Raw genomic sequence first — 72,089 nt, 5'->3', positions numbered from 1 at the left:
GCGAAACCCTATCCCTTTCGTGTACCAACACCCAACCCCCTCTGCACTCTCTCTTCCTTACCCCCGAACGACCACATCACCACCGCCCGTCCCTCATCGAGCCGCCCCACCATCGCCGACCAGAACAGCTGCGCCACCCTCGCCGGAACCACCCCCCTTTCCTTCTTTCCCCTTCTTCCTCCATTCCACTACCCTTCTCCCCCACTACCGCGCCGCCCCTGACCTGAGCCGCCCCAGCGCCGCCACCACCCAGGACCTCCGGCCGACCACCACCCCCCATAACCCACACCCTCCTTGCCCCCTTCTTCCCTTCCTCTCTCATAACTCCCTTTCACCCCAAACCTACACTGTCGCGCCACCCTGCCCCGCCACCGAACCGCCACCGCCGCCTTCCAGTGTCGCAGCGTCACTGCCACCACCAACACCATCTCTCTACGCCCTAATTCTGTTCCTCCGCCCACCAGGTTCCGCTGAACACTGAATCCTTTTTCCCATTGATTAGTTAGCTAGTTTTTTTTATTTTTTTTCAAATTAGGATAGTTAGAGATGCATGATTGTAGTGGATTTTAGGCGGTTAGGTAGCTAGGATGTGGTTAGAGGATTTAGGCCTGATAACTTCACCGTTCCAGTTATTTGTTTAATCTATTTCGCAATTTGAATGTGTTGTGATGATAATGCTGTTCATATGCTATTCTTTATTTTTCTTTGATGCAGATTGAGTTGTTTATTTTGAATTCCTGTGAATTACTACTTGTTACTCTTTTTTGCATTTCCTTATTATCATATGAACTATTTTTGCTGCTGATTATTACCCGAAAATGTCCAATTTTTAGACGAAATGCTGCCCAATTTTTTTCATCATATTATTTCACTCCACTTCCATTCATGCATTAGTTTTGGAACTTTCTAAGTTTGCACTAATTGTTTTCACCCAAAGCAATTCATGAATGCAGGGCTAGCTTTCTTATTCTTTCTGATTTCCTTATTTGATTAAATCAAATTATTGATGAATTCACTTTAATTTTGCCATTCTTTTCTATGCTTGCTCATCAATTATATGCAATATTGACTTGAATATGAGTTACTTGCTATTCAAATTTGTGCAATTTTAGTTAATTGGGAACCACAACACCATGCCACTAACTTTAACTTCATTTTTAATGCTTAACCAATTTTAACTTTTTAACTTTTTAACTTTTTAGTTTTCAACTAACCACTTTAAAACCACTTCAAGGCATGTTTAGTGTTGTTCCTAATTAACAAACAATTCCGCACATCAAAGATTTTGGATTGTGATTTTTCTTCTCCAACTTTTAACTTGCCTGCAATCCATAATTTTACATCAATTTAACTCGGTTCATGCTTATATTGTCATTTTATTCCTCTTTTGCCCCTCTATGTTCACATTGATAAAATCCTATATGCTTATCTGTTTTCTTGCTTTAATTCTTAAACTATATCCTGGAATTTCTGCTTTTCAGGATGTCTGACCCTAAAAGTAAAGGAAAGGGTAAAGCAACCACTGGCAAAAGGAAAAGAGGATAATCCTCTTCCTCTATTTTGGATATCCTCCATGACGATTCCTAGCGGGAGAAGAACTTTACCCCGCAGGAAAAGGCCGATCAGCTACTGCTTGGCACAGACCCTATCAAGTTTGCTAACAGATACTGTGAGCTAAAGTATCCAGTTTTTGCCACTTTCAGGAACCTATAACTGGAAAGGACCCTCAAAATTTCAGAAGAACTCAAACAATACACTTCAAAACAAAATTAAACAGAGAGGCTGGTTTTTCTTGGAAAGAAACTTGACTGAAGTCAACTCATCCTGGGTCAGAGAATTCTACTGTAACTACTTCAAAACATCCCTGGATGCAGTACAGCTTAGAGGAAAGCAAATTCTGATTACTGAGGAGGCCATTGAAGAAATCCTCCAACTTCATCCTAAGTCAGATCAGCCAGACGGTTACCAAAAGGCTGAGGAGGATATACGATTCATGAGATTTGACTCGGACGCAGTTAAGAGAACTATCGCTCTTGATCCTACTGTCCCATGGGTCATGGGCAAGTCCACATTAGCCCCAATAGGAATAAAGATTATCTACCTGAACGATGAGGCTCGGCTTTGGCAGCAGATTCTAAGTAACTATGTGATGCCGAGCACTCATGAGACGAGGTGCCAGCTGCTATGATTACCCTCATATGGTGTGTGATGGAGGGAAAGGACTTATATCTGCCCCGCTTTATCCGGTATTACATGGCCAGAGTCCATGTCAGAGGCACCCTCCCATTCCCATACCTGATCACTCAGCTAGGCCGCCGAGCTGAGGTGCCTTGGGAGCTCGCAGATGAGAAGTCAACCGCCGCCGACTGCAAGAAGATTATCCCTCATAGCAGGAAGTTTCAGGCTTTGGGCTACCGACCTCCATTTCTTACTGCCTCTGCTGAGGCAGCTACATCTTCTGCTGCCCCTTCTGCATCCACTGCCCCACCAGCCACCACTGCACCTCCACCTGCCTCAGAGCCCATTTATCACCTTGTGCACCGACTCTTCGCACGATTGGATCGTATGGAGCATCGCAACAAGCGACGCTATGAGCACTTAAAGTTGATGATCCGATCTGGTAGCGACATCCCCTCCGAGCCTGACACCCCTTCGGAGCCATCTGAGGAGGAGGCGGATGATCATGAGGAGGAGGCACATGCAGAGGCTGAGCAGGCAGGACCTGAGCAGGCTGCACCACACCTTGAGGAGCCTTATCTGATACAGCCAGCTGATCCAGAGATCTCTCTATAGGCAGAGCCTCCACTTCAGCAGGCAGACCCTCCGACACTCATACAGACTGCAGAGCCTCAGACCACCACAAAGACACCTACTGCACATCCTTCCGGAGATGACACTTCTTCACACCCAACTTGAGTGAGCATCGAGGACGATGCTATTATTTAAGTGTGGGGAGGTCGCCATCTTTGGCAAACTTTATTTTGGTGAACCACTTTTCAGACTCTCTTTTTATCCTATTTTGCTTATTTTTCTGTATTTTTATTTTTTTATTTTTATTTTTTTTTTTATTTTATCTTATCTTATTTATCTTCCGGTACTTGCATATTTTTCTTTTACTGTATTTCTGTATTTTGCACTTTGGTTTATATATTTATCTTAGATATCTAGTTTAGTTGCACTTTTAGCTTATTAAGTTGTGGTATAGAATATATGGATTAATTAGCTTAGTTTACCCTTTTAGCATACGATAATTTGGGTTAATTAAAAATAAAAAGAGTAAACTAGAGACTTTAGTATAACAGAATCACAACAATCCACACACTGTATATATATAGCAACAAATGTGAGTTAGTTAACAACATTTCTTCAAGGAAGAACACTAAATTTTTTAAGAGCCATCCTAAGATTCACATTGAGAATAATGGGAACTCTTGATTTCTACTTGCATGACGTACATAACTGATATATGGTTTTTGAGCCAAAGAACACACAACCCGTGAGTTTTTGAGCTTAATTGTATGGTTACATTTAACCATAAATTTTATTCCTGTGTGTTTCGCACTTCTTTTCTATGCTTGCAATCTTTACTTTGTTTCAATCTATATGTCCAATATAGAATGTAGATACATACCCGCATATGATTGAGGCCATCATTTGAATTTTTCCTCACTTATCCCAAATAAGCCTACCTCCTCATCACCTTTGTTAGCCTCCTTGAGGCTTTTAATCCCCTCTTGTTCTATAACCACATCACTAGTCTTAAGCAGAAAAACAAAGTAAAAATCTCAAGTTGAATCCTTGGTTAGCTTAGGATAGAGATTGTGTATTCACTAAGTGTGGAAAAACGTGGGAACATGGGTTGATAGGAAAGGATTAAATTAATAAAATAATCAGGATTTTGATAGCATACTCATACGAAACCAAAATAAATGAAAATACCATGTGCATTGAAAATGTTATGTTTATGTTTAAAAAAAAAAGGTATTTAAGTAATTAAATAAGGGGACAGATTCGCCCCAATGATAAGTTTAATAAAGGAATCAATGCACATGGAGGTAAAAAACAAAATAAACTTGGTACATGAGTATGTGACACAAAAGTGGAAAAAAATGGGCAAACCAGGATAATTTTAAATTTTTATAGAGAATGTATATGTTAGGTGAGATCTTAGACTAATTAAGGATTCCACTTATAGCTCACTTAGCCTTATATATACCCTTACCTTTACCTTGGCCCCATTACAACCTTGAAAAGACCTCATGATGTTTGTATGTATACATTGTATATTTTTTGATTGGTTAGATGAAGAACAAAGTTTTAGAAAGCATGAATAGAAAAGAATAGAGTGATTAACCCCAAACACTGAGCGAATAGAGAGTAAACACAAATCCAGTGAGGGTTCAATAGCTCATCTCCATATATCCAGATTTAATTATTTAATTGTCTTGCAAGTTTGTGAAATATTTTAACCCAACTCAATTGTAAAAGTGCTTTAACGTGATATAGGCTTGGCTATATGATTCCTTGAAAGTATGAATCAAATTAACCACATGTAAGCTCTATATATATAGGTGGATAGTAATTAGAATTGCATGATTCATTTAAGTAGTTTGCATTTAGAATAGATTGCATTGCATAAGATTCCACCATTCTACCTTTACCCTTTTCTCTTGGATTTAGCATGAGGACATGCTATTGTTTAAGTGTGGGGAGGTTGATAAACCCCTATTTTATGATTCATCTTATGCTCAAATTGAATGTTTTTATCAATTCTTCACCCACTTATTCAAATGAATTGCATGGTTTTACTTTTCTTTTCTTATTATGTGATAAGTGTGAAAACATGTTTCCTATGCTTTAAAAGTATTAATTTTAATTATCCTTTATTACCATTCGATGCCGTGATTTGTGTGTTAAGTATTTCCAGGCTTCATAGGGCAGAAATGGCTCAGAGGACAGAAAGAAAACATACAAAAATGGAAGAAAAGCACAAAAATGGCCTTTTGAAGAAAAGGCAGCGACGTGTACGCATGGACGACGCGGACGCGTGCCTAGCGCAAAACACAAGCGATGCGCACGCGTGAATGACGCGGACGCGTGCCTTGAGCAGAACGCAATTGACGCGGACGCCTGACTGACGCGTTCGCGTGACAAGGAAAACTCCAAGATGACGCGAACGCGTAACCCACGCGCACGTGTGACAGACGCCACGTGCAGGAATCTGCAGAAAATGCCCTCAGCAATTTCTGGGCCCTTTTTGGCCCAGATCCAAGCCAGAAACACAGAATATAAGCCAGAGAATGGAGGAATAAAAAAAAAGAGAGGATGACAACAATCAATCATACATTCATTATTCAATTTTAGGTTTTAGATGTAGCTTTTAGAGAGAGAGGCTCTCTCCTCTCTCTCAAGTTTTAGGATTAGGATTCCTTTTATTTTATGATTACTACTTCAATGCCAGGTTCAATAATTCTTTTACTTTATGTTTCTCTTCTACTTTTAGATACTCTAATGCTTTTATTTGTTAATTACCTATGTTGCCAATTTAGCTTATGAACCTTTTCATGTTAAGATTTGAATATTCTATTTAATATAATTCGAGGTATTTCAGATTAATGATTTTTCTATTCTATTCATGATGTTTTCAATTTAATTGGCTTTGGGTAAGTAATTGGTAATGCTTGAGTTATCAAACTCAGCCGTTGATTAGAAATTAGGATTGCGGATTGATTTGCATCCCTCCAAAGCTAGTCTTTCCATAGGAGTAGACTAGGACTGGGGAATCAAATTAATTAGTCCACTTAACTTTTCTTTATTTAGTAAGGGTTAACTAAGTGGGAGCAAAAATCTCATTCTCATCACACCTGATAAGGATAACTAGGATAGGATTCCCAATTCTCATACCTTGCCAAGAGATTTTCTAATTATTAATTTATTTTTCTTGCCATTTAAATATACAATTTTCCATAACCAATAATAAATCATACTGCCCTGCAATTCCTTGAGAAGACGACCCGAGGTTTGAATACTTTGGTTATAAATTTTATTGGGTTTGCTTAAGTGACAACCAAACTTTTGTACGAAGGAAATTCTTGTCGGTCTAGAAGCTATACCTACAACGTGATTTTAATTGTGAAAATTCTAGATCACGCGAGAGTTTCGTTCGTCAGTAGTCCAGTGGTAAAGACGAGACAAAGAGGTTGGTGACAAGGAACAGATCTAGCAGCGAAGAGGTTAGCGAGGAGCTATTATCGGCGCACAGTAGCAGACAATCCAGTGGTCACAACAAGACGACAATGCTGGTGAGACAAAGTAGATTTGGAAGTGACAATCTAAAAAATTTAAGTTGAAAGAAGATGAATTTGCCTTCATAATTGAGTGAGTAAGGCTGAGCTAGGGCAAGAGTGGCGAATGAAGGAGGATGAGAGAAGTAATTTGATTAGTGATGGAGAACGAGAGTTTGAGTTAGGTGAGTGATCAAGAAAAATGAGATAGGTGAGTGAGGGAGAATGAAGGTGAGGGACTGAGGGTTATTAAGATTGATTCTAGTTTTGAAGAGGTTAGCTTAAAGGGATTGGGTGGAAAAGATGATAGAAAGGTGAATTTGAGAATTTAAAAAAAAAATTAATGGGATCAATTTAAAATTTAACGATCGGATATTTTTGTCAAACAATACTAATTTTGTATACGTATAATATTAGTTTAATTTAGTAAAAAAAATAGTATTAGTTTAATTTTTTTCGTAGTAAATTTTGTTGGCGCTCAAATCTTTTATGGTTAAAAATAACTATTTATTCAATAATTTGTAATTCATACATAGATATATTGTTACTATATATAATACTTTTGGTAAATAGTATAATCTTGGTTCACTTTTTAGATGAATAAATTACCATTTGTACCCATAAAAGTTTAAAACGCTGACAAATGTATCCACAAAAAACGAAAGTGACTTTGTACCCATAAAAGATAGATTTTTACCGACAAATATATCCAAATCTTAAAAAATTATTCAAAATTCCCAATTTGCCCTTTAAATATAATCTAATTTTAATTTATAATTTTATTCCCCATCTTCTCTTCCCCAATTCCAAACACTGCGTCCTTACCACCGCTCTCATTCCTTGCTACCACCATAGCCATCAACATCATCGACCCACCGTTCTCCCTTAGCGACGTTTCTGCCTCTTCCTCAACAGCTTCTTTCTCCTCTCATCGTCAACATCAACAACCCCATCCTTATTAAGGTTTTTTGAATCTTCCAAATTCCCAAAATTTTTCATCATTTCTCACTTCTCACTGGCTCCACTCACGAAGGGCGTAACCTTCCTCCGATCCCATCTCTGTAGGCGCTGGAAGCATTGGTTCGTCTGAGATGAAAATGCTGTCGTCGTGGTAGCCGTTGTCGTTACCATTTTCTGCTACATGCACCAGTTCGAAGGGAGACTGGAAGTAGCTTGGATCCAGATCGCTGAACCCAAAGATGTCTGGTGAAGCAGACGGAGAAGTGTGGTCAACAACGGGAACATTGCCGCCGGAGAAGCTGGAGTAGCCGCTGTATCCGGAGAAGTTGTCTTCGTCGACGTGGTTTTGGTGGTGATCAGAGTCGACGCTGAAGGTATCAAAAGCAGACATATTTTCTGTCTCTGTGTTGTTTTTGTTCTCTCTCTCTTCTGTACAAAGATGGGTGCTTCGTTTGCTTAGCTTAATTGAATAATTGTATTCAGAAAAAGAGATAATTGAATAATTGTATTCAGAGAAAGAGAGAGATGCTGTTAAAAATTAGAACGTTTATTTGAGAAATAAATATTACCAACACGTTCATATCTGCATTCCTCAATCGCGGGTCCTTTTCTCCTTCACTTTGATTTTTTGTGTTATTGATTTGTGGGTGCCTGATTTTTTTCAAAGTTTGAATTTTTTTTCCATAATTGATGAAGAGGAGAATGAGTCTGGGGAGGAGATAGATGAAGACGAGGGGGATGATGATGATGTTGTTGAGGTGCATGAGATTGAAGACAACGATGATGAAGATGGGGTTGAGTATAATGGCGGCGGAAGTGGTGACGATGTTGATGGCTATGGTGGTAGCAAACCAACAGGTTCAGGGTTGAGCTTATTGTGGGAAATGATGTGGAGGAATAGAGGACAGTTTGAGAATTTTAATTAATTTTTTAGGATTTGAATAAATTTGTCCATAAAAATCTGTCTTTTGTGGGTACAAAATTAATTTTGTTTTTGTATGAGTATATTTGTCAGCGGGTTAAACTTTCATGAATACAAATAGTAATTTATTTCTTTTTTAGATTTAGTGAGAAGCCTTCTAGAGTGACCCATGAACAGATTATAATAGGCAAATTAAAGTATAAGGAAACTCTTTTGAAATAAAAGATATTTTATATGAATATTGTACTAAAAAAAAGTTAAAATTAAATGTTATTTGAGAATGACGATATTTTATTTGAAGGAATTTTTTTATAATAAAATAAAAATACAAAATTGCAAAGATCTCTTAAAATAAATTTAATTATATGCATGCCATTTTTACTATATGAAAATTGTGGTAGTAAATCACGATTTAGGATAAAGCATATAAACCGTAGAACAAAACTATGAATTTGGTTCAGTTTTCTCAAATATAAATCTTAGAATACATCAATGAATTTCTACCCTAAATTGTGATAACAATCACGAATGATGACACAATATTGTTGATTATAAATCGTGGATCATAATCACAATTTACACATTCGAATTATCTCCTAAAGCGTGGTTTAACCACGATTTTTGTTTGAACGGTATCCACTTAAATCATGGATATAAACCATGATTTTTGCACTCTTAACCATCCCTATAAAAGCAACAATCGTGAGTTCTTCTTGATGAAATTGATTTATATATTGATGATAATTAAATCAAGAAATTTTAAGAGATTTTTTTTGTTAGGTTGTTTGGTTATTAAGCTAGAATGATAAAATTTGAAAAGTCAAACATGTAAAATTTGGCTTTATCACTTTACCATTTCTACCTAAGAATTTAAGATGATCGAAAATTCAAGTTGATCAAGTTGTACTTTTTCTCATCCAAAGTTAACATCAGTAATTAGTCAAAGATAATATTCGAATAAATCTACCAATTACTATAAGCTTCTCAACACCATCCTTATTTTGAGTCTTAGTTGTTAAGAAAAATTTGCCTATAAATACTTGAGTCTATGTATTTATATGTTTCAAAGAAAGCTTATTGCCTTCTCTATTTTATTCTTTATAAGAATTAATGAGTTTAGATAAAAAAAAAATATGATAGTGCTACCTATGAAGTAAGTGATCTTCAGTCAGTTAATTGGAGGTATTAATCTTATATTTGATATCAGAACTATTTTAATCCAATGTTAAGTTTTTAAGAATTTATAAGGTGTAAAAAAGTTTTTATATAGTTGTTTGTTTATAGAGTTAGTATGCTAAACACTTTTAGTATTGTGTGGTCTGGTTCTAAATTAGATAGAAAACTTGATTATAGTTATTAGAAGATTTTGATATCTACTCATTTGAAAGTTCAGAATTTGTAAAACTTCATTGGATCAGGTTTAGAAGAAGGAATCAATGCTGCCTAACAAAAGAGAGGTCAATTGGCAATATTTCAAATTCATCAAGTTATAGAGTTGGGTTGAGTCACTTTCAGTTCTATGTCAGATGAAGAACTCATCAATTTTGTATTATTTTTAGATTGGTAGCCACTTCAACTTTGAAGAAGCCTCTAGAGACAATAATTGAAGGAAAGAAATGAATAAAGATATTCATGCCATTAAGAAAAATAAATCATCTAATAAATTTATCTGTAGATAAGAAGCCGATTAGAGTGAAATGGGTTTACAAGACAAAGAATAAGCCTAATAGTGAAGTTGATCATTTTAAAATATTAGTTGCTAAGGAATACAAATAAATATTGGATATTGATTACTTTGAAGTATTCGGTCTTGTTGTTAGATTAGAAACTATTTGAATATTTATTTTTCTCTCAACTCAAAATAAGTGAAAGGTACATCAAATGAATGTTAAGCTAGTATTTTTTAAATGGTACTTTAGAAAAAAATGTGTATCTTGAGTAACCTGTAGGATATGAAATTCTTAAAGAAAAAGACAAAGTTTATAGGTTAGAGAAAGCTTTGTATGGGTTGAAATAAGCACCAAGAACATGATACAAGTAGATTAATTTTTATTTCATTGAGAATGGTTTCAAAAGGTGTCTACTTGATCATAGTATTTACATCAAGTTCATTAAATCTAGTGATAGCTTGATAGTGTGTCTTTATGTTAATGACTTAATTTTTATCGACAATAATTTGAAGATAATTATAGAATTTAAGGGGCTTATGATAAAGCATTTTAAAAAGGTAGATATGAGATTGATGCCCTATTTTCTCGACATTGAAATTGTTCAGAAAGATGATCGAATTTTTATTTCTCAGAAGAAATATATAATAGATCCCACTTATTACAAAATCTTGATTGGAAGTCTAGGATACTTAAATACAACCAGACCAGATATTGTATTTGGAGTTTGATTGCTATGTAGATTTATGGAAGAGCCTTATTCCAACATTTACAAGCAGAAAAATGATTTTTTGATATATCAAAAGTACTTTCGATGATGATATTTATTATGAAAACAACACTAAAATAAATCTTGTTTGCTACAATAATAATGACTTGACTAGAGATATAGAAACAAGAAAAGTACTTTGAAATCTGTATTTCATCTTGGATTAAGTGCAATTTTATGACCATAAAAAAATAACCAGTAATAGCACCCTCTAAATCAGAAGTAGAATATATAATTACAGTAAGGTATGCTACACAAGTAATATGACTAAGAAGAATTCTTGAAGAATTGTAGGAAAAACAGAATACTCCACAATGATATTTTGTGATAACAAGGCAGTTATTGCAGTTTACGAAACATTACAAGAAACACTGAGAAAACTGTCGAATTTAGTGTCTGACATTAGCGACAAATTTTTTGTCAAATTTACCGTCAGAATTGACAATAAATTCGTCACCCTACTGTCGGAGTAGATGTTCCGACGGTAATATCGACGATAAAAATTGGAGGGAAAAAAATTTTGGCGAGCTAGCTACCATTGGATTTACCAGCGAGTAAATCCGACGCTGAACCTTGTTTAGTCAAATATTGCGTTTTGGTTACGCGCACCAGGTTACCATCGGATTAACTGCCAATAAATCCGACAAAAATCGTGCCCTAAATTCGAATCGTGAACCCTCTTCCCCTTCATTTAGAAATTGGTTTCTCTCTCTAATCTCTCACCTTCCTCTCCCTCTCTCTAACCTCTCAGTCTCTCTCTAGCCCCTGCCGCCACTGGAAAGGTCGTTGCTGCTGCTGCTCGAAACGCCTTCTTTTCTGTTCTTTATTCCTGCCGGTGCTGGAAAGGCCACCGCCGCTGCTGCTCAAACTGCCTATTCTATTCCAGGTGTTCTCTTTTCTCTCTTCTAATTAGTTTAATTAGATTAATTTCTGTTTTAGTTAATTTTAAGTGGTTAGGGGTTTTAATTGAATCTATTTTTACGCTATTTAATTTCTGTTTAGTTAATCTTAATTTCATTTAGTTAGTTAATTTTTAGTAATTACTTTAAGTAGATTAAATTCTATTGTAAATTGATTTTAGGTGGTTAGGTTAGGATAATTTACTTAGATTGATAGGTTCTTATCTCTACTCAATGTGTTTGGAATTATTATCTGATATTGCCGATTCTTATTGCTTGGATTATTTTAATTAGTTTGAATCATTAATTCTGCATTTTATGTTAATTTGGCTGAAGAATTATTGCTGAATTTATTTGAGCAATGCTTAACTATTTTGATGATTCACTGGTTATTGTTGCTTTGTTAGGAAATTACTATTTTAATGCTTATTTTGCTGATTCATATTGCTGCTGGAACTGCTGGTTGATGTTGATTAATTAGAATGTTTTAAAAAATTGTTAACAAAGTTAGAATGCTTTGAGAGTTAGAATAGTTTGTTAGAATGCTATGAAAGTTAGAATACTTTGAAAAGAAAATAAGATATAATAAAGTTAAAATGGTTTGAAAGTCTAATTTAATTATTTTCAAACTAAAACACTATGTAATTTTCTTTTTTTTTTATTTACTAAATTAAACCACTTTTCGAATTATTTGTTATTTTTTGAGTTTCTTCTTATGTTATTATTTGTTGGTAACTCCGCTTATGCTGCACCGACGGTACATAGCTGGTTCCAAGCCCGGATAAAGGAGGAGGGTTGTGTTAGGCCTTCGACAGCCAACATAAAAATATAGTCGAATATTTATGACATGGATCAAAGACGTTATTGCGCTAAAGCTAGGTCGTTGTCCGGAAGCAACGCGTTGTATGTCTCGCATATAGTGTCAAATAAGCAAGAGTCGCTACATCGATGCCCGGGTGTCGTGTTAAATGAGCAAGGGTTCCTGCATTTTTGTTAATGAATTTCACAAAGAAAAAGGCAAAGGTAAAGGTCGGAGCGAAAGAAGGTTGAGATTTGGGACATCAAACATAGGCACTCTAATAGAAAAATTCATGGAGGTGGTTGATACCATGACAAGGAGGAAGATTAACATCATATGCCTACAAAAAACAAAATGGGTCGGCATGAAGGCTAGGGAGTTGGATACCTCCGGGTTCAAACTTTAGTATACAGAAAATGTGAAGAATAGGAATGGGATAGGTATTATCGTAGATAAGCAGTGGAAGAAGGACGTAGTGGATGTCAAGAAGGTGGGTGATCGGATCATCTCTATTAAACTTGTGGTGGAAGGAGGTACTTTTAATGTGATTAGCACCTATACACCGCAAGTGAGTTTGGACGAGCAACACAAGATAAGATTTTGGGACGATTTAGAGAATTTGGTCCAAGATATACCTTCGAGAGAGAAGATTTTCTTAGGAGGAGATTTAAATGGTCATGTTGGAAGAAAGGTGACTGGGCATGGAAGTATTCACAAAGGCCATGGTTTCAGGATGGTCAACACCAAGGGTAAAACTATTTTGGATTTTTCCTCAACCTTCGACCTTCTCACCACAAATACATATTTTATAAAGAGAGACGAACATCTTATAATCTATAAGATTGTCATGACAAGCTCTCAAATCGACTTCTTCTTGTTGAGGAGAGTCGATCGAAAATCTTGCATTAATTGTAAAATTATTCCGGGAGAGAGATATTCGTCATGGATTTTCGCGTTGAGAAAAAGACATCATACGAAGAATCCAAGGACGAGGTGGTGGTGGATGAAAGGTGAGGAACAAAGAAGCTTCCTAAGACGGGTAGGAGAAGAGGTAAAGTGCGAAGGGGATGGAAGCGTGGTGCAGATGTGGAGGGAGATGGTAGAAGTTATTAGAAGAACAGTAAAAGAAAGTTTTGGTGAATCTAGAAGGATAGGACTAAGAGACAAGGAGTCCTGGTGGTGAAATGCGAGTGTACAAGAAAAAATAAAGGCAAAAAGAGAACGCTTTAACGAGTGACCTTTGTGCCATAATGTAGATAATTGGGAAAAATATAAAGCGGCTAAGAAAGAGACAAAAGTGGTTGTAAATGAAGCAAGAACATGAGCATATGAGGGTATCTACTAATCTTTAGGCACGAAGGAAGGAGAAAAGGTATATATAGAATCGCAAAGAGTCGTGAAAGAAGAATACTTGGATCAGGTTAACTGCAAAAAGGATAAAGACAAAGAGGTTTTGGCTCAAGATGAGAAGATTAATGAAAGGTGAAAGAGCTACTTCTACGAGTTATTTAATGAAGGACAGAAGACGCTTCCGAGCCTTGGTCGGTTATGCACGAGGGAAGAAGATAAAAACTTCGACTACTATCAAAGAATTTAAGACTTCGAGGTAAAAGAGGCTCTAAAGCAGATGAAAAATGGTAGGGTAGTAGGACCCAATAATATTCCAATTGAAGTTTGGAAGAGCCTTAGTGAGAAAGACATCAGTGGGTTAACTGGTGCAGGATTTTGAATTCCCACAGCTTAACCGGCAAGTACACCGGGTCATCTAAGTAATACCTCAGGTGAGTGAGGGTCGATCCCATGCAGATTGTCGGACTGAGCAAACAATGGTTGTCAAGTTGGTTTAGTTAGGCGAATCAAAAAGGGGTTTGGTGAGTTGCAATTCGCATGAACAATAAAGAGTGAAATAAAGAAAGCGAATAATGGTTTGGTGTAAAAACAATATAAGAAAACAGTTAAGGCTTCAGAGATGTTTATTTTTCCGCATTAAAAGTTCTTACCAACTATTTTAACAACAAATGATTCGTACTATGGCAAACCATAAATGTCTAAACCCTAATCTCTTAGTGATTTAGCCTCCTCTAATCTTCATTAACCGCCACTCTCGTGATCACTTAATTCCGATTAGAGGGTTAAGTTCAGAAAACTAGTTTAACACCACAAAAACCCTAATTATCCAAAGCTAATAGGATTTTATGTCACATATCACAATTAGTTCATGTAATTAGAAATTTATGAGGAATTTGTTTTCAAGCTGTAGTTCAAGCTAGATAACTCTCTCAAGAATCAGTAAAACTCATGTAGAAAAGGGTCATACTCTCGTTCCACCTAATTCATAAGATTAAGAACGAAAACAATCTTTAGAATTGAATCAAAACATTAATTAAAATAGAAGAATAATAGTTCTAATCCATAGAAATAAATAGAGCTCCTAACCTTAACCAGGAGGTTTAGTTGCTCATAATTTATAGAGAAAACAGGGTTCTGAAAAGTGCAGAAGGAAGAAGATTGTTCGTCTCCTCTAAGAAGAGTATCTTTTCCCTTTTATACTAACCTAATTTGAAACGGAAGTAAAATAATAAATTCTAAAACTAAAAGATATTGTTTGTAATTAAAAAATACAAAAAAATAAAATAAAACTAATAAATGCGAAATCCACTTGGAAGCCCAAATAGAGAGTGAACTCAGACTGCTGCTGGCATGAAACGCTAGCTTGAGCGTTTCACGCCCAGGGGGGAGCATCAACGTTCTAGTTTTGGCTCCCCTGATGGCGCTAAACGCCAGTTGGGCGTTTAGCGCCCAGGGAAGGTGTTGATAGCTTTCTTCTTTTTAGCTCTAAACTCCGCCAAATTGCTTCGAATTTCACCTGAAATCATAAAAATACCAACAACTCAAAGTAGCATCCAAAGGGAAATTTTGCACTAAAATCAAGTAAAACTAAATAAATTCTAACTAAAAACAACTGGAAAATACTAAGAAATGGGGTATAAGATGCTCGCGCATCATTAACCAAGCTTCTTAATGAGATTTTAAGGCCAAAGAAGATTCCAGACAAGTGAAAAAGGAGAACCTTCATACCTATCTACAAGAATAAGGGGGATATACAGAGTTGTAAAAACTATAGAGGGATCAAGCTCATGAGCCATACCATGAAGTTATGGGAAAAGGTGATAGAACGGAGGCTGAGACAAGAAATACAAGTAACAGAGAACTAATTTGGTTTTATGCTAAGAAGATCCACTACTGAAGCTACATACCTGTTAAGAAGGATGATGGAAAGTTATCGTAGTAATAAAAGGGATCTACATATGGTATTTATTGATTTGAAAAAAATCATATAATAGGGTGCCAATGGAGGTCTTATGGAAGGTTTTGGAAAGGAAGAGAGTAAAGATTGCATATATTGTATACTCTACCACACAGAGCTTTATGCCTACGTCATAAATCGAAGGTGGTGAGGTGCTACGACCTCTAAAAATAAAATACATACATGTATATATAGCAAAAATAATGTATCTAGAAGCCTTGAAAGAAAAAGATGAATAAAGCAAGACCAAAAATGCGTCACACTCGAAAGGCGTCAAGATAGAAGGCTTGTACAGAAATCAAAGAGACATATATATATATATATATATATATATATATATATATATATATATATATATATATATATATATATAACAGAGATACATAATCAAGCTCTAGACTTGACATGCGAAGTAAAGGCCGGCTAGAAAATATATATGTACAACCCAAAAATAAACCAAAAGATAAAATACCATTCCTAATTCTCTAGGTCAATCTCTAGGAGGGACGATACAAGTTTTAATACAACAGTGGAGAATAGAGAAAATACATATATACATAAACTAAGTACATAATATGAAAACCCCAAAAAGTAGATCTTCACTTCTGAAAGAGTCTCCAGCACGCTTAATGAGGTGCCTCACATCCTGCATCTGAAAAAGAACAAATACATATGGAATGAGAACCAGAGGTTCTCAGTATGGTAACAGTGCCCAATAGATAAGATATAAGGCTCCAGGAAGCCAAAGACAATCCTAAACTTTTACAACTCATATCAAAACCTAGAGTTCTCACCAACCAGAAATATGGTAATTCTACCTAGGGATTCTACTTTATCTCTTTAACTTTAGTTCTCTACAAACCTCCCAATCGTCAGTTTAGAGCAACCCTTAGCGTCACCTCCACCAACATAAGGGATCTCTCAAAGCAGACACACATAAGGCATACAAGTAATGCACAATTAAGAAAACAGATAAGGCATTTAAGTCACACATATATATATATATAGATAAACAATTAGACAAGCCAAAACACAAAGTGCATACTCAAACAAATCATACAAATTCACATGATGTATGTCTGTCCTATGGCCAATGAGCTCATCTGTCAGTTATACAGCTAAACTCGACATGTCTGGTAGCGAACCCTGGACAATTGATAAACCCCAATTTTGTGGTTTATCTTGTGTAGAATTTTGGGGGGGGGGTTATCAATATTTTCACACTTATTCATATAAATTGCATGGTTTTGTGTTTCCTTCCTAATTTTGCTCCATGGTTTAAAACATGCTTCTTTAACCCTAAAAATGCCAATTTTTAATCCTCTTCTATTACCATTCGATGTCGTGATGTGTTTGTTAAGTGGATTCAGGATCTATAGGGCAAGAATGGTATAGAAGATGGAAAGGAAGCATGCACAAGTGGAAGGGACATGAAGAATGAAGCTTTGGAAAATTGGTGACGACGCGCACGCGTGGCCGTGTGTAGCTGAGACTGGCGCGCATAAGCTGGCGCACTCGCGTGGTGTTGCGAAATCCCACCGATGCGTACGCATGGCCGACGCATACGCGTGGCCTGAGGAGTTCATATGACGCGCATGCGTGACGCCCAACACATGACATCATTAATAAAATCGTGGCTGGCGATTTCTGAGGGGATCCAGGCCCAAATCTAACTTGATTCTGCATGAAAAAGACCCAAGGAACTAAGGGGGAACGAGGATCCACTCATTCACACCAAGACACATAATTTTAGCTAGTTTTAGGTTCTTATTTTTCTAGAGAGAGAAACTCTTACTTCTCTCTAGATTTAGTTTGTTTTTATCTTCCTTTGTTGAATTTCTGAATTGGGTCTTGTTAATTCTAGTTTCAATTACTTAATTTGAGTTCTCTAGTTATAATTTTGTTTAGATCTTGTGTTGGAATTGTGTTTTCTTGTCATTTTTTCCTTTTCTTCTCATTTTATGAACTTTGTAGATTTTGAATTTCTATTAGTGCATTGATGTTTTCTATTATTGATAGTGTTATTTGAGTTATTTTATATTGATAATTGTTAGTGGGTACTTGTGATTTCCAATTAATTTTGCAATTTAAACATGTCTTTTGTTAGTGCATGCCATGTGTTTGATGAAATGTTTTCTTTAATTATGGAGTAGTTTTCTATACTCTTGGCCTAGACTAAGGGAATTGGGTGACCTTGAGTCATTTGGTCTAATTGATTTGGTGATTTGAGAACCCTTAGTGGTCATTTTAATACCCATTGACGCTAATCTACTACTAAGCCAATTAGAAGATAGATTAAGACTTATGAGTTGAAATTGACCAAGCCATTTGACATACTTCACTTGTAGAAGTAGACGTAATGGGCTTTGTTCCTCATAATTGTCAAGATATGGTTATTAGACAATGATGGTGATCCCAATTCCTATGCCTAGCCAAGATTTTCTTTTATTATTCATATTTGAAACCCAAAAATCCCAATTACTTTATTCTTGTTATAGTTAGTTTAGTTGTTCACTTAGTCTTAGAATAGAAGTAGCTTTATATGTTATCTTGTTAGATTGTACTTACTTACACCTTGCTTAATTGCTTTGATTTAGTTTCTTGCCCTTTAAGATTCCTTGCATGTTAAGTTTAGTAGTTTAAATTCTTGTTTATGACTCCCAACCCTGGAATTCTAACCAATATTAATGCACATGTTTGTCCATTCTCTTGAGTACAACCCGAGACTAATACTCTCGGTTACTTTTTATTGGGGTTGACTTGTGACAATCATATCAAAATTTGATCAAGAGAATTAATTGTTGGTTTAGGATTATACTATGACAATGATTTGATCTTCTATTGATGAAAATTCTAGACCGACCATAATTTTCATCATCAATAGTCCCTGCGTGTGCACAAACACAAGAGTCTATGCATATATATTTGTTCATTTATTGTCTCATTGGGAGAAATTGTAACACCCTCACTCTCAGAAGTCACGCTTCCGGCTGCGCTACTCTGATAGCAAGAAGTATTACGACTACTTTACATACTAAATACTAGAATAGGAGCATGTGACTCGATACTGTATCGCTGTTTTCTTTGAAAACCAGAAATAAATACTTTATTTTAAGAAAAATACAAGCAGGCATAGATTCATATAAAAGACTCCTTACATAATAACTCAATATAATATACGTATAAAACATACAATTCCTATCCCTCTTACAAACTTGTAATAACAAAGATGAGGGGAGAAAATAATCTAATTAATACAACAACATATAAACCAAACATAGTATAACTCTTCTTAATGCTTCTTCATCTGGTTCCTGAAAAGGTAAAGCTGTAGGGGGTGAGAACCTAATCACACGGTCTCACCACGGAGTTTCAAAGTTGTCATAAGAAGATATTCAATAAGAAAACTATTTTCAAATTCAGTGATTATCATTGCCTTAAGAATCCTTTTAAAATCCAATAGCTAATCGTTCAAAACCTTTTCAAAGAAACAATGTTTAATATTTTCATAAATCCAAAGTTTTTCTTTTCTCATAAGCAAATCTCAATCAGAAACCAACCACGCAATCAAACAACACAATAATTAATTCAGCACCAAAGTCCATTCTCAAATGTAACACGCCAGGACAAACACAGGCAAGACAGACAAGGAAAGCACAAGTAGGAAACAGTTACAGCAAATAGTTCAAGTAGAAGTTACGAACAGTTTAGCAATTAGGCAAACCAAAACAAGTTCAAACCCAAGCAGAGCATACAAATGCATATGATGCATGCCTGTCCTATGGCTGATGAGGCTCATCTGTCGGTTATCCAGCCAACCCGACAAGTCTGAATTGTCCTTAGACTGCTCCCCGACATGCATCCCCAAGAGTCTATGCATAGCTTTTTCTCAAATAATCAATATTGCTCAATGGGGGTAACATTCCCGGGAATTTATATAGTGCCCGGTCACACTTACGTCGTAGGGTCAACAGAGTATCGAGTTTTCAACCTGGTACACGTGGTAGCAAGCCATGGAACTTAATCCAGGGAACCTCGTATCTCAGATATTTCAAATTCATAAGCCATATAAATAATTCAAAGATCATATCTCAACATTCTCAACATCATAATCATTCATCCATCCAAATCTCATTTCCAAATTCATTCAAAAACCATATTTCAAAGAAAATCTTCATCAATCCTCATCATCTTTCTTTCCATCCCGTTTATTAACAATCCCAATTCAAAACATAATTCTTTCTTTGATAAATAAATCAATCTTAAAACATATAATGTTTAAAAATAAATCTTTCTGATTAGTCACTTCAAATAAAACTTCCAATAGCTATAAAATTTCGGCAGCATCTCCTCTAAAACTTGGACACTGCCACCCTTTTCGGATCCTAACCAAACCAAACCAAACGCCTATTAATCAGTCAAATCACTTCCAATAACCATTATCACAACAACACTCAATCCAAGGAAATTACAAAATCCAGAATTCAATTAACCAATCCTATAAATCGCAATTTAAACCGACTTCAACTAACAACATCAATCAATAGTTAAGAATTCTCGGTCTTCTCAAACAATTTCAAACCAAACCATTCCTCAAACACTTTTCGAATCATTTCCAAAATAGCAAGTCATGCTCAATAAATAACCCGTTTTCAAATATCAAGTCCTTTCCAAATTTATTTTAAAATCAAATTCCAATATCAAAATGGGTTTAATATCAAATCAAATTTTAATATTAAATCTTTTCTAAAATCAAACCGTTTCCAAAATTAACCTAAAAGGCAATAATAAATCTTCTCTAATAATTCAAGGAAAACCACTTTAATAACATCAATCAACTAATCCAAATATCCAACTTTCTCAATCGATCAGTGTATCAATCAAACTAATAATCTCATTCAACCAAAATAACTCAATTCAATTCGTAAGACTCACGAAATCACAAAAATGTATTCTACGCGTTAAAATCGATTTATAACAACCCTATAATGTAAAATAGATTTAAGAAAAATCCCTACCTTGATTAACCGAGTTCGCACAAATTTATCGTGATAATTTCCTCTCCTTTTAATTCATGGCAGCAGCTGCGACTCTCACGCAACTGGAACGGCAGTGGCAGGAACCAGAACAGCGATAATATTAATCTTCACAGCAGTGGCCATGGTTGCAGCAAAATAGAAGATTCAAAATGGATAGAAATTAAAAGCAATTACAACCCTGGGGATTCAAGACAAAGTAAGGACTAGAATTAAAATCAGAACATGGAAACCATAGCAGTGATAAAACAGAACATACAAATTGACCAAACCTAAGGGAAAGATCAGACCAGTACTAAGATAATAAAATCAGAACTAGCAGCAGCTTCAGCAGCCCCGCGGCAACACTAGCGTCAATACTCAACCTAATTGTCGCAGAAAATAGGATAAAAGCAAAGTAAAAGTAAAAGTAGAGCAAGTTTAAGGAAGCGAAGGACCTAAAGCGGAATAGAGGCAGCAAAGATACCTCTATCAGTGACTAATGGCAGTGTAGAGTTCAGTGATGGTCACGGCGGCATCCGACGGCGGCGTACAACAGAGAAACTCGCGATGACAAGTAGACCTAGGCTTCAGTGGCGGCTTCTGGGCGGCAGCGGCATTCTCCGGCAGTAAGGGCGCGGCCAGAAGCTTCAGAGGCGGTGGATCTAACAAGGATGGCGACGGCGACGAGGCTCGAGCTAGATGGGCTGGCGGCGATGGGTCAGACACGCGTCTTCTCTCCTCGCGGTTCTGGCAGCGGTGACGGCTTGGTGACGGCAAAGGCTACTTCCTCCTCGCACTCAGCCATCTCATCGGCGACTGGGCAAGGCACGGCGATAGCGGCGGCCTTCACGCCTGCGACCATGACGACGATGGTGACGCTCCTCTCTCTCCTGAGCTCTCTCTCTCTCTCTCTCTCTCTCTCTCTCTTCGCGGCTCTGATTCCTTTGGCGATGCGACGGCGGCGACCGTGGGCTCCTTGCCGGCGCCCTTCCTCCTCCACTCTCCTCTTCTTCTCCCTGTCTGCTTCTCTTTCTCTCTTCTTCACCCCTTTTCCCTTCCTTTCTTGCTTCCCCGTTCCTTACTTTCCTTTTCTGAAAGGTGTGTATGTGTTTAGATTAGGTTAGGTTTAGGGGTAAAATTAGATTTAGATAAAATTGGGATTAGGTTAGTTATTTTTATTAAAATTTTAGGTATAGTAGTATAATTTTATAAAATAAATAAAAAGTAGGATAATAATAAGAATCAAATTAAATATAAAGTATCTATCTTTAAAAATATCTTCTAATTGATAATCTTTAAATAATTTTCGGTTAAATACCAATTTAGTAAAAATTGGAGATAAATAAATTAATCCTCCTTTGTTTATAAAATAAGGTTAAAATCTATATATTAAAATTAAGGCATATAAATTACTCATTATTTTTCAATTATAAAAATTCTAAATAATAAATAAGAGTTTACTCAATTTTTATATAAAAATATTTAAAATATAGTCTTAAATAAATATAATACATCATAATAATTTATTAATAACTTTTAAAAATTTAGGGGTCTTACAGAAATCATCCAAAAAAGTATAAGTGGCCGGCCACACTTGCGATGCAAGGTCAAGGGAATCTCAAATCTCAACTTGGAGCAAGTGGGGGCGAGCTATTACGTCTACCCAGTGAGTTGTAGAAAAATTATAATTACCAACCTGGAGTAAGTGGGGCGAACCACACCCTTGCATCTACCTAGAAAACTCAAACCATCTCAACCCAGAGCAAGTGGGGTGAACCACACCCTTGCATTTACCCGGGGAGCCTCAACAACCAACTTGGAGCAAGTGGGACAAAACCACAATCCTTGCGTCTACTCAGGAGGTACGTTCTCATATATCCAAGAGCAACAAAGGAGGGGATCATATCCTCCCACCATCTTACTGGAGGCGATTTTACAATACCAGGATGAAAAAAAAATGGATCCTCACTTTCCACCATCTCACTGGGGTTGCACTTTCGAGAAGGAGAGCTCAAGATGAACAATCATGCCCAATTCAGTTTCAAAATAAAAATATATTTCTTCAAACTTATTTCCACTATACTCTGATATGATATCTTTAATCCACTCAGTACACTCCACAAAGCACTCTAGTTAATCCACTCACAGTACTCTACAATCTTAAGACATCGGTTCTAAATTCATAACCGAAAATATCCCTTTTAGTTCACCCAGTATACTCTTGCTCGTCCCAAAGTCTTAAAGTAGTTATTGGAACTTAAACAGGAGTTACAGAGGTGAAAAAATAGGCTGGATAGGCAAAAATAATTGAAATCAACATTTCTTGAAAAACAGAATACTCATGCGTACGCATGCCTCGTGCGTACGCATGAACCCCTTGGCCGATTTTTCCCAAACTTAAAACACCATAATTCAAGCTTCCAAGACTCCAAATTAAATCCAATAAGTTATATCTGCGAAAGCTTTATTCAAGTACTCCAATGCACCAATTTAACTCTAATTCACATGTAATCATTCTAATTTCATACAATTTCACCATGATGAATACTAGAGTTCACCAATTTAATAATTCACAAAGGTTTAGTGATTTTTTGCCTTATCCATTGATGATTGGGGTGAAACTCAACAATAACTCAATGCTAGATATCGCCTACATAATCAAAATCACAAATTTTTTTCAATAACTATACCCAAAACACAAAAAATATAGATGGAAGAACTGAGCAAGAAATTCAGAGATCCTTACCACTTTGTTCAAATAGAATTGAAAAAAATTTCGAGATGAACACGTGCCCACAAACGGCTCGTCAATCAGAACTACGAATTGAAATATATGAGCAATTGAAGAGGAGAATGAATAGCGACATTAGATTTTTGCTCTCTTCTCTCTTCTTCACTATTTCTCACTCTCTCTATGAAAGGAGGGCTTCCATTTGTGCTGAAGGCTTACGTGGGTGAGGGTTAAATGATTGGACTTGGGTCCAACTTGGGTTCGGTTCAATCGTTTTAGCCTGTTAGCCTAATTTTGCGCCAAAATCTTTAAGATTGGTATTTTTAATTGTATCCTAAATATTTTTAATTTTCTAAATTATAAAATTTAATTTCTTAATTCTTTAGCTCATATTTAATTTATTAGTTAATTATTTATTAATTAATTGGGGTTTATATATATTCGTGCAATAAAGACATTTATGATGGGACTACAACTAGTGTGAAAACTCAAGGTACTATGACAGAAAAATTTTCTATTGGTATAGAATTACACCAGGGATCATCTTGAAGTCCATACCTTTTTACGTTAATCTTGGAAATACTCATAGAGCATATCCAAAAGCCTGTGCCATGGTGCATGCTTTTTACCGATGATATCGTCCTTGTGGGAGAGTCAAAGGAAGACCTAAATAAGAAGTTAGATTTATGGAGAGAAGCTCTAGAAATGTATGGTCTATGCATAAGTCGTAGCAAGACAGAATATATAGAATGTAAGTTTGGCTGCCGAACGAAAAACCTGAATATAGAGGTGAAGATTGGAGAAAACACCTTACGAAAAGTTAAAAATTTTAAGTATCTTAGGTGCATCATAAAGGATCATGGAGAGATTGAAAAGGATGTAAATCATAGGATCCAAGCAGGTTGGTTAAAATGGCGGAGTGTGTCCAGTTTTATATGTGACAAAAATGTGCCTTTAAAACTTAAAGGTAAATTCTATCGCATTGCTATCAAACCGACTATGCTTTATGGTACAAAGTGTTGGGTGGCTAAAGGAGAGCACGGACATAAGTTAAGTGTGACAATAATGAAGATGTTGAGATGGATGAGTGGTCATACGTGATTGGAAGAATAAAGAACGAAGATATAAGAGAGAGAGAGAGAAAGAGAGAGAGAGAGTTGGAGTAGCACCTATCGTGGAAAAGATGGTAGAATCGTGTTTCAGGTGCTTTGGACATGTGAGAAGAAGACCAACAGAGCATCTAGTCAGGAGGGTGGATGAGATGGAAGATGGACAAAGGGTGAAAGGTAGAAGAAGACCTAGAAAGACCATAAATGAGGTGGCCAAACGAGATCTACATGTAAACAATCTCTTTGTAGACTTGATACATGATAGAGCCCAATGATATCGTTTGATCCATATAGCTGATTGGTGCACGAAATCGTTTCTGGCGTTTAACTCCAGAATAGGGCAGAAAGCTGGCGTTGAACGCCAGTTTGCGTCGTCTAAACTCGGACAAAGTATGGATTATTATATATTGCTGGAAAGCCCTGGATGTCTTCTTTCCAAAGCAATGGAGAGTGTGCCATTTGAACTCCTATAGTTCCAGAAAATCCACTTTGAGTGCAGGGAGGTCAGAATCTAACAGCATCTGCAGTCTTTCTTCAGCCTCTGAATCTGATTTTTGCTCAAGTCCCTCAATTTCATCCAGAAATTACCTGAAATCACAGAAAAAACACAAACTCATAGTAAATTCCAGAAATGTGATTTTTATTTAAAAACTAATAAAAATATATTAAAAACTAACTAAATCATACTAAAAACTATGTAAAAACAATGCCAAAAAGCGTATAAATTATCCGTTCATCACTGACCCCACCTAGTAGGACAAGGCTTTGTTGTTATTGTTTTTATTATTTTTTGGTGTTTGTTATGTTAATAATATGTTATTAATGTATTTTTTGTACAGACATGATGACAGGCAGCAGAGGTAGGTCGAGTGGGACACGTGGTCGTGGTAGAGGGTGGGCTTCCACCGAATCCCCCACGGCTACTTAGTCATCCCCTCTACCCTGGCTACTCCGTCGATCTCTGTGATGTCACAGGCGGGTCCATTGGACCAGCAATTTATCATGGTCCCAAACCCGAACTGGGTGCTTCCTTCTATTGTGCCCCCTTGCAGATGCAGTGACAACATCGACAGAGCCTGCAGTGGGTGATACCTCCAACGCCCCCGAGCAAGATGTCCCTCCAGCACCACCCGTCATCTGGCTGAGTATTTAGCCCGATGGCATGCAGTCATGAGTTCAATTTTTTAATATTAACTTTATTTATCTTAAGTTTGTTTAGGTTAAGTTCATTTATCTTATTTGATCGTTAATGTGCAGTTTGTTCTCTGATAGGTTTGCACCCAACCCCAATGTGCCAAAAATTTGGTGGCAGAATTCAAAGTCCACAAACTAACCAGCAAGTGCATTGGGTCGTACCAAGTAATATCTCAGGTGACTGAGGGTCGATCACACGAGGATTGATAGACTGAGCAACAATAGTCGAATGACTCACTTAGTCAGGCAAGAAGAAAGTGATGTTTTGGGGTTCAAAAATATTAAACAATAATTCAGAGAGTAGAGAATGCCAACAGTGGAATTGGTGTGAAATATATATGAGAAAACAGTTAAGTTTCGGAGTTATTTATTCGTCCGGATTAAGTTTTCTTACCAACTATTTCAATCATGCAAGATTCATTTCATGGCAAACTGTGAGTAGTGACTAAACACTAATTCCTTAGTGATTTAGTCTCCTCTAACCTCGTTAACCGCCAATGTCTTGGTCACTTAATTTCGATTAGAGGGTTAGATTCAATTCTAGTTTATTGGCCACAAAATCCTAATTACTCGGATATAAAAGGATTATATGTCACGTATCCCATTAAGTCCAAGTAATTAGCAATTTAGGAGGAGTTTACTTTCAAGCTAGTGTTCAAGTGATATAACTCTTCCAAGAATCACAAGAACGCATATAGCAAAAGGGTTATTCTTCTGATCTACCCAGATTCATAAGATGAAGAATGAAAGTAATCCTTGAAACTGAATCAATACATTAATTAAAATAGAATAATAATAATAGATTTAATCCATAAAAATAAACAGATCTCCTAACCTTAACCGAGGAGGTTTAGTGGCTCATGACTTCGAGAGAAAACTAAGGTTCCAAAAATGTGAAAGTGTGGAAGAGAGAAGCTCCCCCCGAAAGTTGAATCTTTTCTCTTTTATATCTAACCTAATCTAATTTGAAACTAAAATAAAATAATAAATTCTAAACCTAAAAGATCTTTTTTGTAATTGAAAATAACTAAAATAAAATAAAATAGAGTAATTAAAAGCTAAATCCAACTAAAGATGCTTCATTAGTGAGAATGTGATCCAGATCATTGGCGTTAAACGCCAAATCCAGCGTTTAGCGCCCTTGTGGGCAGGAAGCTCTCATTCGTCTCTAGCTTGCTGGCACTAAATGCTAGGCTTGGCGTTTAGTGCCCTAATGGGCAAAAAACTCCCTAGCGCTGCTGAGTTGTTGGCGCTAAACGCTCAGGTCCGCGTTTAGCACAACCTTGGCATATCTGAATTCTTCTCTTTTCTTGCACACAAACTCTGCCAAACTGATCCGAACATCTCCGAAAATAATTAAAACACCAAAGCAACTTAAAGTATCATCCAAAGGGGTATCAAACACTAAAATTTAATTAAAAACTCAATGAATTCTAACTTAAAATAAATATAAAATGAAGGAAAGATGCTCACACATCACTTGCACACAGAAGATATTCAAGGTCATTAAGTCTATGTACGACCACCTGTGGCCAACCTACAAGAAGATCCCAGCTGAGACCAGAGAGCGCTGGTTTCAGAAGTGGGAGGTAAGAACCCAATTTGGTTAGAATTAATTTACTATATTTGAACTGTATTTTATTCCAAATAAATAATGTTGGTGAATCACTTTGTGCAGTTGAAATTCATATGGGATGTGGAGCACAACCTCATGATCCAGAAGATCTACGACCATCGAGCAGCCAAACATTTTCAGCAGATCATGAGCAATGTTCATCAGGAGAAAGACTACCTAACCTCGTGGATCCGTCCAAATATAAAAATGATCTAGAAGCTCATTTTAGAGATAACGAGGGGTTCAAGCATTGCCTTCTGACGAACATCGCCAACTAGGGCTTCGCCCAGGTCGTCGAGGTATACAAGTAGATCAGTGATCTTCATGAAGACGAAGACGAAGACGAGATTGGTAATAATTTTGGCATTGTTTTATGTTATAGTAGTTACTTGAATTAGTTAGTAGAGTATAGGGTGTTTAATTTCCTTTTTCGTTATCAAGTTACTTAAGTAGTTAGTAGAGTTTAAGGTGTTTGATTTTCAATTTTAGTAGATTTAGGTGGTTAAGATAGGTTAAAATAGGTTAAATTAGGCTCTGAGATTGCTGAAAGATGTTGGATTATTTAATTGTTTGCTAATTTCCTCTGCTGAAATTGTTTGAAAAATGCTTAAATGTAAAAATAATAATGTTAATTTGGTTTGGATGGAACCTTCAACGGTGGCTAAATCCGAATTTCAAAAAAAAGTCTGTCAAAATTTATATATATATATATATATATATATATATATATCATTGTTTAATTTGTTCGTTTATTTTATTGTTTGGTTGATATATTAATTTGTACTCAAAGTTGTTGGATCGTGAGACGACATTGGCGGAGACCTTCAAGTATACCCATACTTTGAAGGAAAACAAGTAGAGAGTTGCTGACGAGTGGTTGGCAGTCCATTATGTAAGTTTAAATTAATCCTAAATTTTAGCTTTATTTGGTTTGAAGTCAATTATTTAACTATTATCCTAATCACAACTAAAGTGTGTGTCTCAAGAGGAGTATCAGCAGAGGTTTGAGGTCGTGACCTAATAATCTCAGCCGCCTAGTGGAGTCGACGAAGCCGGATCCGAGACCTCAGTCGTGGATCCCGACAAGATTTGGTGCGAGACCGCCTCTAAACCCCATAAGAATCGCCTCTTCGGGCTAAGCTCGTTCTTCGCCAGTGGCCTCTGCTCCTCCATGTCGGCGGCTTCCTCTGCCTCTACCACCAGACCTACTGATCTCTGAAAAGTTATCGACCTAAGGGAGGAGGTGTAGAAATTAACATAGGAGCTTCACCAGCAACAGGAGCAGTCTAAGCAGAGGTATCGAAAAACTCTTGCACACGTTGCTGCCAGTTCGGACCTGACGGAGAAGCTGGAGCATCTCGATCGGTTGCGATAGCAGATGGAGGAGTACAGCTAGTAGATGCGCGCGCCGCTGCCAGTAGGGCACCAATGACGACGATTATCAGGATCTGTAGAGGTTAGGTTTTATGCATTTTTGTTTGTTTAGGGTACATTGCTCTATTTCTGTGAGATTTTATTGTATTCATACCATTTATTTTTAATAAAATAATTTGTTGATTTATGCTAATTTTAGATTTCTAATAATAATTTCGTTAACAAGAATTTTAATTTGATTTAGCTGTTATTTATGGCTAAACTGTGCCAAAAAATAAAAAATAAAAAAATACCGGCAGATATATCGTCGGATTAATCCGACGGTAATCATCAACTCAGACTCGATAATCTATGAAAAACACTAACAGAAAATCTGCCGGTAATTAGCGTAAGATGAAAAAAACCCACCGGTAAGAGGTTTGTGGTGCCGTTTATACTATTAACTACAGGATGACGGTAAATCCGACGATAATTTATTTAGTGGCGAATTTATCTTATTAATCCAATGATAAATTTGATGGTAATCAACATTATTTTGTAGTGAAATTTAGTATTTCATAAAAAGTCGAAGCATATTAATATTTGATTTCATAAAATTAAAAAATTGGTGAATGAAAAAGAAATATTTATTAAGTATTTTCTAACTAAAGAACAAATAGTAGATATTTTTACAAAATTATTAAAAAACTGAACTATTTTACAAATTAAAAATGTTTGGAATGATTAATATGCAAATTTGATTTAATGGAGATAATATTAATATTTAAATAAAAAATTTTTAAGAAATTTTGCCAAGATTGTTTTTGGTTATTAAGTTAGAATGATAAAGGTTGAAAAATCAAACATGTGCAATTCGACTTTATTATTTTACCGTCTTAATTTAAGAATTCAAGATGATCACATTTTTTATATAAAAGTATAAAAAATTATTTTTTAGTGAACTAATATTGGTCAATTTAAAATTTATAATTTAAAGTATAAAATTATGATTTAAAATTTAAAATTTAAAATAAATAAAATAAATTTTAAAAAATTAATTAACATTGACCAAAAAAAGTTAATTATTTAACCTAAAATCTTTTTATATTGTGATATTGATCCCTTTTGCTATCACAGCCGCCTCAGTCAGGAGGTTTTTTTTTTTTTTTGTTATATTTACCAAAGATATGAAGACTCGAACCCGTAACCTCTTAATTAAGTATAGGGAGATTATGTCATTTCAGCTATTGCTATTACCTCAGTCAGGAGGCTTTTACCAATACAGAAAAGAAAATAATGATGTATGTAGCAATTATGGCTCCCAGCTCTTAAATATGTCTTAGCTGCCCCTTGAACATTAACAGAATTTTTTAGAGGAATATTAATCACGTGGGTAAAGCTATAACGTCGATCCGAGCATAACATTCAAACTATTTTAGGTAATTAAACTTTGTTATGCATCTATTAAGTGAAAGGTAATTGAAACTTCTATTTTTACGTTGAATGTGAATTTAGAATGTGAAAAAAAAAAAATAACCAAACATAAAAAAAGTCGTTCAAATTTCAAAAAAGTTAAACGCACTTTTCTCCTTTCTAATGTTAAAGCAAATATTTTTGAAGTAAGTACACCAAAAAAAAAAAATCTTTAAAGTAAGACTTCTTAGCAAATTAAATCTACGTTAGTAGGGTTAATCTATTACCTTTCACTTAATACATACACTTTTTTTGTTCTTTTCAGAGAATAAAATTTCAATAAATCTGAATGGCGGAGAATGTACAAAAGCATAACAACAAAGCAAATAAAACAGGCTACTATTTAGATAGAAAATAATAATATACATAAAATACAGAAAAAATACAACAAATCTATAATCATATTTTATTAAATACTTTTAAACGGTGGAATCCACGACATATGCCATCTATCTTATTCTTTCGATATTTATGCATTTTTATTCTATATCAGAATAGGTACCATAAAATAAAGAAGACAAGCAAACATGACATAGAAGAAGTTCTTTGGGCAACTGTCCTCAACTAAGACACCTGGAGACCTAAGACATTACCACCAAATCAAATAGAGTGATTAATCATTTCACCTGGCCTACAGAATCACTGTCGCCAATTTTGTTTGCCTCACAAGAATAGAATTTTATTTAACAATTTATTGTATGTACATTATTGTATATGACAAAATTTGAATTTTTAATATTTATTTAAATAAATAAATAAATTAATCATTCGGTTAGCCCAAATTAATTAAGAATACATAATCCTCACTCTGTTGTTTGTTGTAGATATTTTTCACTTGACATTTTTATCCTGAAAGACTAAGTGTCTATTTGGATTGCCCTTATCAGTTATCATCACCAAACGTGGATCCTATACCTGGAAAGCAAAGCAAAAAATTCTTGCTTTTTCAATAATATATTCTCGTTGAAATTTTGACTACCTATTTTGACTCTAAAAAATAATTATTTTGCACAACAAAAAATAATAAATATTTAATATTTTTTATTTTTAAAAGATCAAGATTTAAATTCAAGATCATTAGTTAAAATTTTAAATATTTATCAACTTAATTAATTCTATATTTTTTTCTAAATATTTAATTAAAAAGTAATAATTTGAAGAAATGAAATAACGTGAGTATTTAGTTATATAATTATTTTATAAATGATTTTATATAAGGACAAAATATTCCCTGCGCTGTTAACAAAACATCATTCTTTAAGGGGTTGCTGAGTATCCGAGTATTAAATTGATATGGGTATAGTTGTCCTTCTTAGTATTGTATTTATTGGGTAAATATAAGATACGAAGATATTATATCTATTTCAAAATTTTGAAGTGTTAAATTGATGAGTCTATTATTTTATATATTTTTTATTTTTTTTAATGTGTGACTAATTTTTACATTCTTTACACTTGATATTTAACAATTTTTTGCATGTGAAAAATTAAAAGTAAGTTAACACACTAAAATTTTTAACGTGAAAAATCTCCTCAATATAAGAAATAAAAATCATGAGTCACTAAAACTAGAAAATAATTCTATTATGATAAAAAAAATTGGATACAAGAGAGCCACAAATAACTGCACAAAACATGCATACAATAAGTCAAAAAATTCAAACATCAAAACTTACAAAATAAGAACAAAAAGATGAAAATAATACAAAAATAGAATTACTGTGCGTGACCAATATCTCTAGTTACAGACATTGAATTGAAGATCTGAACGGTAAAAATGAAGAACCAGGTGTCTAGAATACACTATCCAAATGTGAGCTTGATCCAACAGTTAACGAATGTGTAGCAACCAATTTACAGAGACAGTTTTGTATATGTGCGAAAATAACTTTCTCTCTTCTCTTCTCTCTAGTGTTTGGTGTTCTCTTACAAATAAAACATCTCCTCCTCAACTCTAACTCACTCATCCACTTCAAGAGAACCATGGGCTTGGATACTAACATTTGGGCTTTTTCTTCACATAGGAATGGAGCCCAAAAACCCAACAAATCTCCCCCTCACGACTATTTGGAGGTAACCGCCAATCCGGCGATCAAGCAACAAACTTCGAAGTTCCACCTTGGTAATGCCTTGGTCGTTATATCAGAATTATTCTCATCGGTGTGAACTTTTTCAAGTTCCAATAGCTCAACATTCAAAACATCACATATCCAATGATACCTCACATCAATATGTTTGGATCGAAAATGAAAAGTTAAGTTTTTACCAAGATGTCTAGCAATTTGACTATCACAAAACAACACTTACCTCTTTTGAGCAAATCCGAGTTCCTTCAAGAATTTCTTCATCCAAAGCATCTCCTTGTACACCTCGGTAATAACAATAAATTCGGTCTCCGTAATGGACAAAGCAACACATTTTTTCAATTTCAATTGCCAAGACACACCTCCACCTACAAGGTTGATCAAGAAATCTAAAATGGACCTTCTAAAATCAATATCTCCTGCCATATTTGAGTCAGTGTAACCAACTAGAATAGATTTCTCACTTTCATAACACAACTTCATGCTAAAAGTACTACGAAGATATCACATTATCTATTTTACAGCATTCCAATGCTCTCTTTCTGGGTTTAAAACGAAATGGCTAACACAACTAACAACATGATCTATATCCGATCTTGTGCACACTTGGCATACATTAAACTACCTACGGCTGATGCATATAGAATTTTTTTCATGTCTTTTTTCTCTTTTTCACTTGATAGACTTTGCTTGTAACTTAATTTGAAGTGTGTAGCAAGAGGAATACTAACTGCCTTTATTTTCTCCATTTGGAACCTGTGCAACATTGTCGCTATGTATTTTTCCTGTGACAACCAAAGTTTCTTATCTTTTCTATCACGCTCGATTCTAATACCAAAAATCTTCTTTGCTAGCCCAAGGTCCTCCATTACAAATGACATTGCAAGTTGCTTCTTCAATATGTCAATCCTAGAAGCATTCTGACCAACAATAAACATGTCATTGACATATATCAAAAGGATTATAAAATCAGTATTAGCAAACTGTTTAACAAATACACAATAATCAAAAGTAGTCTTCTTGTAGCTTTGTTCTTTCATAACAGATTCGAACTTCTTGTACTATTGTCTCGAAGCTTGTTTCAAGCCATATAAGCTCTTCTTCAGTTTGCGAATATAATCCTCTTTGCATTTACTATGATATTTTTATATTGTTCCATATAAATTTCATCCTTAAGATTACCATGAAAAAAGCAGTTTTCACATCCATCTGCTCTATCTCTAAATCAAGACTTGCAGTCAAACTTAAAACAATCTTAACAAAAGATCCTCTCACAACTGGTGAAAATATTCATTATAATCAACTTCCTTTTTCTACCTGTAACCCTTGAATACCAATCTAACCTTGTACCGCGAAAATTGATAATTTTCTTCATGCTTCAATTTATAAACACACATGTTCTGCAAAATTTTTTTTTCTTTTGGCAACTTCACAAGTTCAAATGTTTAATTATCATGCAAGGATTACTTTTTATCTTGCATTGCATCAAACTATTTCTTATTGTCATCACCTTTCATAACTTCCTCATAACATTCAAGTTCTTTCCCATCAGTCAAAGTCACATACCCATCAATAAATGTCACATACTCTTTCGAAGGATACCTTGTTGAAGGTCGTCGCTCTCTAATAAATCTTCTAAGATAGAAACTTGGTGGATCTTCAGGTAGCTCAGGTTGATTATCAGCATCATTATCAGCTGGAGTATCAATCGGATCTCCCATATGCTGATCATCAGGAACCAAAGGCATATTTTGCTGCATATGTTCCTGGTCTTGCTTTTTTGCTAGTTCTAGTGAAGGAGGCAGCTAAACTGAATCTACATCAGTCAAGTCACTACTCTCTTCAATAGTCTGGTCTTCAATAAATTTCACATCACGTCTTTTTACAAGCCTTTTTTCAACTAGATCATAAAGTATGTAACCAAATTTATCTTGACTATACCTAATAAAAATGTACTGCCTTGTCTTCACATCCAACTTGGACCTCTCATCCTTTGGAACATGAACAAATATTTTGTATCCAAAAACTCTCAAGTGATCATATGAGAAATCTTTGTCCGACCAAATATGATTCAGAGCATCATTGTCCAAAGCAATTGTAGGACTCAGATTAATCACATGGCCACTGTAAGTAGCGCTCATCCCAAAAGACTTTAGGTAGCTTAACTTCAGGAAGCATACACTTAATTTTTTTAAATCAGTGTTCTATGCATCCTTTCTGTTAAATCATTCAATTGAAGTGTTTTAGGAGGTGTCTTTTCATGCCTAATACCTTGCTTCTTGCAATACTCATCAAATGGTCTACGATACTCATTACCATTATCAGTATGAATACATTACAATTTTTTACCTGTTTGTCTCTCAACCAAAGCTTGAAATTTTTTAAACTTCTCTAAAACTTAGTTCTTTGTCTTCAAAGCATAAATCCAAAGTTTTCTTGAATGATCATATATAAAAATAATAGCGTAAATAGCACCACTAAAAGATTGTACCTTCAAAAGACCACAAATATCAAAGTGCACCAATTCTAAGAAGTCTGATTTTCTTAAAGGTTGATGTTTCTTAAAGGATAATCTTCTTTGTTTTTCAGCCATGCAATGAGAACATTTCTCCAACTCTGCATTCTTTAAACTAGAAAAAACATCCTTTCGAGCCGAATCATTAAGTCCTTTTTCGCTAATATGATCAAGTCTTCTATGTCACAAACTACAAACTTCTTTACTTTCAATCACATTCACACTACCTTTTGTAATCATAGCATATGTCACATACAAATTTGAAGTACCTTTTTCTCGAGCCACCACTAAGTTGCCTTTGGTAAGCTTCTATTGTCCAAAGCCGAAAGTTTTTACAAAGCATTCATTATCAAGCCTTTTAGCTGAAAACAAATTCAAGCGAACATCTGAAGCATGTCTAACCTCTTTGAGTAGCAATTTCATTCCCATATTAGTCTCAAGACATACATCTCTTACATCAATCACCTTGGCCAAGCTATCATTACTCATTTTAAGCACTTCAAAATTGTCTGGAATATAAGAAGTGAAAAACTCCTTCTTTGTTGTAACATGTATTATGACACCACTATCAATTATCCAACTGAACTCATCATCAGAAACAAGATTGACCTTGTACTCATAATCAGCAATATCAATAGTAAAAAGATCATCATTTGAAATAGCAGATACACGGTCATTATCACTATCATGCTTCTTTTCTTGCTTACCTTTGTTATCCTTTTTCCAAAGAAAATAATATTTTTAGACATGACCCATTTTGTGACAATATTGACACTCAATATTCTTGTTTCTTGACTTGGATTTACTCCTACTTTTTCTTCTACCTTTTTTACTTTTACTTTGATTTCTCTCCCTATTTTCAGTGACTAACGTTTCAGACTATGACGAAGAATTCTGTGTCTTCTTTCTCATCTCTTTATTTAAAATGCCACCTTTAACAAGTTATATGTTCACTTTACCATTCGGAGCAGAAATAGTAAGAGAGATACGAAATGTCTCCTAAGAATTCAGTAGAGTATTTAGCAACCACAATCTTTGAACTTGGTCTTCAAACTTAATTTTCATGCTTAACAACTAATCAAGAATCCATTGAAATTTATTCAAGTGATCTAATCCTTGTAACTAACCCCTACTTGTATCTCAAATTCATTAACATATTCAACAAGTACAATTTATTATTGCCAAACTTAGAAGCATACAAGAATTCAATTTGATTCCATAAAATCTTATATTCCCATTATCTAATAAAATCACAAATTTGTTGGTGTTCAAACTTTCATTCTTCATCTATTTTAGATTATGATGTTTGTGTAAAAAATACAGATAAATTTAAATTTTTGTCAAACAACAAATTTTTTATTTTTTTCCATAAATAATAATTAGTGTCATTCAAACTTATCATCTTAGTAAAATTATTTGTCTCTATCTTTTAAATAAATTATAATCAAATGCTCAAAATTGAGTTATGATGTCAAATAATAAGAATAAAATATATAATTCTCTATTTATAAGAATAAAAAAAATAATAATACCCACTCACAGTAAATAATAACAGTAGGACAATAATATCCAACAGTATTTGTTAAAAAAAATATCTAAATACAAATTATATTGATATTATAATATAATTAGATCCAATTTTTAATGTTAGACAACTCGACGCCTAACATGTTTAGCATATACATGATCCGCGTACTCAATAACACAAACCATCGAAACAACTCGATCTTTGGAGATACATACAAGTCCTTTACGCATTTTGCTCAAACAACTGAAACTTTGATTTGACCTCCTCCTTCTACAATAGCAATGATGGACCAAAAATTAGGTCGATAGCTACATTTGGAATTGAAACTTAGAATAGTAATACAATTAATACAGAGAAAAATAATTTCCAACGGATTGGAACTTGGAAGCACGATTTTGTAATTATTGAATATATATTTGGATTAAATGAGATAACTAGAAGAGTCGTGGAGCCTTTGAATTGAACCTTTCTGAGTCAAATCTTCTATATATGGCCACTTTTATCCATTACTTCCCTTTATGTGACTTTCCTGTGGTTAGTAATTAGTAATCACTATTGTCCTCAAACATTGCTGTCCCTACGTCTTTTGTGTATGTACCGGAGAGTACCACTCCCCATCACTTAATTTCTGTTTTATTTTTCGAAAGGGAGGTTAGTTTTTCTCCTTTAAGATTTGTTATTGTAATTTGTTAACTAAGTTTTCAAATTTTATTAGTTAGTTTTATATTTGAATATGTATAATTAACAATCTTTTTCTTTTAAATAAAATTCGACCAATCCATTTAATTCGATAACTTGAATGAGTCGAGTCAAACTGGCAATTCTTTGGCTCAACAAAAAAAGAAAACTAACTCGTTCTTTTAATTTTAACTCATTATTACTTGCGACGACACGTTTAATTTGTTTGAATAAGCTCACCCACTCGTTTTGATGGCTCTAAACTCTAATATAAAATTATTAAAAATATTATTTGTACATTAAAATTAACCATCAAAATCAACTAATATGTATTTTTATATAAATACATATATAATTTAATTTATTTTAATATTTTTTTTTTTGGTTTCCCACGGTATCCCCCAACCCGACAGGTTCCGTCGCGGTACTGAGCTCCATTTAAGGGTTTGCCGCTGGCCAATGGGTTGCTGCATGCACAAGGCGGGATTCGAACCCCCGACACTTGCTTAAGCGGACTAGTGAGCTAACCACTAGATCAACCCAACTTGGTTTAATTTATTTTTAATATATATTTTATATTTTAATATATATTTTATATTAGTGTTTGATTTTAGATTAATTTTAATATACACCTAATATAATTAAAAATTATATATTACACACACTTAAAATAAAGAACCAAATGTAATAGAAAATAAAATTCCTAATATTGGTTTATCTATCAATTTTATATCCTAATAAATTGTAAATTTGTCATGTAATGCCCTTTTTAAGTTAAAAATCCAAAAGAAAATGTAAAAAAATAGCTCTAAATCTTTTATTAACACATTTGGTCAGTCTTTATTTTAATTTAAATAATATTATTTAATTATTTTTAATTAAAACACACTTTTATTTTTTAGATAAACAAGTTATTAATTGGATTTAGTTTAAACTTTATCAACTAAAATTTTTCTAATTTCCTATCAATATAATAAAGCAGTTACTTTTATTTTTTTTATTTTCTCTCTTTCATTATCGTAAGGTCATGGTAAGTTTATCACAGTATTTTCTCTAGCACACTCCTCTCTCGTACAGCAAGGGTATCAGACAACTTTTTCTAAAATTAATACGAATAGCATAAACACATTCAAAATTAGGTAGTCGCAAATCCAAATTACATTAATATTATAAAACCCACGTATATAAATAGAGTAGTATAAAAACAATTCTCAACACAAACACATAAAAAAACATTATAGACACATCTAATATTATGCATAGATTAAAAAAATAAATTTTTATTATTAAAAAAAAGAAGAAAAGAATTCTAATAATCTAGAAATTATAAAGGAAGTAGTAAATTTTAAATCAAATAGAGTAGTAAAAAAAAAAAATTCTTAACACAAACACATCTAAAATTATACATAAACTAAAAAGATAGGATATTTTATTAACCAGAAAAAAGGAATAGATGAGAACAAAAAATTCTACTAACCAAAGCATACACACATCCAAAATTCAAAGGAGGTAAGGTTATTGAGATTCGTTAACGGCAGAGGCAGTGAGTCGATGGAGGAGGCGCGCACTGCAGGAGAGGAGACCGGGGACCGGAGAGGCAGTGGGTCGACAAAGGAGGCGCGGCGAGGAGACCGGGAACGAGAGAGGAAGTGGGTCGACGGAGGAGGTGCAGGGTGGTGCGCATCTCCGACGAGGAAAGAAAGACGAACACAACTCTAAATTTTTACTGAGAAAAAGTTTTACAGTAAAAATCTGATTTGGAATATTTTAGAATTTTATTTGAAATGTGTTAATGTTTACAAGATTTAAATTTTATATTTTAAATTTTATATTTTAAATTTTAATTTTAGTTAATTTATTTTTGTAGATTTGTATTTAAATTTAAAAAAAATAAATCTGTTTAGATATATTTGTTTTAGTTTTTTAAATTAATGTAATAAAAAACTTGAATAAAAGATTAATTTAAAGGATACCTAGTCGTAATAATGAACTTTAAATTTTCATCTTAGTCATAGAAATATATTTTAAATAGTAATGTTAGAAAAATAATAATTTAAAATTTATTTATTTAATTTAATATTTATAATTTTATGTATGTAAAATTAATAATTAAATACTTATTATGTCTATTATATTATTTATTTATTTTAGTGATAATTAATAAATATAAAATAAAATAAAATAAATTTAAATTGATTTGGATCGACTTTTATTGTCTTTTAAATATTTTGTGTTTTAAAACTCCAAACTAACTGCCTATTAAAGTAGTCACAAAAAAATGCATATTAAAGTGCTTACAAGTTAGTGATAAATCGTTAATCATATTTATTTATGAGGAGTGCTATACATACAAGTCATTTTTGTTTACAAGTCTTACAAGTTGGGCCTAACACGCGTGTTACTGAACCATCTTCACGTGTTTCATCTTCGTTTCCTTTTTTACGAAAAAGAAGAAGAAGAGACACAGAAAAAGAAGAAGAAGAGGAAATACGGAGAAAGAAGAAGAAGAAAAAGAAGCACACAAAAAAACGTGAAAACTTGTATGATTTGTATGGAAAAGCGTTCTCTCTTTGCCTTCGATCTCCTTCTGTTTTTTTTTTTTTATAGTTTCTGAAATCAAGCTTTGAAATTGTTTTGAAGATGATGGAACTTCAGAAATACACCCGAACGATTACAAAAATACACCCAAACGATTACAAAAATACATCCAAAGAATTACAGAAATACACCCAAACAGTTACAGAAATAAACCAAACGATTACAGAAATACACCCAAAGGATTACAAAAATACACCCAAAGGATTTAAGAAATACACCCAATATAGGGGGAGACAGTATATTTCTTCTTGAAATCTTTTAATGTTTTGCTGGTTAAGGATTAGGCACATGACAGAGACAATCTAGAAAAAAATCTAAAAGAACAGTAAAACAGTACCTTGAATAATGTTTCTTCGTTTTTTCTGGTGATTTTGATGAAAGAGAAAGAGAAAACGAAAAGAGGAGAAGAAATTTCAATAAAAAAAAAGAGGGAGGAAGAGGTGGTGTTGATGACGATGATAACGAGAGAGAAAAATTACGAAAAAGAAAAAAAAGAGACACGGATAAAGAAGAAGAAGCACGGAGAAAGAAGAAAAAGAAAAAGAGGCAAAAAAAAAAAAAAAACGTAAAATAACATAAATATAAATAACTTGTATGACTCGTATTGAAAAATCACTTGTACGAGGAGAATTACTCTTTATTTATACACTTAACTCATGTTTCACCTTTTTTTTAGCTTTTCTAGATCCGTCCTTAATTAAAAAGAATTCCTTCATTGAATCATCGATATATTTATAAATATTGATTTATATTTTTTTCAACTAAATGATCAAATTGTTACAACAATATAATCAAAATCTTTTTATAAACACTAATTACGCATTCATATTAAGTGATTGATTACTGACTTTTTTTTTTTATCAACTTAATATAGTTGCCTTTTAATTATTAATTAGTGGTGCAAAATTCACATTTTGAGTAAGAGAAACTAGTGTTTGAATGAAAGAATTATTCATTCAAGGAAAATAATCTAATAAGATTAGATACCAAAGAGATCCATCTGATTTTGTCCAATTCAACTAAAACCAAAATCTTTTTGTTTTTAAGATGAAACTTTAAGCGACACATATCACACAATTCTAAATTGAGCGGATTGAAGTGAACGTAAATAAGGAATCTCAATAAGCAAATTGAGTATACTAACAACAACAATTGAGAGTTGAGACTTTCCATTACAAGAAATTTGGGAAGTCCTATCGAACAATATCTACATATTAAAATCGGATATGAAAATGACTATCAGGATTCAAGAGAAGTCAATATAATTATCCATTTATTAATAGTAAAACATACTTAATATTGATGGAATTTTAACATTTCAAAACCAAGCCTAAAAAAAGAAATGATTCTCACTCTTTTGGACATGAAAGGTTCTTGATTCCAAGCAATGCAAGCATATTTGCAATTATTAGAAGAATGCTACAAAATTTTATTTAGAAGATGGACGTACATTGTATCGACCACAAAATTAGGTTATTTTTTCGGCTAATGTTGCTTTCTTCTTTCTCCTTTTTCTTATTTTTGGGACAAACATAGCTTCTGGACCACAAATTCAATACGACCTTGTAAAGACAAAAGCATTTCTTCCTCTAACAAATTGCTCCATTATTGGTGTGTGAAAAAAAAAAAGGAAAAGGTTTTTCCATGGACAAATACAATGCTTTAGTTAATTTGCTACTAAAAACACGTGGCTCAGTTGACAGAAAGCTGTGTTATTTGAGAAAGTATAGAAAATTAAGTTTTAGTAAGTTAATATTAGTCAATTTTTTAAAATTTAAAAAATATTTAATTTTGAGAATTTAGAATTTAAATTTTATAATTTAGAGTTTATGGATAAGAATTTAAAATAAATAAAATAATTTTTTAAAAATTAATTAATATTAGTTAAAAAAAGGTCGACTCTCTGTTGTTTTGTTTTATTTTATTCTAATGGTACTATGGTAGGGTTTGAAAAACAATCGTTGTTGTAACTTGTGAAACAGGTTTGTGGAAGATTCCAGCGTATTGTTAATTATTATACTCTTAATTCATTAATTAATTATCATAAGCTGTAGAACAATTTGGATTACATTGGTTCCATTATTAATAAAGCTGTGGCTACAAACATCGCTCTTTCCACTTTCTAGGCTTCCAGAGTTCCTACGATCATCAAAATAATTCAAAGAATAGAGTAACAATTCATTTCTTAAAAATATTAATTTTACACTAATTAATTTTTGAAAAAAAATATTAATTAGGTCTTTTAAAATAATAAATAGAAGATATGTTCTTTTATTAATAAATAGTACAAAATAAAATAAAATGAAATTGTCTATATATTTCGTTAGTTATAGTGGTGTATATTTTGTTATTGTCACATGAGTATAAAAACAATATAGCTTTAGATAATAAAATATTTATTGTCTTTTGAATTTTTATATACTCTTTATCAATGCTCTTTATTTATCACAAATCTTATCAAAACAAGTGAAGTTTCGCTTCAAAAATTATTATTTGCATGCCTATCTTTCATAAGAATTTAGATCCTTTAAATTTTAAATTTTCACTTGAAAGAGTAAAGTGTGACCTCTCACCCTTGAATGGTTTCTCTTTCATATTTTTTCTTTGTCCCATTTATAAAATAAATGGTAAGAAATCACACTTTACCCTCTAAAGTGAAATTTAAAAATTAGAGGATCCAAATCTCTTTCATAAATAGACACATTAGAATAATTAACAATATATAAACATCACCGTTAAATTTTAGTTGATGAATTAATATAAAAATATCATGTATTCACCGTTTGTTATTCTAAAAGATCAAATCAATACCTTTTTTTTAGAGACTAATTAATCAAAAGTCAAAATCTTCACGAACCTAATTATCACTTTTTTCTAATTTAAAAGAAACACATACAATCATTGATAAACATTTCACTTTTAATAACATAAACAACATAAGTTTTAGTTTTAACAGGAGAAATAGTCCTATTTGCAAGCTCAATTACTCCATCGTTAAAGAAAATTAGATTAAGTAGATAAGTTTGGACTATTAGAATAATTAGAATTTGACTCGTCTGAAATTATTCACTTACTTTAGAAAAAAAGTAACATAATCTAAACTCTTGATAATATAAATGGTTCCGATCATCTTAAATAAATAAATAATAAATAATTAGAAAAAGTTAAAAGAAGATATTTTAATAGAGTGTTTTGGAGATCGTGCGACAACTGTAACAGCTTTTAAGACCGTTGCTTCTTATCTTATAGAAGAACTTCGAATGATTTCTTCTCTTTGTTTCATCTTCTTTTTCTTTTGTTTCATTTTTTCTTTCTTTTTCTTCAACAAAAAAGAAAAATATTAATTTTGGTTCTTTTTTTTACAACATTCAATCTTCTTTTTTATGTTTTACTATCATATTCTTTTATGATATTATTGTTGTCTTGGTTATTTTATTTTTTATTTTTGTCTTCCATAACTTGCATTTAAAGTTTTGTCATAAAAGAGATTAATTGTGACCACCAGTGATTTTTTAACTTTTTTGAATCCTTAACATTTTTCAAAAAGTTTGGTGAAAAAAATAAGATAAAATAAATTAATTTAAAACAAGTCAAGAAATGTTTTTTAATTTTTTATTTTAATATTTAAAAAAAGTACTAATGTAAATGTACTCAATCTCTTTTAGATAAATGTATCCAATTTTTTTTGTTTATACTTGAAATAAGAATGCAACTGAGAACAAATTAAAATGTGTTTAAAGTAATTAATAATGTGATATTGATTTAATAGATCTCTAATAAATTTATATTGATATACATTAAATTAATTTATTTATATTTTTATGTGATTTTATGTGTTTATGATGCTTGTTTCATGTCTAATGTTGTAGTTTAAATTTAAATGTGTGACTTATTAATCCTAATTTAAGTAGCCGATACTTATCATTCTCATTGTATTGATGTAAACATGACTTAAGGTTAGAGAAAATATATTATGACACTACAAGAAAAATACCCATTCAGTCACACTTTTTTAAGCTACATTTGAAAAGCGTAGCCTATTCTATGAATAGGCTACGCTTTTCTCCGTGTTGCCTTTTTATAAGAGAAAAGGATACACAATTGTGGCATCATTTAAAAAGTGTAGCCTTAGGTATTATAGAAATCACTTATAAAGCGTAGCCGTAGGTTGATATCTATAGGTTCACTTTTCGTATCAAAGGAGACGCTTTTAAATGGTAGCCTATTTGTTAAGTTTTAGGTGCATTTTAAAAGTGATGCCTAATGTATCTAGTGCAAAAAAATTTAACACAACTCACAAACACTTAGTAATTTTTTGTTTCCTTTTCTCCCTCACTTACCCTCTTTGCGTGGTGCCCTAACCTAGAATCAGAACCCATCTCACCTCTCTCTTCTCTCGCCACTCTGTCCCTCAAGCCCATCGCCGGCTCCTCAAGCTTTGGTCGCCCTCTCAAGCTCGTCGCCGCTCAAGCTTTGGTCGCCCCCTCAAGCTCGTCGCTGCCTCAAGCTCTGTCGCCCCCTCAAACTCGTCACGGCCTCAAGCTCGTCGCCGCCTCAAGCTCACGTCGCCGCCTCAAGCACGTCACCGCCTCGAGCTCGCGTCGCCGCTTCAAGCTCATCGCCGCCTCGAGCTCGCGTCGCCGCTTCAAGCTCATCGCCGCTCAAGCTCTGTCGCGCTCTATCATAGTTTGTAAGCTCGCCTTCCTGCTTCGGCCATCAACGCTTCCTCGGCCCTGAGTCTGGGTTTAGGGTTTCAGCTTCGGCTCGGGTCTTCCATCAACGCTTGCTTCGTCTCTCTGCCTATGTGAGTTTCATCTTCAGCCCTGTTATTCCTCTTTCAATTTTATTGCTATAAATTATTAGTACATCTTGAATTTATTGCTCAAAGTTGAGTTTGTTGCTGAAATTATGATTTAGCTAATGTTAATCTGCTGTAAATCATATTTGGAGAGTTGAAGTTTTTTTGTTGCTTCCTGAAAGTTATCATAGTTTAAGTTTTTGTTGTTGCCTGAAAGTTATCATAGTTATCATAGCTGAATTTGTTGCTAGAATTCTAGAAGTAGAATTTGTTGTCAGCTGTAAGTTGAATTTGATGCTGAACATATCATAAATGTGGTTGTTGCTGGAAGTAGAATTTGTTGCTGGATAATTGAGTTGAGTTGAATTTGTTACTGATCCTTGTTGTTGTTATGTTGAATTTGTTCTGATTAGGGGAGGTTCTGCGATTATTTGTTTTTTAATTAAGAAGCATCATGTTCTATTTGTAATTTGTTTTTGGTTTTGATGTTTCCTAATTATTTTCGTGATCTTTGTTTCAGGAAAGTGCCATGAATGGCAGGCAGAAGGTTGAGAAAAAAGGTTTAATATGTTACTCCTCTTGATTTTGAAGTTCTTTGATCCCAGTTTCTTCAACTCTTTGTAAATTAAGCATTCATTTCCTGCTTCCATCATGTTAAGCTGTGTTTGATTGTTTTGTGCTCATCATGTTAAGCTGTGTTTGATTGTTTTGCAGTGTTACTTGATGTATATATCTCCTCACTGTTATAAATTCCTTCATTGATAATATTTTAAGTTCTTGCTTTCTTATCATCTTGTACTTTGTTCAAGAGTTGTTGCAGTTGGGAGCTCCTGAGATTGTTCCATGTAAACCCCGGTTAAATTAGTAGATAATTAGTCAATAAATTAATTTTTAATAAGGAAGATTAGAAATGTGAATATTATATTAAATTAGGATAGAGCTCATCGAAACGAGAATTTTGACACCAATTTCGAAGAAATCGATCCAAAATTAGACCGAACGGGCCGAACCGGTTGAACCGGGCCCAAACCGGGCCCAACCGGACCAGCCCTTTAAGTGAACCCACGTTCTTCTTCTCCCCATTTTTGGCAGCGTCGAAGAGCATCAGGGAGAAGAAAGGAAGAACGTCAAAATTGTTACGTTAACTTCCGATCCCCGTAACTTCTCCGTCCGAGCTCCAATCGCCGCACCGTTTGCGGCCACGCGTTCACCGCGTCGAGCTCTACATTTCTATCGGAACAATTTCATAGGTAACTTGTTTAATCACTCTCAGCTTCATCTTCCCCCAATTTTCAAATTTTAAGTGGGAATATTAAATTTCTTTGATTTTTGATGTTTTAGGATCCAATTAGCTTGAGAGAAACGTTCACTCTTGCTTATGTGAAGCTTGGGTAAGGTGAGGATACGATAATTCTATTTTATTTTCATTAAATTTGAGATTTGAGTATTAAATTGGGTATATATGTATTATGAATGTGTATTAGGTTGAAAATAAATAATTGGAGCTTGAAATTGTGAATACTGGAACTTGGAGGAAGCGGATTAGTTGAGTTTTGAGGGGTTGTCTTGGTTTTGAATAAATAGCTTTGGTCGTTACGTGGAAATCGGCTAAGGTATGGTTTAGGTTTCTTGCATTTAATATATAATGTTCTGTGAAAACTTAGGCTAGATGACCATAGGATAAGTTGGAATGCAAGTGTATATTTAATATTTAGTAATTTGTCGATGAATATAATTGGTTGAAGTTTATTGGATAATTAGTTATTAATTTTGGATGGTGAATGTTGTTATGTTAATTTGGAGAGAATTATAGTTGAATGTTATTGTTGATGAACATGGTTGGTTTGGTGCTTGTTGATTAATTAACGATTCGATGAATTATTGATTTGAGGTATTTTGTGTTAAAAGCCTAGGATTTGTGAACTATGACTCTTAGTTGAATTTTGGTTGTTGGATTTGAATTTTGTATGAGTTTAATTGTTGATCTGAGGTAGATTTTTTGTGGAGATTGTTATGATAATGAGGAAGGAAATGTTGAATTGAAAAGAATACAGGTTTGGACCCGAACAGGGTGGCAAAGTCCGAGTTTTAGAGGAGATGCTGCCGAAATTTTATAAAAATTAGAGATTAGAGATTTTGTTATATGATTATCTAGAAAGATTTAGATTCAAAGGTTATATGGTTTGATTTTGAGTTATTAAGAAAATGAGCATGTTTTAAGTTTGATTCATTTAGAAAAGAATGACTTATGTTTTGAATTGGAACTATTGATGGACGGAATGGGAGGTGTGATATAATGAAGGATAAGGATTGAATATGTTTAATGTATGATGATGAATGAGATGCAATTGAGAATGATGTGGATGTTGATGAATTATAATTGAATTATTTATATGGCTTATGAATTTGAATAATCTGAGATACGAGATTCCCTGGATTAAGTGCCGTGGCTTGCCACCACGTGTACCAGGTTGAAAACTCGATACTCTGTTGACCCTACGACGTAAGTGTGACCGGGCACTATATAAATTCCCGGGAATGTTACCCCCATTGAGCAATATTGATTATTTGAGAAAAATCTATGCATAGACTCTTGGGGATGCATGTCGGGGGACAGTCTAAGGACAATTCAGACTTGTCGGGTTGGCTGGATAACCGACAGATGAGCCTCATCAGCCATAGGACAGGCATGCATCATATGCATATTACTTGAATTACTTGCTTGTGCTCTAATTGGGTATGCCTATCTGTATTTGTCATGCTAAATGTGTATTTGTTACCTGCAGTAGTTGTAACTTTCTTGTGTTTGCCTTTATCTGTTTATTTGTCTGTGAAAATGCATGATGGAATTGGAGGTATGGAGGAATGGCAGTATAGGACTTAGATTTAAGGTTAAGTTGAGTTAGGATTAAATATTTTTAGGAAACCACCTTTTATGGCTTCTGTTTAATACTTTAAGCTCTACAATCTGAGTGTCGGCGTTCTAGGATTGCCTCTGGCATTCCCAGGACCTTATATATTATGTGTGTGGCACCTTTACCATACTGAGAACCTCCGGTTCTCATTCCATACTATGTTGTTGTTTTTCAGATGCAGGTCGGGAGCCATCTCGTTAGGCGTCTGGACTCTTAAAGCGGAGGGGTTACTGGATAGTGTTGTTGTATAGTTTTGTTGTACAGTGATGTATATATATGTACTTAGCTTTCTCTCCGCATAACTTGTCCTTTTTGATCCTCTTAGAGGTTTATGGAGAGGCAGGATTGTGTGTATGTACTTTTGGGTTTTGGATATGTATGTATATATGTGTAAATATTCTCCGGCCAGTCTTGACTTCGCAGGCTGAGTTAGGAGCTTGTTATTTTGTATCTTTGGCACTCTATTCCTACTTCTGTTATCTTATGTTTGACAGTTACAGTTTTCTTAGCATGCAAGTTAACTCGTTCCTTGAGCGTTGCGCTTTTATCTCGCGATTTTTATTTTCCCTATCCTTCAAGGCTCCTAGCATATTATAACTCTTCTGCTATTATATGTACTTATTTTATTTTAGAGGTCGTAATACCACATCACCTCTGTTTTACGACTTAAGCGTAAAGCTTTGTGTGGTAGGGTGTTACATTCCAGATTATCCAATTCTTTCTGTTGACGACCTAGCAGATCAAATAGCCGAGGTTCTCAACTTTTTTGGGTGAGTAAGTTCAAGCTTAATCTGTAATTGATTTCCATTTAATGACATAAAGAAAATTAGTTTACACCAATTTCCATTAGGCTTTGAATATTGGCAGTTGTTCGTTTTGAGAAGGCAATCTCACCCCAACATTCTTTTTGTCTGCAGTCTTAATGCAGTAATGTGCATGGGAGTAGCTGCCGGGGCTTACATTCTTACCTTATTTGCTGTAAGTTATTATGTTGGTGCTATGCAGCCTATCCCCTTTTTAAATTACATTAGAGTTTCAATGATGGATCGTTCAATTTTTCTAATGGTTTTATGTTTACAATAGATGAAGGTTTTGTCAGCCTCTCCCCTTCTTATTTTGTCAGCTAAGGTTTCTCATTTGGCGTCTGCTGTTACGAAAACATATCTTTTACTCTGGTTTGTTTGCTTTTCTAATTTTGATTCCCCTTATTTTTGAAGGGATACACTGGTGACAAAGAGAATTTGGAAAAATGCGAACAGGTGTGTACTAATTTGTTATAGCCATATCATTATTTATGATAGCTAATTTAGTGTAAATCTAAGTACTCAGAATTATATAGGATACTGTTTGTAGACTCCATAACTAGGATCCGTCTACCAGCATTTGATTTCTTAGACCCTTTACTTACTTTAAAATCTGATAGGGAGTTGGGAGGAATGGTGGAGAAATGAAGTAGAGAAGAGAGGAAACTTATTTTAAGGGGGAAAAAAAGAAAGTTTAACATTAATGATAGGTATATTTCAGGGCTAAGGTTATCTTTGGATTGAATGCTCTTGCTGGAAGAACATTACAATCTGGTTCTGCAGTTGGACCATGGAACTCTTCCAATGCCGAATCTTTTATCTGTTATACTGTAAGAAAGAATTACAATATTGCTGGTTGGGAATTTGGTAAGTGTATTCTCCCTGATTACATATATGCCAAAGTAGCAAGCATCAGTGTAATTGATTCAATAAGACTAAAATTAAAAAATGGTGGTTTTAAGACTCATTATCTTTGCCACATAGCAGGATTTCACATTTAGTTTCTAACACAAACATTGCAAGTCTTTCAAGTTCTTTTTGCGAAACAAAAATAGCATGTCTCTCTTGATAGAATTAATAGTTTAAATGAATTCCTTCTTGCTTGTGCAGGCAATGAATTGTGCGGGAGTGGAGTTGGAGCAAATGTTTCTGCAGATCAATATGCTTCTGTTATTGCTGCATTAAGAAACATATTTCATGATGTATATAGAGGGATCAGGCATAAGCCACTGATCATTGCTCCCGGTGGCTTCTATGATGCTAACTGGTTCCAGGAATTTGTAAACAAATCTGGTAAATCTGTTGATGTGGTATCTCACCACATATATAACCTTGGAGCAGGTATCATCCACCAAAAAAGAATACTACTGTTATAATATTTGACAAATGTTTATGAATTTTGGTTATAACAAAAGCTACTACTTTATCTTACATACAGAAGTTGATGAGCACCTAATTGAATTTTTTTATTCATCTGCCGATAAAAAGCAAATAATACTAGTTATGGTTATAGACTTATAGTATTAGTATTTTCAAATTAAAGTTATTAGTTTTAATTTAAAAAAATGTTACAACAGCAGATATAGTATGTATAACATGATAATAATATATTAAAATTTTAGTTTTTAGGTGCTAGTCCTAGTCATGTTCTATATGTTGCTGTTGCATGTAGTAGTTGGAGGAGTAATAATTCAAGATTGGCTTGTGTAGGAGAGTTCAACTTTTCAAATATGAAGAGAATAGGGAAACTTTGTGGCAACAGTTCTGATTTTGGCATTGTGGTGGGAGGCAGGGGATTTTTGTCTAGCTGCTAGGGTGATGATTTTTTAAATTATAGCTCTTTATCTTATGGTTTATAGCTTATACTTTTTTGATCTTTGAATTCTAATTTTGGATTTGTGAAACACTACTATGCATTGGTGAAACTTGTACACGGTACAGAAAGGATTAATGATATCAGTCATTGATAGTTTTCAGTCTGGTTTTTTAATTTTTATAATCGCGAATGTCATTATAAATATTTTTCTAATTACTTTTCTATATAATTATGCAGGATAATATTGAGGATGATGATAATGAAGATTAAGTTGATTATTATTGTGGTTTATTGGCTAAGATAGAGTAGTGTTGGGAATGGATACATGTATAGTTGACTAATGACTTTTATTAAAAGATACTTATGTAGGATATAATATTTTAGTTTTTTATAGAGTATTAGTAGTAAATTCTAAGTGATATCATAGTTATTTTGATATGGCTATGTTTATTTTAATGAGATGTATGAATATTTAAAATTAACATTATTCTAGTACTTTTGGATCATTATTATAAATATATTTTAGTTACAGATAATTTTTATTATTTAAAAAAATTATTTAGTATAATTATGTATTTTTTTTATTTTATAATATTTAACTCATTTAATTAAAAATGTAGAATTATTATATATATATATATGTATATATATATATATATATATATATATATAAAATAAAAAAAATAATAGAAACGGACCTAAGGCTACATTTATATACAGTAGCTATAGTATGAAAAAAAAAAACGAGAGACCTAAGGCTACACTTATAAAAAGTAGCCATGGAATATAATGTGGCTACGCTTGACAGGTGATGCAATAGTGTTGAAAAGCGTAGCCTATTCTAGTAAGAATGGAAGCTGAAAAGCGTAGCCTTTGGTCCTGCACAGCATCACTTGAAAAGCGTAGCCTATTCCCAAATGCCAAAAGCGTAGCCCTTGGTACAGAAAAACGTAGCCTTTGAGAATAGGCAACGGCCGAATAGGAATCACCCCAAAAAGCGTAGCCATAGCCCAAAAAGCGTAGCCGTAGCCTAAGGCATCATTTTTTCACTTTTGGCTACACTTTTCAAGTGTATCTGAATGAGTGTTTTTCTTGTAGTGTGATAAGAATAGATAAATAGTAAAAAATATAAATAAAATAATTATTTCAAAATCCTTAAAGTCATTCATTATAAATTTGAAAAGAAAAATGGCAAAGTTCAAATAAATAATTTTTTATTCTATCAATTAGTTATCTAAATTTGGTGTTGTAACTTAACTCTATTTGATGCTGTAACTTGACTCCATAATTGATCAGTAATGTATTGGCATGAATAAAGCGACAAAACAGCTTGATTTTCAGGAATTTGAAGTGAAAATTTCAGTCTGCAATATAAACATTATTATCAAAAAAGTAATAATCCACAAGAACCTCAATAAATTTTTAAAATGTTCAAAAAATGATAGGAAGAAATAAAAAATATTACAATCTTGTTGTAGAATAAATAAATAAGAACGAGAAAATAAATATAAAATAAAAAAATGTAAATAGAAGACTCTAGTATTAATATTCACTAATATTATCTCATTATAATAGAGATTATTCATATATATAATATATATGTTGCACGTATAAGGAGAGAGAAAATTTTTTTATATTTTATTGTGTGTATCCATTGCCTCAACTTATGTCCCTATTTATATATGTGTAAGGTTTAACTTTTTTAAGTTTTGAAAATCTTGCACTGTTTATCATTTAATGTTTGAACCGTCCAAAAGTATTTGATTGGAGGAATAAATCATGCTGAGTAGACACTGAATGGACATCCTGTAACACTCCTCCTTGAATGTCCATTTAGGATTATGCCTCGTTAAAACCTTACTAAAGAAAAACCCAATGGAAAAAATTTTAGTGAAGGAAAAAGAGTACAATATCCTTTATGATGAGGACTGCCTCATTAAAAACCTTGTCAAGAAAAACCCGTTAGGGACAAAACCTAACCAAGGAAAAAGAGTACAGCCTCCCCCTCTTGTCGACATGATTTAATATCTCAAAATCGGCACATCCCAATCTGATATACCAATCTTTCAAAAGAGGATTTTGGAAGTGACTTTGTAAATAAATCTGCGAGATTATTGCTTGAGCCAATCTGTTAGACATCAATCATTCCTTGATTTTGAAGATCATGAGTGAAGAAGAATTTGAGAGAAATATACTTTGTTCTATCACCTTTGATGTATCCACCTTTAAGTTGTGCAATGCATGCTGTATTATCTTCAAACAGAACAGTTGGAGCTATCTTATGATCAATCAGTCCACATGATGAAAGAATATATTGGATCAAACTCCTGAGCTAAAAACACTCGCGACTTACTTCATGTATCGCTAGTATTTCAACATGATTAGAAGATGTTGCTACTATTGTCTATTCCGTGGACCTCCATGATATAGTTGTATCACCATATGTGAATAGGTATCCTGTTTGAGATCTTCCTTTTTGTGGATCAGACAAGTATCCAGTATTTGCATAGCCAACTAATTGTGACTTGGATTCATATGGATAAAACAAACCCATATCAACTATTTCATAAAGATATAGAAAATTTTGTTTGATTCCATTCCAATGTCTTTTGGTTGGAAAGGAACTATACCTTGCTTGTAAATTTACCGTAAATGATATGTCAGGTCATGTATTATTAGCAAGATACATTAGCGCTCCAATGACACTAAGATATGGTACTTCAGAACCAAGGATATCTTTATTTTATTCTGTAGGACGGAATTGATCCTTTTCCACATCCAAAGACCTTACGATCATTAGGGCACTTAATCGATGTGACTTATCTATATAAAATCTCTTTAAGATCTTTTCTGTGTATATTATTTAATGAATAAAAATTCTATTTTTCGTATGCTCGATCTGCAGGCTGGGACAAAATTTAGTATTTTCAATATCTTTCATCTCAAACTCTTCTTTTAGAGCTTTTATAATTGTTGGAATCTCTTCAGGGGTTCTAATGATATTTAAATCATCAATGTACACAGCAATTATAATGAATCCAGATGTAGATTTCTTTATGAAAATACGTGGGCAAATATTATCTAGATTGCCTTAGACCATATAAAGATCTTTAGAATTTGACTGAGTATAACCCCTATGAATATTCATTGGATGATTTAGATATCTTTAATCCTTCAGGTATTTTCATATAGATATCACGATCTAGAATTTGAATCCTCTAAATTTTGAATTTTCACTTTAGAAGGTAAAGTGTGATCTCTCACCCTTGAATAATTTCTCTCTCATATTTTCTCTTGGTCCCACTTATGAAATAAATGGTGAGAGATCACACTTCTCTCTCTAAAGTAAAATTCAAAATTTAGAGGATCCAAATCCTATGATCTAATGATCCGTATAAGTAGGTTGTTACCACATCCATTAAATACATATGTAGTTTATGGTATGTGGATAAACTGACCAAATAACGCAATGTTATTGCATCCACTACAAGAGAATATGTTTTTTCATAATCTTTACTGGGCCTTTGTGAAAAACCTTGTGCCGCAAGTCGAGCGTTGTAGCGTACAACTTCATTTTTCTCATTTCGTTTTCTCAAAAATACCCATCTATATCCAACAAATTTTACATCTTCCGGTGTACGGACTACAGGTCCAAAGACTTCACATTTTGCAAGTGAGTCTAACTCAGCCTTCATAGCTTCTTTCCATTTTGGCCAATCATTCCTCTGTCGACATTCTTCGATTGTTCTTGACTCAAGATCCTTACTTTCATGCATGATATTTAATGCCACATTATATGCAAATATTTCAATGACAATAGTCTTATTTTGGTCCCATTTTTCTTCTGTAAAGACATAATTTATCGAGATCTCATCATTTTCACAATTTTCAGGTACCTGAACGTCTTCTTGTATCAAAACTATATCAGAATTTTGGACAACTGCAGGTGCCTTTACTATGTCTTTATCTTTTTCAACAGAAATAATGTTTACCTCTTTTCTTTTTCAAGGATTTTTATCTTTGAAACCCACAGGCCTACTACGCTTCTGACATGAATTCGTTTTAGTGGCCATTTGTCTGACTGGAACATCAATTCGAATTGAAGCATTTTCATCTGGTATATAGGATTTAGTTATTTTTTTCGTATCAGAAAATGCATCAGGCAATTCATTTTCTATTCTTTGTAAATGTATAATCTTTTGAACTTCTAGTTCACATTGTCCCGATCGAGGATCTAAATGCATCAAGGATGATGCATTCCAATTAAGTTCCTTTTCAGGAAGCTTATTCTCTCTCCCTAATGTTGGAAATTTTAATTCATCAAAATGACAATCTGCAAATCAGACTTTAAATACATCTCCTGTTTGTATCTCAAGATACCTCATAGAGGGAGAATCATATCCAACATATATTCCTAATTTTCTTTGGGCTCCTATTTTAGTGCGATAAGATGGGGCAATTGGAACATATATCGCACACCCGAATTTTCTTAAATGGGAAGCATTTGACTGCTGACCAAAAGCTAATTACAGAGGAGAGAATTGATGGTAACTTGTTGGTCTCAAACGAATAAATGCTGCAGCATATAAAATTGCATGCCCCCAAATAGAGGTTGGAAGATTTGTTCTCATAAGTAAGGGTCTAGAAATTAATTGGAGGAGTTTAATAAGTGATTTTGCTAACCCATTTTTTGTGTGAACATGAGCTACTGGATGTTCAACACTTATTTCGTTAGCCATACAATAAGCATCAAACATTTAGGAAGTGAATTCACCAGCATTATCAAGGAGAATTGTTTTGATTGAATTTTCTAAAAATTGTGCTTTTAATCGAATAATTTGAGCAAGTAGTCTCGTAAATGCCAGGTTGCGAGAAGACAATAAGCACATATGTGACCATCTCGAAGATGCGTCTAATAGGACCATAAAATATCTAAAAGATCCACATGGTGATAAATAGGTCCACATATATCGCCTTGAATTCTTTCTAGAAATTCAAGAGACTTAAATCCAATCTTTACTGGTGATGGCCTTAAATTAGTTTTCCTTGAGAACATGCAGCACAACAAAATTCACTAGATTTGAAAATTTTCTAGTTCTTTAGTGAATGTCCATGGGAATTTTCAATAATTTTCCACATCATGTTTGTTCCAGAATGACCCAATCGATCATGCCAAGTTATGAATTCATTTGGGCTAGTAAACTTCTGGTTTACAATGGCATGTGACTCGATTGCACTAGTTTTAGTATAATATAACCCAGATGAAAGTGAGGCTAACTTTTCTAATATAATCTTTCTATCTAAATCATGGGTTATGATACATAAATACTCATGATTTCCCTTATTCATTGTTTCAATATGATATCCATTTCGGCGAAAATCTTTGAAACTCAATAAATTCCTTAAAGACTTAGTAGACAATAGGGCATTATTTATTATGAATTTTGTTCCTCCGAAAAACAAAATTATAGCTCTTCCAAAGTCTTCTATCACATTGTTTGAGCCAATAATAGTATTAACATACTCTTATTTTGGTACAAGATGAATAAAATATATATCGCTTTTGAGAATGGTATGCGAACTTGCACTATATACAAGGCAAACATCTTCATTATATGTCCTTGCCATTTTCTTCAAAGACAAATAATAAAATGAGTAAAAGTACATGCGTAGTAAAATATTCCTGATTGGAATTATTTTTTTTAAGAGGTATTGTACATAGTATCATATACTAAAAATTTATTTTTGTTATATTGAATTTGACACATTTAATGAACATAAATGTTTAATAGAGTATAGAGGTATTAGTGTATAATAGTGAGTTAGTTTAGGTTGTGAACTGAATAACAGAATTGGTTATTCTGTTATTTTGTTACTACAACTGTGTTGTTATTGCTATAAATGGTATAATGCAGTACTCTTGTAACTAAGATTAGTACACTTTTCAATTTCATATTCTTTTGTTTCTATAATTACACTGAGTCTTCTCTCAACCCTTTCATGGTATCATAGAGCCAGGTTGTGAATCCATGGCTTCTATCATTCCCGTTCAATCAAACCCTCCCACCAACACTTTTTCTGCACCCGTTCTTAAAGAACTTACTGAAGATAAATTCAAAACGTGGAATCAATTAGCCTTACACGTTATTCATGCTAACAGGTTGGGCTCTCATCTCAGCAAAGATCAAATTCCTCCTCAATATGAGAATGACGTTGCGCGCCTTGCCAGTACCGAATTTGAAGCATTCAAGGATTGGATCACCAAGGATCACTATTTGTTCACATGGTTACTCACCTCCATTGATTCTTCCTTCAAGAAACGCATGTTGGATTGTACCTACGCTTATCAAGTCTGGAATAATATTCAAGAATATTTTGCCAAGATCTCCAAGATCAAGATTCAATAGCTGAAAGCACAACTCAAACTGGTTCAAAAGCAAGGACTTTCGGCTACCGAGTATTTCAAGAAAATTCGTACAATAGTTGATTCTTTAGCTGCAAATGGATATGTTCTCTCTGTTAAAGATCATATTTCAGCAATTACTGATGGTTTGACTGAGGATTATGCCTTGTATCTCTCTAGTGCCATGACAAAATCTGACTCTTTAACACTCATGGAAGCTGAAGCCCTTTTACTGGGTCACAAAGATATGCTCACAAGATTCAAAAATCTGATCTCTCTCAATTTCAAGCTCACTACACTTAAGTCTCTTATCCACCAGGAAGATCTACTGTTACATTTAACAATGGAGGCCGAAAAGGAGGAGGTTTTTGTGGAGCACGTGGAAGTCGCACCTTCAATTCCAATTTTTGACCCAATGTCAGGTGTGTAGTCGCATGGGACATACTACCCTGAATTGCTTTCATCGGTTCAATCAAGCATACCAGGATTCCTTCTCACCTTCTCAATCATCCTTAAATCCACAATCTCCCTTGCCACCTCCATCGACTTATCATCAACCTCAGGTTTACCTAGTCACACCTTCAGTTCTGTCTGACTTTACATGGCTCCCAGACATTGGTGCGAGCCATCACATCTCCCATGATCCGAATAATCTTCTTCAGCCTCAGCATATCAAGGTTCTGACCAGATTCTAGTAGGTAATGATTCAGGTAGTGTAATTTTCTCTATTGGCCACTCTTATTTAATTAATCTTGAGACTAAAAAATGTTTCATTCTTGATCACTTAATTCATTCTCCTGATATTGCAAGAAATCTCATAAGTGTTCACAAATTTGCTTATGACAATGCTTGTTATTTTGAATTTCATCCTAATGAATGTGTTGTTAAATCTCAGGCCTCCAAGAACGTTCTTATCAAAGGGGGATCTAATCATAGAATTGATGAATTTGAGAATGTTGCATTAGTTCAATCTAAGCCTAATGATACTTCTTTTTCTTCTTCAATTAAGAGTGCTCCAAGTACCTTTCTTGCTCAATCAGATTCTTATAATTTATGGCATCAAAGGCTTGGTCATTGTGCTTCAAAAAATACTATGGTTGTAATGAATAAATGTCTTGTTCCTACTAATATCAATTCAATAAATTCTAGTTTGTGTGACTCTTGTTGCAAAGCTAAGATGCATCTATTACCTTTCTCTAATGATTCTTATAATTTTCATGCTCCATTATATATGATATATTCTGATATTTGAGGACTCTCTCCTATTACTTCCTTAATGGTTTCAATTATTATCGGTGTTGTCAACTATTCCAAGTTACTGTATGCAAACTATGAAGATTCCTATGACAATTTGCAACCCCATTAATAAAATTTGTAGAGATTTTCTCTGGGGAAGCAGTGAAGAGAGGAAAAGAATTCACCTTATAAATTGTGATAAAGTGTGCAGAACCAAGGAAAAGGGTGGGTTAGGAATTCGAAAAGCACAGGAAACAAATAATCTTTTCCTAATGAAGCTTGCTTGGGGGCTAATCCATAACCGAGATGCTCTATGGGATCAAGTAATAAGGACAAAATATGGGTGTGGAGAGGAGACTATTCCCAAAATCTGCCTCAAAACCAGCAACTCAAATGCTTGGAGTGGAATTGCAAGAGTTTGGGAGAACTTTCAACAGAACTTAATTTGGCGAATAGGAGATGGTAAGAAGATATCCTTCTGGAGGGATCATTGGATTCCAGGGATACACAACTTAGAAGAAATAGCTCTAAATAATTCTAGTGAGGAACAACTACAACAAAGGGTTGCGAACTATGCTACTAGCCAAGGGGAATGGAACTGAGAGGCTATTTGGAGTGTGGTACCAAAAGAAATCATATACCAAATTCAAATAATTAAAGCGCCCAATGATTGGATCGGGGGTGACACAATAGGGTGGCTACAGACCCCTAATGGAGTTTTCACTATAAAATTAGCCTATGAGTTCTACTATAACGGCAATGAGGAAGCGGATTTTTCATACAAACAGTTGTTGGAAAATTAAACTACCTCAGAGGTTAAAAGCCTTTACCTGGTTACTCAGCCATGAGATGCTTCTGACAAATTCAAATAGAAAGAAAAGAGGCCTTACCGAGAAAGATAGATGCCTGAGGTGTCACAGAGAGGAAGATACCTTGCTCTACATTTTACGAGGCTGTCCTTTTGCATGTAGTATTTGGAAGAGCATGGTAAATAGAGATTATCATAATATTTTCTTTAACTAGAACTTTAAGGAATGGTTAAGAACAAACCTGAATTTAATCTCTCATATGCAAAATGGGACTTCTTGGACCATCCATTTTGTTACAGCCTGCAATACTCTATAGAGGTGCAGGAATCGGCTTATCTTTGACAATCAGAACATATAAAGTAATCAAATTTGTCATTTAATCACTATATTATCATAGAACTATGTCTTAGCCCTTGGAAATATAGAGGATTCAATTAATAATATGACACTTATGAAGGAGATTCAAGTTGGGTGGACGCCTCCAAAGGAAGGGTGGATTCAGTTGAATGTCGACGGTTCTGTGTACCAACCAGGAAGTAGAAGAGCACGTGGTGGTGTGCTTAGAGACCCGAACGGAGAGTTCATTGTGGAATTTTGCATGAATATAGGCTGCTGCAGCATAACAACGGCAAAAACTTTGGGGGATGTATCTTGGGATCAAGCTTGCAGTTGAGATGGGTATCCCTAAACTGGAGGTTGAATCAGACTCTTGCTGCGCTATCACCATTGTTGGGGCACCTTCAGTTGAAGCTCACACGAACTCATCTCTGACTCGTTCGATCAAGGAGCTAGAAACCAGGTTGGAGAAAGTAAAAATCAGTAATGTCTATAGAGAATCAAACTTTTGTGCTGATACGATGGCGAAGCTCGGACACACGATAGAAGAGGGAGCCACCGTTTTTGGGCATCCTCCGTCACTGCTGGTGTTGCATCTTCTCGCAGATGTAAGGGGAGTAAACTTCCCAAGAGTAGTTGTGGATTAGTCTTTTGTTTTATCTTTGGGCTTGTGGCCCTTTCATTATCAAAAAAATTATTACATTTCTTTCATTGATGCATATACCATATACAAATATGTTTTTCTTCTAAATTCGAAGTCTCAAGCTTTTCAAGCTTTTTTACAATTTCAAGCAAATATAGAATGACATACTGGTTTCAAAATCAAAGCACTACAAACTGATCATGGCCGAGAATGCCTTTCTACATCTTTCACTCAATATCTAGCTTCTCAAGGCATTACACATCATTTTTCATGCCCTTATACACATCAACATAATGGAAGAGCTGAGAGAAAACATAGGCATATTATTGAAATTGGTTTACCCATGTTGGCTATTGCATCACTCCCCTTATTACATTGGGATGATGCATTCCTCTCACCCACTTACATAATCAATAGATTACCTTCCTCTAATAGTAAGAACTTGTCTCCTTATGAACTTTTACACAATCATAGCCTTGATTATTTTTTTTCAAAGTGTTTGAATGTGCCTGTTATCCTTGTTTGAAGCCTTATACCTCTCACAAATTTGATTTTAAATCTGATTTATCAGTATTCTTAGGTTATGCTGTAAACCACAAGGGATACAAGTGTCTTACAAAAAGTGGTAAGGTGGTAATTACTCGTCATGTTCTCTTTGATGAACATAAGTTTCCATATACTGATCTTTTCTAACACCAATCCTCCTTTTGTTAAAAATCAATGTTCTCATACTATCCTTATTTTTCCAATTTTAACATCCTCCCCATCATGTATATCAGATTCTATTTCTCATGATCCATCATTATCTTCCTCTTCTAATTGTGGTCGTGTACAAATTAAAAATGTTCCTTCATCTAATAATGCTTTACCCTCAAATTCTTTACCAGAATTTGTTTCAGCCACTACCACATCTCCGCAACCTACTCATCATGTTTCATCCTAAAAAAATTTTCCAACTGTACATACAGATAGTATTCCTATTTATGGGATTGAGATACAACTTGGTGCTAATTCTAATGTTACTCCTACCACTAATTCTCATCCTATGATCACCAGATCAAAATATGGTATATCAAAGCCTACCTCTTTCTCTGTTATCACTACAACCTCTTCTTCCATTGACTTGATTAATCAACCCCTTACTACTATTTCTCAAGCCTTGAGTTCTACCCATTGGAAACAAGCAATGATGGACGAATTACAAGCTCTATATAACACTAAAGCATGGTTTGTTGTACCAGCTCCATCTCATGCTAAGGTCATTGGTTGTAGATGGATATTCACCATCAAAAAGCATCCTAATGGCGAGATTATGAAATATAAGGCTTGTCTTGTGGCGAAAGGTAATCATCAAATCGAAGGTATCGATTTTGATTAAGTTTTTTGCACCGGTGATCAAGCCTCCTACAATTCGAATTATTTTAACCCTTGCTCTATCTTATAAATGGCAAATTAAACAACTAGATTTTAACAATGCATTTCTTAATAGTGACTTAACTGAGCTTATTTACATGAAGCAACCCCTAGTTTTCAACAAGGTGATAATCTACAGGTTTGTCAATTACATAAATCACTCTATGGTTTGAAGCAAGCACCCAGATCTTGGTTTCTCAAGCTTGTTGCCACTTTGGCCAAATTTGGGTTAACTAAGACACAGTCTAATCATTGTCTGTTTATGAAACACTCAGGTGATCTCAAACTTTACATATTAGTCTATGTTGATGATATATTGATAACTAAAAATGACTTTTAGGCTATTCAAAGTACTATCACAGATTTAAATTAGATTTTTTCATTAAAGGACCTTGGTGAGTTTAGTTATTTTTTAGGCATTCAAGCTCATAAATCACAGACTGGTTCGTATCATTTATCACAAGCAAAATACGTTCACAATGTGTTATTGAAGGCTAGCATGGTAGACTCTAAAGGAGTGCCAACGCCTATGGTAACTACAATGAAATTAACAAAACAAGGAACAGATTATTTTCATAACCCAAATTTATATCGATATGTTGTTGGTTACCTACAATACGCTACTATTACATGCCCTGATATTGCTTATTCAGTAAACAAGGTTAGCCAATATATGCAAGCTCCTCTTATGTCACATTGGAAGTGTGTAAAGAAGAACCTAAGGTACCTTGCTAGAACAGCAAATCAGGGGCTTCTATTTCATCCTAGTACTGATTTAAGGTTGTTTGCTTTCTCAGATTCTGATTGGTCAGACTTGGATGATTGACGATCCACTTGTGGTTTTTGCATTTATCTTGGCTCAAATGTGATCTCCCAATCTAGTAGAAAGCAACCTTCAGTGAGTAGAAGTAGTACATAGGTAGAATATCGGGGTCTTGCAGCATGTGATTCTGAGCTTATTTGGGTGCTTCACTTGCTTGAGGAGCTTTGACTCAAAATCTCAGCCACTCCAATACTATATTGTGACAATATTAGTGCAGTTTTGTTAGCTCAAAATTCAAGTCTCCATAATAGAACTAAGCATTTTGAGTTAGACCTTCACTTCGAGAGAGAAAGGGTAAACCGCAACCAGCTTAGTATTGTTCATATCAATACCACTGATCAAGTGGCTGATATCTTTACTAAGCTATTGTCTCTAGAATTCTTTGACAAATTTAAAAACAAACTTAAAATAACTCCTCGACGGTGACTTTAAGTTTGAGGGGTGCTAATAGAGTATAGAGGTATTAGTGTATAATAGTTAGTTAGGTTGTGAACTGAATAACAGAATTGGTTATTCTGTTATTTTGTTACTGCAACTGTGTTGTTATTGCTATAAATGGCATAATGCAATACTCTTATAACTAAGATTAATACACTTTTCAATTTCATATTCTTTTGTTTCTATGATTACACTGAGTCTTCTCTCAACCTTTTCAACATTAATATTTTATTAAACATTATTTATATATATCATACTTGCAATTTGAATGTATAAAAAATAAAATTTAAAAAGGTATCTTACATTATTTATTTACATAAGTACATAACAAACCCACATATTAAGCTTTTCCATCATTAATCAAATGACCAATATTTCCTTCAGCCTCAAAGAAATTAGATACTTCATAATGAGTGGTGTAATTTTCAACATCCTTTGAAACAAAATTCGTCTCCTTTCCTTTGTCATCCTTTTTCTAGGATGCTTGATAAAGATCAATTAGGTGCCTTGGAGTACGATAGGTACGCGACCAATGGCCCTTTCCACCACGACGGAAATATTTATCTTCTGTTGATTTATTTTGTCCATTATTTCTTTCTTTATCCCACTTCTGGTGAGATCTTTTCTTGTGGACATAATTTTTCTTCCTTCCATAATTTTTTTTGTTACCAAAATCTTGCCATTTACCTCTTTTGAGGTTATAATTTACCGCATTTGCTTCAGAAAATGGGGCGAGTCAGCTGGGCGCGCTTCATGATTTCTTAAAAGCAATTCATTGTTACGCTCATCAACAAGAAGGCAAGAAAGTAGCTCAGAATATTTTTTAAATTCTTTTTTTCGATACTACTGCTGCAGGAGCACATTCGAAGCATGGAAGGTTGAGAAAGTTTTCTCTAACATATCATTATGAATTATCTTTTCCCCACATAATTTCATTCATGAGGTAATTGGGAATATTGTTGAATTGTATTCATTTATGGATTTAAAATTCTGAAGACGTAAATGCGTCCACTCATGTCAGGCTTGAGGAAGTATCACCGTCTTTTAATTATTATACCTTTCTTCAATATTTTTCCACAGATTTGCAGGATATTTTAGTGTGAGATATTCATTTTTTAATCCTTCGTCAAGATGACGACGAAGGAAGATCATGACTTTGGTTTTATCCTTCTAGGATGCATTATTTTCAGTCTTAATGGTATCTCCTAGATCCATTGAATCAAGATGAATTTCAGCATCTAGTATCCATGATAGGTAGTTGTTTTCAGATATATCAAGAATATTAAATTCAAGATGAGAGAGTTTCGACATAATGAAAATTTATTACTTGAGTCTTTCTAAATTTTGATCAGAGTCTCGTGCTGATACGTGTTATAGAATAAATAAATAAGAAAGAGGAAATAAATATAAAATAAAGAAGTGTAAATAGAAGACTCTAGTATTAATATTCACCAATATTATTATCTCACTATAATAGAGATGATTCATATATATTATATATGTTGCATGTTCAGGGAGAGAGAAGAATGTTTTATATTTTATTGTGTATCCATTGCCTCAACTTATGCCCCTATTTATATATGTGCAAGGTTTAACTTCTTCAAGTTTTAAAAATCTTGCACCGTTTATCCTTTAATGTTAGTACCGCCCAAAAGTATTTGATTGGAGGAATAAATCATGCTGAGTAGACACTGAGTGGACATCCATATTGTAATAAATCTGACAATTTTGAGTGAAATGTTTCTTTGTTAACGCCATTCTCTTGTTTGATTGTTTTTCAACCCAACTGTTGAGTCTTTTTCTTCCTTTTCGTCTTTCCTTTTTTTCAACCCTTTCACATTTTCAAGTAATTTTTTTAACGCAATTCCATCTGAACAAGTATTAACAATTTCTTTTGCATTCAAAATATTTAAAATATCATCATCTTGATTGCATTTACAAAAAGAATCTACCTTCTTATATGCCTCGTCAATAACTTTCTCAACAAAATTAGGTGTTACTTCAAAATTTGTTTGATGGAGCAGCTAATTTGATTGCTTTAGAATATATATTCTTATACCATGTTGTAGTATCCATGTTAGTATCACTTTGAACAACTTTTACATCTGAGTCATGAACAATCATTTCTCTTACTTTTCTAGTCCAAGAACATCATTATCACCAGTTTGTAAACTTGTTTGTTCATGTGTTTTCTTTGGTCTTATGCCAGTTTCATCTGCCAAATCTATTTGCAATGCTTGTAGTTCTGAAATTTTTCTTTGTAATGGCATCATATGGCTGGTTTTCAGAATTTGCAAAATATGATTGTGATTCAACTCAAGGTCACAAATCACATATTTTTTATATCTCGAGCAAACTTGAGTGACATTCTCACTTGGCAACTTGTTCTAGTTTCGACGCGAGGTTACTTTGTTAAATGATCTGGTTTATCTGGTCTTCGTTGACCTTCCTTTGCACAAACAAGCCTAAAACTACTCTCAAAATTATCAACCTTTTATTTATTTGCATACAATTGTCGACCATCAAACCCCATCATTCCATCATAATTTTTCCAAAAGTCTTTAGCTTCTAGTACCGTCTCAAATTTCATACCTAATTTTGCTATAATTGGCCTGAACAAAATAAATAATAAAATTCTAAATATAATTGTTATAAACATCCCTGAAAAAAAATAATTAATGTAAAATTATATTGTGTAATTTGAGTTTTTTTTCATGTTTTGAAAAATCAATTGACAATCTTCTGCAAATATAAAAAAAATAATATATTGAATAAAATTTTATCAAATATATTGTGGTAAATTTTGAAATTATTCAATAAAAAGTTATCTTTTCATAGTGGTATCATTGTGATCATCAACTCATTTGTTTCTTTTGATAAATCTATGGTTTTAGTTTTAGGAAACAACACCTCTATGTTTGGCTTGCTAGTCAATTCTATCGTCGTAACTCTAGTAGGGGACAACATAATGCTCATTCCCATTGGGGACACCATCAACGAAGTGTCCATGGATGGAACCAACATACTTGTTTCACTTGGTAACTTCATCATCTCTTCTGTAACTACTATTTTTTTGGTTTAGTGACACTATCGTTTTCAATGTTTGTATGGTTCTCTTCGTTATTTTTGCTCAATACAAATTTTATTGTTGTACGCATTTAGTTTTGCAGAAACTCAACTTTATGCGCAATCTTTGTAAAGTGGCGTGTTTTTTCTTTTTAATTTTTTTAATAGTTGACGTTTTGATTCTCTTTTAATGTATTTATTTATTATTTATTTATTTAAGATGATCAGAATTATTTATATTATCAAGCATTTATATTATGTTATTTTTTTTCTAAAATAAGTGAATAATTTCATAAGAGCCAAATTCTAGAATTGAGATTAAGTTATTTTAATTTAATTTTAAAAACTACCTTAAGAAGTAAATATTGCCCTACACTTATAAATGATCTAGAAACTATTTTTGAGAAACATAGAATTTATAATATTTTCTTTTACGTCTAGGAACAATTTTTTGGAATGTGGACATTTATATTTGTTGATACTGACAATTTTGTGATTTTATATTATAAACCAAGTATTATGTTTAGTGACTAAATACTGGAATTAAAAATTTAATTGTGGGATATAAAATTTTAAACTTTAGTACCTTTAGAAAAAAAAAAATACAGGACTGAAATTTTTAGGAAAAAAAACTAAAATTTTAATAATATTTTTTTTTAAAAATACTATCATTTAATTTTTAAAATTTTAAATTAATTTTTCAATCACCATATTTATTTTAAATTAAATACAATAATAAAATATAATTCAATTTTATATATTTTATAATAAACATAATATAAAAACTTAATTTACTCTCTGTGGGTTTTAATTTATCTTCCAAATGCAACTAAATGGATCCCATAATGATCTGGGCATTTCTGTTTTTTAACCGAAATTTAATTGCCAATTAATCATGAAACTCTTTTGTGCCCTATCTACCAGGCTGTGAATGTCACATGAACATGATGGGTCAAAAGCCCATACTAAAAGTCTAGGAGGAAGTATATGAACATGATGGGTCAAAAGCCCATACAAAGCCCAAAAATTAATTAACCTTTCGGATTATCTTTTTCAATAAAATGAAATGCGCACACTTGAATTACCAAAATAAAAAAATGCGCACACTTGTAGGCACAGCACAAAATGAATAGATGATTTCTATATTCTAATGACCAAAAACACCGATAACTATTTGTGATTATATTGAAATGAGAAGGAATAAATAAAAGTTTAAACTAATAAAAAAAAGTTTATTACATTCTATCATGGAAATGGAATTATAAGATTTAGAACGGTAAATATTAAATAGGTAGCTAGCCAACGGTTTAATCCACTCTTATTGAACAATCTAGTTGGCTAGCAAAATATATAATTTTTAAGCAAAATTTAGGGTTAACTTAGTGTAATTTATGGGAGCAGTGCCCTCTCCCGTCCGCTACTCCCATAAACATAATAAATTTACTTGTAAAGAAAAAAAAATGTAATAAATTAAAGAGAAAAGGACAAATAAGTTCCTGACCTTTTACCTCATGGATATTTTTGTCTCTGACCATTAGAAAATACTTTTAAATTCCTGACCTCCTTAAAAATAGGACGAATCAGTCCATGCGTCAAAAAGCCACCGTCAGACCCAACAGAAAAATCTGACGTGGCTCCCCTTCTGCTTACCTGGCATGACGGCTGCCAATGTGGCACGTTAGGGAGATGGAGCATTTGGAAAGTGGACAAATAAGTTCCTGGAGCCCAGAACGACGTCGTTTACATCACTGCCCCTTATATACATTGTTACTCCTTTACTTATGTACAATGTCCATAACACCCACACAGTTGAGAGAGAATAACATTAAACCCTAAGAAGACCAACGATCAAACGCAAGACTCTGTTTCTCCCTCCAAAATCACTACCCAGACTGAGAAGTTTCCGGTGCGCATTCGTTGTCGAGGAAGGAGTACCATTCAGTGTTGTCTGATTTTCCGTCTTCGTCACCGGAGGTAAGAATCCATTGCGCTGCTTAGTGAGTCGATTTTCAGATTCAATGGTTATGGAAGTATAAACTGTTTTGTGAAAGGATTGTCTGTGCATGGTGATAGTAGTGGTTAAAAAAGTATGTACGTGATTCCCGTGAGAGTGATTGAATGTTAGGGCAAAAGGAAGTTCTTGGTTGATTTCTGTTTTCGTTTTTTGTTTAAGGACATTGATGTTTGAGTGTACGCTTATTTGATCATTGATTTTTGTGTTTTTGTTTTTGAAGATGGTTGATGTGTTTGTGGTGCCAGTTTTCCACCATGGAGGTAGTTTTGTTAGAACGAGTAATGGAACCCTTGTTTATCAAAATGGGAAGGTAGAGAAGTTTCCCAAAATGGACTTGGATTTTGTGAATTTTGGAGACTTGATCACACTATTCAAAGGCTTGGGGTACCAATCGTACAATGCAGTTTATTGGTATGATCCAATGAGTGCTGATGTTGAGTCGGGACTGCACATTTTGACGGGGGATGCAGGTATTAATGCCATGCGTGAGAACAAAATGAAGAATGCAAAGACGAATGAGTTTTACCTGTACTTTGACCACCCTGTTGATGAGCCTGAGATTGTGGAGGATGGTGGAAACAAAGGTAAGAGTCCTGTGTTAGAAGAGGTTCAGAGTTCATCTTCGGATGATGGGTATGAGAGTACGGAGGATGAGCCCTACAAACCTCCACCACCCGGATTTGAAAGTGATAGTGATGATAGTGCTGCTGACAGAGGAGGCAAGAAGATTAGTAAGAGAAAGGAAAAAATTGTGTCTCCAAGTAAGCCATCTGGAAAGAAGCCAGCTGCAAAGAAGACATGTGTGAAAAGGAACAAGAGAAGTTGGGTAAAGAAGGGACAAAACAGTGGAATGAGTGCATCTGAGGTGAAGAGAAGGCAGCAGGATAGGACTGGGCCCAATGAGAAGTAGGCTAGGACTGGGCCCAATGAGCAACAGCCCAGAAGTGATGTTGGGCCAGGCCCTAACGAAGAGCCCAACAGAGATGCACAGCCCAACATAGATCCAACTGTGAGGTTTTATGTGAGTAGGGTCCAAGATGATGATGATGACCCCATATATGACTACTATTATGAGAATTTACACACTCTTATATCATCAGATGATGAATCCAGCAAGCAAATATTTCCTGAGTTTGATGATGAATATGCTTTTGGAGAGGGACGATTTGAATTAGGGACTAGGTTTGCAACCATAGACAGATTTAAGGAAGTTGTGAAAGACTCATTCATTGCTGAGGGTAGAGAGCTTAGGTGGATTAAGAATGACAAGGAGAGAGTTAGGGTGGGATGCATGGATGATGAGTGCCCGTGGTTAGTTCATTTATCATACAACAAGTTATTGCAATGCTATCAGGTGAAGACTTACAAAAACGAGCACACGTGTGCACAGGACCTGGGTAGTAACGCGGTAGATCAACATTGGATTAGTAAGAAGGTGGAGAAGAGAGTGAGTACACAGCCCTACATGAGAACAAATGAGGCCATTGACTTTCTGAGAGAGGAATTCTCACTCACTGCACATCCAAAAATGGTCTATAGAGCAGTTAAAGAGGCAAGGGAAAAGATAATGGGCAATGAGAGGGAGCAGTATAATAATGTTAGGGATTATTTGTTTGAGATTCTGAGAAGCAACCCTGGGTCCAGGGCAGAACTCTGTGTAACACCTATTCCTCAATCCCCTTCTGTGTTTGATAAGCTTTATATAGGGTTAGAGGCATGCAAGCAGGGTTTCAAGAGTGGATGTAGGCCTTTGATCCACCTTGATGGTTGTTTTCTGAAGACATACTATGGTTGACAACTACTAACAGCAGTGGCCCAAGACGCGAATAATCAATTCTATGTTGTTGCTTATGGAGTTGCAAGGTCTGAAACAAAAGAGTCTTGGAAGTGGTTTCTGACTCTACTTCAGGAGGATCTGGGTGATGTGCAGACTAACGGGTGGAATTTTATGTCTGACCAACAGAAGGTAACCTTCATAACTCTTTACTTAGTTGGTTAATAAGGCAAATGATTAGTTATTACTGGTTTCTGATTAATAATGTTTAGTTCTGCTTGCTTTTGTGATTTATTCACTGATAGGGTGTGTGCAATAATGCAACTGAGTAGTGATTACTGGTTTCTGATTCATAATGTTTAGTTCTGCTTCCTTTCATGATTTGTTCACTGATAGGGTGTGGTTAATAATGCAACTGATTACTAACTATTGGCTCTGATTAGCAATGTTGAGTTTTACTTCAGTTGGAGAGTTAGGCACTCATTAGGGTATGATTAATAATGCAACTTATTACTCATTACTGGTTCTGATTAGTGAAGATTTGTTCGTGTATTATGTTAGGGATTGCTGCCAGCATTGAAAGAAGTTATGTCAAATGCCCATCACCGAAACTGTGTGATGCACATTTGGAAAAACTTTATCAACTGGTTTAAGGATTTGTATATTTGGGAGGTGGTTTGGGAATGTGCAAAGTGCACTACCATACCCGAATTCAAAGAACAGATGGAGAAGCTCAAAGGCATTAATCAGGGGGCATGGGAATACCTATCTAAATTTGAGCCAGCTACTTGGGTGAAGGCATATTTCTCACACGGACCAAAGGTGGACAACCTCACAAATAACATGTGTGAGGTGTTCAATGCAAAGATTGTCAACTATAGAAGCAAGCCTATCCTCACAATGTGTGAAGAAATTAGATGCTATCTGATGAGGAGGATGGTTAAACATAAAGATCTGCTTGGCAATTATACTGGAAAGCTCGCACCTGTTCAACAGAAGAGGATGGAGCGTCTAATAAGGCCTAGCAATAAATGGCGTGCAGACTGGACTGGTGACGAAGAACGTAAGAGGTTCGAAGTAAGTCGTAAAGCTACAAAGGTGGACGTAGACCTCATCAGGCAGACTTGCTCGTGCAACAAATGGCAGCTCACTGGTTAGTGTTAATTTATTGTTAGGCATTATATCAATGCATGTCCATTATGCTTTAATTGCTGGCTGAATGACTTGTGGTCCATGATTCTATTAATTTATGGTTGATTCTGTTCTGGTTGTAAGGTTTGGTGATATTCTGGTACCTTACTGTTATCCTGTGTTAGGCATGCCATGTATCCATGCCATTGCAGCAATAAGGAAGAGGCATGATCATCCGGAGGATTATGTGCATCCATGGTTATGCATGGAGTCAATCCACAAGACGTATGCTCATTGTATTCAGCCTGTGCCAAGTCAGGAGTTTTGGACAAGGACTGAGTATTCAAGGCCGGATCATCCCATCATAAAGAGACCAATAGGCAAGCCAAAAGTGCACAACAGACAGAAGGATCTAGCTGAGCCAATGATGCAGCAGGGTGAAAAGCTGAAGAGGTCATTCAAAGTTACTTGTAGTAAGTGTGGTGCAACGGGGCATAACTACAAGACTTGCAAGGGAGCTCCATCTGACCCCAACTAGAAACCTAAGACAAAGAAGGCTAAGAAAGGTTCCACATCTCAGGCATTGACAGTCCTCCCAGTGTCACAGTCAGCTCCAACTGATAGTGTAAGTAAACTGCTAAAGAACTAATATGTCTTATTAATTTATTGTCAGGGATTTATGTGCTTATTTCTTAGTGTTTAGCTATATCATGTGTCTAATTTCTATATGCTAAGGACTGTCTGTGTCTAAATGTTTGGACAGGATGCTCCATCTAGTCGGATTCACAGTATACCTACTCAGCAGCCCATGCCTGATGTCACCCCAGGTCCTTCTAACCCTGTGGCAGCAACATCAGTAGCACCCCAAGTCAAGCCAGGTCCAGTAACAAGAAGGACATAGTTTAGGCCTCCACTCCAAGTTCCATCCACAACCCACCAAAACGCTCAAGCAACTCCATCAAAGATGAGGCCCAAGCAAAGGATATTCAGGCCACCAGCTCCACTAAACCCAGTCCACTCCCACCTCAAAGTCAGCCAAATCCACTTAGCCCATATCTTCCTCAAGTCATCCCAGGACCAAATGCAGCAGCTACCCAGGAGACATTAGCAGCACCAAGCATGACTACAACTGGCATGTTCAAATTCATCCCTAATCCACCTTCCATGGTGCCAAAGAAGTGAAAAACTGTGTGACTTTGGGCATTCTACTATACCTTGTATTAGCTTTCAGTAAACTTGCTTTTGCATTTTGGCTGAGTTTTAAGATCTGTGATGTTGTGTTTGTGAGGCTGACTTTTGATTCGTCATGTTTAGCTTCATCTTCATCAAACTCTGTACTTTAGGAGACTATATCATTTTGGAAAGCTTTAGGAAACTCTTTATGTTATTGAACATCAAGTTTCATGGATTATGTATGCTACTTTTAAGCCTAATTCTTCAGCGTTTCCTTGTGTATGTACTTATTCAAAACATAATTTGAACATACTCATATTATAACTACAGTTGCATTTAGATTATAGGATGCATAACTTGCCAAAATAGCATGATTCAATACACAATAAAAAACTCTGCACATCCCTTTCTCTATCATGATGTCAATACTTCATCTCTCAAGCAACAGATACATAAAAAGCAACAAATACAGCACATATAATCACAGTAATACACCAAGTTAATGGGTTCTTCTTCTTCTTCTCTAAAGCAACAATCTTCTTTTCTGAAACAACCATTCTATGATCTAATTCCTCTTCCTCTTCTACATCTTCAACATGTTTCCTGTCACAGATGCAACAATTGCTTCCTATTCTGGCAAGATGCTCATCGACCCAAACAAAAAATTTGCAATGACCTTCCTTTCCCTATCAAAATTCCCAAAATCAGATACTATCTGCAACCATCTCACATCAAACCAAAGCCAAAATTCCTTAATTTACCTTATAGAATGGACAACCCAAGAAGATTCTGTTAGGGTTGCTAACGGTCTTCGACATATACATTATTGCATAAACTCCGCAGAAACACCTCGGGGCGACGGCGTCGTTTTCATCTCCAGCATGAAGCGCAAATGGAACTGAGCTTGAACCAGACTTCTCTTGTCTAACTCCACTTACGCTTCTTCTTGAGGTTGATGATGCCCCCTTCGTAGCCATTGTTAACATACGTGGAAC

At 34.3% G+C, this 72,089-nt stretch overlaps 1 long non-coding RNA gene across 1 annotated transcript; it reads left to right on the top strand.

Moving 5' to 3' along the window:
* The first annotated feature begins 45,387 nt into the window (after window positions 1-45,387).
* LOC140182811 (uncharacterized) lies at window positions 45,388-47,724 on the top strand. The gene is made up of 4 exons (XR_011878955.1): window positions 45,388-45,551; window positions 45,643-45,697; window positions 45,786-45,914; window positions 47,392-47,724. It is a non-coding gene; the product is annotated as an uncharacterized lncRNA (long non-coding RNA).
* Window positions 47,725-72,089: the final 24,365 nt, after the last annotated feature.

Source organism: Arachis hypogaea, chromosome 20, assembly GCF_003086295.3.
Source record: "Arachis hypogaea cultivar Tifrunner chromosome 20, arahy.Tifrunner.gnm2.J5K5, whole genome shotgun sequence".
In the NCBI taxonomy this organism is placed as follows: domain Eukaryota; kingdom Viridiplantae; phylum Streptophyta; class Magnoliopsida; order Fabales; family Fabaceae; genus Arachis; species Arachis hypogaea.
The sequence above is the reverse complement of the archived record's forward strand: the minus strand, read 5'-3'. Positions and strand labels throughout refer to the sequence as shown.